This window comes from Coenobita brevimanus, chromosome 83 (assembly GCF_032717465.1).
Source record: "Coenobita brevimanus isolate Jiangsu-jjx chromosome 83, ASM3271746v2, whole genome shotgun sequence".
NCBI lineage: Eukaryota > Metazoa > Arthropoda > Malacostraca > Decapoda > Coenobitidae > Coenobita > Coenobita brevimanus.
Window position 1 is genome coordinate 13,548,095 of NC_137036.1, and position 72,089 is coordinate 13,620,183.

The following is a 72,089-nucleotide window of genomic DNA, read 5'->3' on the forward strand; positions in this document are numbered from 1 at the left end:
AATATTGATTACTGTATCCTCTATTATCTTGGTTTTGATTCTGCACCTGAGCATTACTCCATGGACCTCCCCAAATATACTGGAACACCAACAGACATGCTGTCAAGCAAACACCTATACAGATCCTACACACAATATACAAGTGCTAATCAGCTAACACTGTTACTCTGTAGTTTGTCATAACACACACAAGATTTCATTTAGTACAGAACTGGATTCCATGCTTAGGATTTGAAAAGCAACTGTTATATATTGTGTTGAAGACTTGTTTTCATAATTAATTCTCATATATATTGTGTTAAAGTCTTGTTATCGTAATTAATTCTTTGAGTTCCATTATTAGATATCAATGTGGGTAACGCCTTATGGCTTTCTTCATGTGAGGGACACAAAGGCCTATACTCTCATTGGTTAAGGAAGCTCCCTATCACCTCTTCCTATGGGATTTATTTTGCTTACTGTACCTGAGTGTCCTATTCTGTATTATATAAATCCCTCAAACATCACCATTCTGTGCATAGTGTACATGATGCACGAAAGGATATTAATCAGCCATTTCCAAAAAAATAATCACTAAGGAAGAGGTGTTTGGGAGCTTCCTTAACTGGCGAGAATACAGTCCAAAGGGTAATTGGTTACATCACACATGATTAACTTCTCTCACTTGTACAGTGGCATAATATACTCTATACTCCTTTTACCTTTACCTGGTCCAGATTTTTTTCTTTTTGTGGCTTATTTCACGTAGCTCAGTTGCAGAATAAAACAATACTACTACTCTACATCCTTTCCATGGCACTTCTTCATGATTAGCAGCATATTCTAGTGTTATTCTATTACTACATATCAGCATTTAGGTTGGAGAGAGAGCAATTTCAGGCCAAGTTAGAGTAAAAAGGGTAGAACATCTCATGCTTCAGGCCAAATAGCATCACCCAACCATACCAGGCAACTCAAAAACCAAGCACTGAATACAAAGTGGAAGTTCCCATCTAAACCAAGTAAATATAAATAAAAAAAGCAGGAAATTATGGGAGAGGGGGATGTGAGTTGCGAGCAGGGCAGTGAAATGGCGGGGGACAGAGCAACGTGGAGGCAATATGTTTGTGGCCACCCCAAACGGGACTGCGGCGTCTGGCAATAGATAGATAGATAGATAGGAAATTAAGGCCACCTGAATAGTAGCTTAGAATAATAATACCAAGCATGATAACGAGCCTCGATTTACTGCATAAGATAGCATATGTAGCCCCTTCAATACATATCTCTTGTATTTATCTATCTATAGCCAGATGCCTTTATCCCATATGGGGTGGCCACAAACAAACTGCCTCACTGTCACTCTGTCCCCTGCTATTTCGCTGCCCTCCATCCTCCTCCCAATTTACATCATCCTCTCTCTCATATACCTTCCTACTCCATCCCTCCACCTCATCCTGTCTCCCCTCCCTCTCCCTCCTTCCACTTCACTCACATACCATCTCCTAGTTAGTCTCTCATTCCTGTATTATGTTTATTCGCTACCTTCGTATGGTTTTATTCAAACTTGAGGGCACAGATACAGCCTTCATTAATCCTTTCAATATATGTTTTCTAGATTTAAATATAACTGAGAGAGCTTTCCAAATTTCAGTAAAATCATTTGACATTACCAAGAATAAGTTACAGTCATCATACTGAAGGGTTAAGGTTGGCAAAAGCTTAAATAATCAGCTTTTTAATCAAACATGCAATGTATGGAGGCTGTTAACTTGTCTGTATGCTGATGATGTAGTTCTGACGGTAGAGTGATTTGCAAAAATGGGAGTAAATGAGCTAGATATGAAAAATGAAAGCAAAACAAAAGCAAATCTTGTACATGAAAGAAAAGGATATTGAACTGATGGCACACAAAAGAGACAAGTATGATAATGGTGAAGACGGGGAAGGAAAAGACATTGTGAGAAAAATACTGGCAAACACCAGTGCCAAAGAAGTGATGGAAAGGATGGAGGTGCATAGAGACAAGGTGGCATCTGAGGCAATGAATTAGTCTTTATACAAACTGAAAATGGGTCACATCTGAAATAGGCTTCCAATTATCAAGAACTACATGATGTGGCTTACAATTTGCTTAGATTATTTATGTGGTAAGAAATACTGAGGGATGCCTTCATGTGGTGGCACTGATATAACCAGGTCACTCTACGGCCTGGTTATCCAAACATCCCTCAGCTACTTTCCTATCCCCCAGAAGGAGGATGGTGAACCACAGATCAACCCTACAGTCCTCTAGGTTCACGTTTCAGTTGAACCTGGGGCTACACCTACTACTAAGATCACTAAAACAACAAGTATTTAAGAGGCACACACATGCTGCTCAGTCATGCCTTCACGTAATGAGTCTGGCACCAGTAGACCACAATCACACACATATAGTTTCTAGTTTACTCTGAAATACAGTACTGGGGATGTATTCTCGTGGGTATAAGTTTCCCTTGCACACTCTCTTTCCTTTACTTCTGCACATGGTTAATATTGCATCAGAGGAAACTGCAGTATGTTGTTATTATAAAGCCACCTATAGAGAAGAACATACCCCAGTAAAACATCACCCAGACAGTCAATTCCTTCTTATTTTAGGGCTGGGAAACACTGCAATGGTTTGGCTAGCTGATTACAGTGACAAATCTCCCTCTTACTTATATCATCATGAAGAAAGGACTAATGATCTAGCATATTTCCATCACTGTTCTGTGCCCGCTGGTCACATGTACACCACCACTACACCACAATCATACGGACTCACTCTACAACCCTACTCTATGTTATTAATATGTGATACAGTATAAAAATAATCATCGTCAGCTGCTAGTAAGCTAACACGATGCACAGCAATCTATCCACTTGTGTAACACCGATGCTAAAACAGTTAAATAGTCACCCTCAATATATATGTAAGGTTTATTCCATGCAGTATCACTTTCTCACCTAAGGCAGTAAGGAAAAATGGAGCACTGACCTTGCTCATGTTAAGTCTTGAATGTGTGCAGGCAAAATACTATAATAACTCTATGTGAAATAATTATAAGTCCTGTACATCCCTCTGGTTTATACCTGAATGGATATAATACATAGCCCCTCTCCCACAAATCAAAAAATAAAGAAAAACTACAAACTTCTGATTGGAAAGATGCCCAAGCTTTTGCTACAGAAAGTTTGAACAAAAGGGTGTGTCTAGCATTTGGCACATCACCCACATTAGTCAGGAAATCTACACACATGCTCTATGGATTTTAAGAGGTAGATACATCTAATAATCTCAGCTAGAGTTTGAAGTAGTGCAGGAACATGTGTAGAAAATCAGTGAGGTGGATGGTGGGAACATATGAACCTGGGACAGCATCCATGTGTAGCAGAAGTCTAGCATTTGGTACATTTGACGACCCTGATATCTATTTATCTATAGCCAAATGCCTCAGTCCCATAAGGGATGGCCACACACAAATTGCCTCCATGTCACCCTGTCCCCCGCCATTTCTCTGTCCTACCCCCAGCTTACACCCTCGTCTCTCATATACCTCTCTACTCCACCCCTCCGGCTCATTCTTGGTCTCTCCCTCCAAATATTAGCCAAAATGACCATGTGACTGTGATGCTTAAATGCTGTCAATTGTAGCTACACCTCCACTTCACACAGACACTGTCCCAGGTTGTATGTGGCCTACTGTACAAATGGTTAAAAATTACCAAGGCAAATTCCATGCGACACAATCTGACACAACAGAAAATTGACACCCTACAATACCTGTTGGTCCTTCATTTAGTAACCCTGTGTTCATGGGGGTGTCAAATATTCCTTACTAGCACCATTTTCTATCTTCTCTACACTAAGTATTGGTATTACATTTACAGTCAGCCACAGCATGCAGTATACACAGGAATATTAATAATAATCACCATCATCATCATCTGGACCTACTTTCCCATCCAAGGGCAGGGTAAAGAGTAGCAACGTCCAGAGAGCCTAAGTTTGCCCAATTCAATGGGCCACGCTTCCATTCACTCATCATTCAAGCGCATGGAATCCTGGCTCTATCTGATACGTCAAAATATTCACCACATGCTGCAGCTTCACATAAACGTGTCCGATAGAGCCAATCCTGACGCTGTCACATTAAAAAGAGGTGCCAAATCCCTGATCATGCGCTTCTCCTCACAATGTTCATCCATGCAGCTCGATCTCTTGTCAGTTCCCTAGCCTCACCTACTTCCAAACCTCTCTTCCTCACACTCAGTCACCATATCTCTCCACCTTCTCCTTGGCCTGCCTCATCTCCTCCCTCCTTCAAATTTGCTCAGATATACCTTCTTCACCCCTCTATTGTTATCCATTCTCTCCACACGACCATACCATCTCAGTACTCCCTTCGAATCAGGTGTCCACAGACTTCCTCACTCCAGAAAGCCAGAAAAAAATTGACAATGAGAAATATAAACAAATGTATAAAACATCAATGACAAATATTTTTATAACACAAATGAAGGGAAACAACTAAGGATGCTGGTTATTCTTTCAGTTCTTGGTGCTGTTGATGATGATGCTGTTCAGTGTTATCAATTCAAATCTCCCAGACAAGCACTACAGTTGTATACTCTTTCTTGTGGCCAACAGTACACTCACTTGAGAACAGATTAATCCTCCTTAGACAATATGATCTGTATTGATATCTATGGACCCCTCCTGTCAGATATTTACTGTGTACATCTAAATATCTATCTACAGCCAGATGCCATAATCTGGTAGGAGGTGGCTGTTTGTCTCTGAGTTAGTTGTTTTACAAGAAGGGGCACTAATCCTCCACCAAATCACTCGTTGACACACAGGGAACACACATGGCTTGGTTATATGGTTACCACCCAGTGCTGTAAATGGTTTCCTGGTGTCCATCATGTTGGTATAAAATGTTTGAGATATTATAGCGAAATATTAAATCCCCACAGGTAATAAAGGTGATAGTTACAGTGTAGATGACGTGTCTGTTAATACTGTACAACTGTGAGAATGACTAAAAAGGTACAAATTTAAAACATTACAAGATAAAGTTATAGCAATGAATCTAAGTATTTTAAAAAGGTACAAATTTAAAACACTACAAGATAAAGTTATAACAATGAATCTAAGTATTTCATATGACACTGCGTAATTTTTTCTTTATAAATCAACTGTTCCAATATTTTATCAGAAGACAGGAATGATGGCGAAAATCAGTATGTTGCTTTGATTACAACTGGAGCATCTGATTCAATCTTAATGAAGAGACACTATCTTTTACTTGCTTGGAGAGGGATTATTATAATATTAACCACAATCTTATTTCCTTCACTACACTTTCAGCTATCTCTGTCTCTCTCTATCCATCAGAAACATAATCATCTCTGTCTGTCTGTCTGTGTCTGTCTGCTTGTGTCTGTCTGTCTCTCTTCATCAGAAAACATTATTCAGATCAACACCATTGCCAATAATGCCTTATATCACTCATAACACAAATCTTCAGGCACCAGCAAACATTTTTACTCACAAATATCAGTCACATCAAAACATAAGGAAGACTTCTTGTCCATCTATCTATAGCCAGATGCCTTAATCCCAAAGGGGGCAACCACAAACAAATCCTCCTCACGTCATTTCACTGGAGAAGTCTTGATAAGTCTCTTCTTGGCTACATGATTCAGTAAACATAAGAGTTCCTGGTATATAAATCTGCTCAATACAGTAACAGCAACTATCTGCATCTTAAAACAAACTCCACTAAATCTGTAATCTCTATAACACACTTCCTCTACACTGACAAAGATCCCCAACCCCCTATCAGCTCAGTTGATGGCCAAGTGTAGTCAGATTGGTGAACTGATCTGACTAGTAACCAAGGAGACTCATTCCTACCTCATAACAAAGATCCCCAACTCCCTTTCAGCTCAGTTGATGGCCAAGTGTAGTCAGACTGGAAGACTGATCTGGATAGTAACCAAGGAGACTCATTCCTGGCTAACAAACAAGGCTCACCTGATTTCATTCAACCACAACTTAATATTCAAGTTGGAAAAGTGACTCAGTTCCATCAGATAACATTAAACTGACTATAATGGGCAGCTTTGAACGCTTTACTTTCAAACTGAGGGATGTCAAACTCTGCCAAAATCTGACTGCATATTTCTCTATTTGATTCTTAACATGAAACCACCTTCGAAAACTGAACACCTCTCCTAAACCCTGACTGTGCTTTTCTGTTTGATTTTGAACATGAAACAACCTTCTAAAGCTGAACACTACTCCTAAACTCTGTGTATTTCTCCTATTTGATATTTAATGTGAGAGCACCTAATACTGAACACCTCTCTCACTCTGACTGTGTTTCTCTATTTGATTTCTAACGTCAAACAACCTCCTAATTTCTAACACCTCTCCCAAACTCTGACTCTGTTTTTATTTGATTTTTGGCAGGAAACTACCTTATTCTGAACGCCTCATATGTATTATAAGGTTCAGTTTTGCACAAGAACCAACCCTTCACTGCAGTTAAAATGATTATAGCTCAAGCCAGTGCAACAAACTTATATAGCATTTGGAACAGTACAGTAATATAGCTGCCACAAATGTAAGACTCAAAGCAGCTACAGTACATCCCTACATAAATAAACATTATGTACTGTAATGATAATGCAATATTAAGGACCAGCTCTTCACTGTAGATTAACGATACACTGTTCAAGCCAGCGTGTACAAAAACATGTACAGTATTTGGAAGCGTACAGTACAATAGCTGCAACATTATCCCAATACAAAAGAACATACACATTACAAGATTCTGTTTTGTAAAAGTACGAACCAGCTCTTCATCGCAGTTTAACCTCTCGGTGGCATGTAACATTCTGGAAATGCTGACTGGCAGACAGTTGTGCATTCTGGAGGAGCCGCGTGAAATATTGTGAACTTTTTGGTCATTTTTCGCGCTTACTGCATGCTTATGCTTGATGAGTGGGTCACGAATCACCAGTTTGGAGTGTAAACTTTGCCTGACTAAAATGTTATCACGTTTGGTTGGGTATAAGTGGGTCAAAACACATGATAAAAACACATTTTTTTGACCAGCTTTCCACCATGACATAGGAAATGTTTAGGGCCACCACAGCCTAGAGGTTCAAATAATCACAGTTCAAGCCAATGTAACAAACTTGTACAGCATTTGAAACAGTAAAGAAGCTGCAACAAATATCCCAACGTACAGAACATACATATTGCAAGATTCAGTTTTGTAAAAGTACGAACTAGCTCTTCACTGCACTATAAATAATCACAATTCAAGACAGCGCAACAAACTCATACAGCATTTGAAACAGTACAATACGGTAGTTGCCACAAAATTAAGCCTGAAAATAAGCAGAGATGTAAGCATTCTATAAGTCAGCATCAGAATACAACATCTTTTCCTTCCATCTTTTCCCACTGTTATATGGGGTCAATGTATTTTGGTTGGTTTTTGCAGCTAACACAACTAAAAAATAAATAAATAAAAAAGAAAGGGTCAGATACCATGCAACTGGTCAACTCTGGAACTGTCTCCCTCTGTCTGTATTTCCTGCTGATCTCCAGTCTTTCAAACGCAGTGTGTCCAGGCATTTCGAAACGATCGGATCTTGAATTTGGCTCTCTCTTGTATTCTGTTTTTCTCTTGGAAGGAACAATAATTGCGGGCTCGCGGCCTTTGGTTCCTTCTTCCTCACATAAAAAAACTTTGCAAGACTGGTCCCTTCAATCCAACAATATATCTCTCATTCTCTCTACGTCCAGATCAATGTACAATATTTAGCTCGACATCTTGCAATGACAGGGGAAATGAAGGCATAAGTTAACCTCTCCAGTCTGAAAAATCCCTCCAAAGCTGAGAGATAGTCAATAGATAGCAAGAATATAATGAAAAATATAGCAAGAATATAATGAAAGATGTAGCAAGAATATAATGAAGAATATAGCAAGAATATAATGAAAAATATAGCAAGAATATAATGAAAAATATAGCAAGAATATAATGAGAAATATATCGCTTGACGAGGTTAATGATAAAGTGCAAAAATGATCAAACTTTCTCAAATCGCTGCTGTTCCTCGCTATATATTTACAGGACAGGTTTCAGCACAGATGCCTGAGGTCACTATATTCTTTTTAAGTTTATTTTTGCTAATGCCTGGGTATTTCTTTGACATAAGGGAGACTTCTTATGGGGAAAAGATTGGAAATTATCGCCACTACCCTCTTCAATACCAAACATCCTTTTTATTTTAATTTGCGGAAGCCTTTTATGTACGTGACACTCCATCCATCATCCAGTCTTTTAATCTCCCATCACATGTTTAGGGATCTGAGGCGAGGATACTCAATTAAGATATTTACAGTGAGGGTGACCAGTTCCCTTTCCCTGAGCAGCATTATAATAAGCACTCAATCCCAACCACAGCATTTACACTCGTAAGGGTTGCATCTGGCTAAAGCACCTTAATGTACGAAACCACCTGGCCTTTATTTTGCTGGAATGGTTACCACCCAATGTAATAAATGGTTTTCTGAGTTACACGAAATCATCTGGCTTGTCACTCAGTGTAGAGTCACCTGAGTAACTATGGGAGTGAATGTATGTGAATATGACCTTAACTAATCTAGCCACTGTAAAACTCATCAAAAATACCATTCTTATATATGAACCTTAACAACTCAACAATGATAAGCTTGAACACACACACAAACACACACACACACACACACACACACACACACACACACACACTGATTTTTCACATGCCATACTGCAAATGCACGAGTCATTCTCAAACCAAAGTGCAGAAACTGAACTTATCATACTACTATAGTAGGACTCGCCTAAGTTTGCGGCTGTGGTGTGGCCCGCACCTGTGTACAGTGTTGCCACGTTTTCTATACCGTTATCTCTCTCTCTCTCTCTCTCTCTCTCCTGGCGGGAGATGTGAGCCACCCTGAGTACTTTTGATTCTTTTATAAGTTGTTTATAATTGTGCTTTCATTTGTTAATTTGGTTTTGTTATATTTAGTGATATTTATCATTTTTTGTATACGACGACAGATGACCCGTTATTGCAGTACCATGACTGATTTTCATTCATTCATTCTCTTTCCCCTTCCTCCATCTCTCTCTCAGCCTGACAATGCCTCCACCACCACCAAGTGTTGGGATTTCCTTCCTCTCATAAAAACTCAGAACTGTTCTTCGTAGCACGCCTTCATTAAAGTTATCAAAGAAATCGGTCATTGGTGCTACAGGTTTCCATTTCTTGGGCGACTTAAACTTGGGACATTGAATCTCCTCATTCTCTCTTGCATCTTTAGAGATTTTTTCAACTGCTCTCTCGCTAATCTTCGTTGCTGCAGCTGTACGAAAGACGACCTTTGATAGGCCTTGAAGAACTACTCCCTTCTCCTTCTCCTCCTGAAAATACTGCCTTACATTGAAGACAATTTCTTTAGCCTGGCTGTGTAGAGGCGAGGAATGGGCTGATTGAGCTGCCATGCTGTCTGTGCAGAGGACATAAAGGAAGTGACACGAGGTCACCACCAGGAAGCTATGCTGTCAAGGCCACCGACTGGGTGTGGAAGTGTTGCCGCTAGCGAGTGAATAATGTTTTTTTTTTTTTTACTTCGGTATTGGCATATGCCTACTATTTTGTCCTACATATTAGCTTATGATTATAAATGTGATTATTCCTCGCCCTTAAAATTATGGTAAAAGCCAGTAAATGTGAGCATTTTTCCCTAGCAACACCTGTACAAGCTATGCTTGGGTCTACGGAGGGGTACGTACTTTACCTTTGGCCAGACTGGGTGTGTCAGTGTTGCCACTCAAGAATTATATGAATTATTTCTTTTACTTTGGATATTGGCATATTTCTTCATTTTCAGGCTCATTCTCTTATATCCATAACTGTAATATTTTTACCCACCCTAAAACTACGCTAAAAAACATTTAAAGTGACTACAATTTCTTTTAGCAACGCTGTACAATATGTATGCCATGTTTCTGTGTTACTGTATAAATATTTTATGCATAATAAGATTACTGTTGATTCATCCATCAAAATACACAAGTGTAAGTTTTATTCATCTGAATTTATCGTATTTGTGTTGCCTTGTACAAAAATAGCTTCCGTTTCACATCGCAAGTTGGGGAAACGTGGCACCATTGTACACAGGTGCGGGCCACACCACAGCCGCACTCTTAGGCGAGTCCTACTATAATAAGATTTACTTAAATGTGGGGATCTGTTTTACTTACAGAATTCTTACTGCTTACCTCACACACACACACACACACACACACACACACACACACACACACACACACACACACACACACACATGTACTCAATAAACTTGTAGTAGAAGTTGTAGACCCAGGTTCATCTAAAATGCAAACCTGGTGGACTGTAGACTAAAGTTTTCCTTGTCTGGCAGTCCACCATCCTTCTTTCAGAGATGAGGGAGTTGAGGGATGTTTGTATAGCCAGGCAGAGGAGCCAGTTGGTTATATCAGTGCCACCACATGAAGGCCTCCCTCTCCAGCACCCCTCATTAAACTACAAAGTAATGAACATCACAGCTTTCAGAATCACAATACCTCCTACGATATTCTGGTGATTCAAAACTTCCAGTCACTACAAATTCTTCTTGTTTAAAATCTATTCACAGCTGATGCTGGAATGCCAACAGAGATTCCTGCTAACTGGCTTAATAAACAGCATAAAAAAAAGATGAGAAGACAAAGCATAAACTGTCACTATTAATCATGTCCAGTCAGTTCTCATTACAAGTGTCCTCTCTGACATTACTACAGTATACCTTTAAGTTCACAGTATATTGTAGAAAATCTGTCTGTTATATATTCACTTCGTCTAAAGATGAGTTACCCAATTTTCAAGATGGTGGTTCCTGCTGTATGTAAAACTATGTGATATACTGGGATGCACATGACTTATAATGAGAACTGCCTGTACTCTCAAGCTGTATATAGTGAGTGACAACTGTCCATAAAGCAAATATCGGATACAAATTAGCATACACTTGCACAATCAAAGCAAAGATCAGAAAAAAAACACACACAAAAAAAGGATATACTCAAATGATACAACAAAAATCAGACAAAAAAAATAAGGTAAACAAATGATGACACTAAGATCAGAAAAAAAAAAAAAAGATAAATTCAAATGATATAGCAAAACGCAGATAAAAAAAAACAAAAAAAACTCACTGATGAAGCAAAAATCGGATACAATCTAGGAAACACTCATAGAAAAACTCAAAGCAAAAATCTGATACAGAATATGATACACTCGGATCATAAAGCAAATATCAAATACAGAGAGGGATACACTCAAATGTTCATAACTTCAAACCAAATATCGGACAGAATATTGGGTACGCTCAGACCCATGTGTGTGTGACGCTGCTTTCTGTTCCATCCATTCATCTATCCATCCACCTGTCCATCCTCCAATCCATTATTACCCCAATATGGCAAAGTGGATCAGGGCTAGGGTACTTTGTCTGCATATTTAGGGAAACAGTGACCAGTTAGGCATACATACATGGCATTACGTGAATTATAAACCCTAACCACCCTTTGGAATTAAATCATTATGGACTGTAACCCACTAGACCACCAGGCACCTAAAAATCGTATGAGGGCACGAGGTGACATTAGGTCTGAGAGGCTGAGGTCTCAAAAACAACTAAAGCCACCTAATTTTCCACTGATTATTAGGGCCTTTAGAACTAGTGGCTAAAATGCTGCAGTCAGAGCAATAGTCCTGCCTACATTTGTGGATCTAAACCCTAAGAGATGCCTGGGAATATCATAATCATGCCACTGAGCTATGTACGCTGGTTTTCTATCTTTAAATGGGATATGGCAGTCCAGTCTTGAGCCATTCACCTCTGAGGGAGTAATATGGGACTGGCTGATGTACTATTTGCAAACACAGTGAAGTAATGACACCTAAATGAGATTCCTGTGTAGGCATTTTGACGGCTTCTTCAGAGTCTTTACTACTGCCTATGATCTCCAGCCTTTCCAACGCTGTGCCCAGGCATCTCAAAATGAACGGATCTTGAATTTGGCGCTCTGTTATCTTCTTTTTGTTTTTCTTGGTGGGAACAAGTTATGGGCTCCTGGCCTTTGGTTTCTCCTTCCTTGCATTAAAAAAACTGCAGTCAATACACAGCAGCTCCAGCTCTATATCAAAGCTTCATTACTCCACATGACAGGCTGTTACTGTTTTACCATTAGAGGTTCCCACAGCCATGCACTGAATACCTATGATGCCTTCTGCTCACAATGCCTCTGCGTGTATGAAGGGCTGAGTGTACCGTCCATTTCTCTAAGCATCAATGTTAATTCTATGATCAAAGCTTTGTATTCCTGTCAGTGTAAGAGACTCCCCAGCACTCTTTCCTTTGCAATTCATTCTACATTTTACACCTTAACATTTTCCTATATGGCTTTGATCTCTTTAATACCATATATAGTTGAAAAAATACCATACATACCCTAGAGAAATCAAAATACCACATGCGGAATTAATCAGGTAAGGAAGACGCAATACAGATCCCCATAGGCTGACAAAAATACAAGCAAATGCCAAAAATATACCTTTTCTCATCGTGTCATTATAATCTAAGCCATTTTTTCTCACATACAACCATGCAGCTAAGAAATGAAAAGAAAATAACGCAGCTCTGAACAGTGCAAACCCAAAGCTATGAAGCGCGAGGATGGAGGAAGTGCCAGGAGTTCCGTTATCTACAAGTTCTATATACAACCACTGGAAAAAATAGTCAACTGTACACACTATAACACTTAAGCTACCACCGGCCATCATAATCATCATCATCATCATCATCATCATCACTCCAGCCTCACTCACCCATAAACGGTTTACGGAAAATGGAGGGGAAGAACATTTAATTTGTTTAGCTTGGAGACATCTTTTAAAATTTAACTCTTGCTGTTTCCTACTTATTTTATCCAGCCTACGAGAGACTTCTAAAACTGACGGGGTTAAAAAGAGATACATAATGTAGTAGTAGTAGTAGTAGCTGCAGTAGTAGGAGTTGTAGTATTAGTAGTAGTAGTAGTAGTAGATGTTGTTGTAGCCTCAGGTTCATCTGAAATGTGAACCCAGTAGGCTACAGGCTAAAACTAATATCCTGCAGTTCACCATGCGCCTTTTGGGGGATGGGGAGGGAGCAGAGGGACATATGTATAACCAGGCAGCGAAATCACCCTGTTATATCAGTGCCACCACATGAAGGCATCCCACTTCACCACCACAGCCTAAATAAACCCCACTGAGACAGACTTTCAGAACTAATCCTTAAATATGAGAGAGAAAGTCTGGACTGCCCCTTCAAATAGAGATATGATAAACTTCTTGAAATGGAGGGGTTGGATACAGCCTATAATAATAATAATAATAATAATAATAAATAGGCAGTTCCACTCCAAATTACATAAAATCATCTGGTGGCAGCATGAATAAGCTGAGAGAGAGAGAGAGAGAGAGAGAGAGACTGTTCTACTGCCAGACACTTTACTCCCTCAATATATTTTTTCGTCTCTTCTTTCAAACTTTTGATAATTTAATTCAACTTCCGAAAAACTTATTGAAAAATTAATGAAGGCTTTATAGCACCTTTATGCTTTCAAAGTCCACCACAAGTTGAATATAATACTAAGAAGCAGCAAGAATAAATTATATATATAAAAAAAAAGGGGGGGGGGAAAAGAGATAAATTGAGATGGGAAGAAATAGCACCTAGCACATCCCAACGAGTGATTTAACCTCATCATCATCATCATTATTATGGTTCTAACCTCAATAAGGGAACAACTAGCATCTGTGTCTCTGTCTCATCACATACAGTACAGGATAAAGAAAACTAATCACAATACACAACAATCCATCATCATCATCATCATCATCATAACCCTACACCACACTAAAGAATGGGTGTGGAGAGGATCTAAATACACCAGAATATAAGCACGATAATATAACAAAAACATACTTTCAAACAATTTCAATATACTCATCTTGCACAATTTTGTATCCAGGAGTTACAAATCTACCAACACAGTCACCACAAAATATTAATCTACCTATCTATCTATTGCCAGATGCCTTAATCCCGTAAGGGGTGGCCACAAACAAACTGCCTCCATGTCGCCCTGTCCCCCACCATTTCACTGCCCTGCTCCCAGTTCACACACCCCTCTCTCATATACCACTCCACTCCATTTGGTGTCAATTATTTGAATACTGATTAAATTTTTGTACAAACAAGAAATACAAACAAAACATTAATCAGTACACAAATAATTGACACCAAGTTAATCCTTTCTGTAAAATGATGTTCTTTGGAGGAGATGATCCATTGTGATGAGTGGAATTGCTGGGTGGGAGAGGGACAGGTCAGAGTTCGAATTCTTTACTTTTTCTAATGTGTCATGCTGCACAGAACTCTCTATATGGGTTCTGTGTACCTCAAAGCACTAGAAAAAATAAACAATTCAAGATTTAACCTGTGGGAGAGACAGGTTTGAGCTTTCTTTACTTTCTCACACGTTCCGGGCTTCACAGAACTCTATGAAGATGAGTTCTGTGTCACCCGAAATATTAGAGAAAATACAGAATTCAAGCTTTAACCTGTGGGAGAGACAGGTTTGACCTTTCTTTATTTTCTCAAACACTCCGGGCTTCACAGAACTCTACGAAGACAGGGCGACTTGGAGGCGATTTGTTTGTGGCCACCCCAAACGGGACTGAGGCGTCTGGCAACAGATAGATAGATAGATAGAAGAATTCCAGCTCTAACCTCTCTCTCTCTCCTACCTGACATTCTTTAGATTTCAAGTCTTATAACCAGATGACCTTCGTAAGCATAGCAAATCCCTTCGATGGAAAATGGATACATCTATTATTCCTCCCACTAGCTGCTTCTGACTGATTTTTGTAGAGTCCATGAAACACTTCCCAATATTCAAAATTGGAAACCAGGTGACATGTGACTTTGTAGTACTTCTTCCTTTGCGATATATTTCATTAACTTGATCTTAACATCCTTTTATATGCTATTTATGCTGTTTTAAAATCACTGTTGTTTATATCAGTAACATACAAGAGGATATTAAGAAGCAATAAGGAAAATATATATCTGAGGAAGAGGGGCAACAAAATCTTCTATGGTTTGTATTCTTGTCAATTAAGGAAGCTCCCTAACACCTTTTCCTGTGAGATTTATTTTGCTTATTACACCTTGCTCTCTGTCTTCAAGTTACAGAAATCATTGTAATATCAACACACTCTCCTTAGACAGCGTATTAACCAGCCATATCTAAAATTATATATCGCTAAGGAAGAGGTACTAGGATGCTTCCTTTACTAATGGAAATACAAATCAATGACTCATATTACATCGTTTATACTCATTAATGTCATACGATTATGTTACAGAAAACACACATAATAAAGTCTTCGTGGCCAATTAAAACAGCATCCCAATATCCAATACACCTTTTCTGTACACCAATACACCTTTCTGTTAGTGTTATAAGATGATTTCATTGAGATCCAACAAATTAAAACAGTTAACTAGCTGCTCATAACTCCTTCCACATTACCAATCATACAGCAAAGCATCACACTTCAGTAACAAACAGATATTATCAACACTTCTACCCACACACATCATCAATATCCCAACCTCTTTTCCTCCCAAGATGGAGAAAAAATTAGAGGTCAGAAAGCCAGAAAAAAATCTACCACTTATTCAATCCTTTCTATCTGTTTCATCCACAGTCCACCAGCCACACATCCCACTTTCACACCACACAACACAATACCTTTGCTACTCAATGCCGTGCGCAAAGATCATCACCAGCCCGGGGTCTAAGAGCATATCGTCGTTCATGTGTCTGTTGTCGCACGCCATCACCACCACAGCCTGCTTCCCCGGCACTCGCTTGCAGATGTAGCTCTCATAGTGACGCCGGTTCATCTGTGTGTATGTGGGGATAAGCAGTGAGGTCTCATGAAGTAGATGGAGACAGTACATGAGGCTAAATGAGTGCATAAGGTAGTAAATGGGTAGAAAGATATTCCTAAGTGTAGGAGAAGATGGTGTACAGAGAATACTATAGCATCTGTAAGAGTACATGGATAAGTAGTAAGGCCTCTTGGGGTAGATGGAAAAGGCACGTGAGGCTATGTAAGTGCATATGATATTGTACAGCCAGAAAGACAACTGTATGTGTATAAGAAGAATAGCTAACACCTGTAAGTGTATGAGAATGAGTAGTGAGGTTCTGTGAAGTAGGCAGAGATAGCACATGAGGCTAAATGAATACATTAAATAGCTTAGATAGAAAAACTAAATGCATTATCATCCACTTACTACTTACCACTAACAACTGGGGTGGAGGTAATAAAAAAAGGTTAAATGGGAAATATAATTTAAGAAAATTATTGGCACCTTATCCGACCACTCAGACCTTTCAGTTTTCTAAATTCTCCCTTTGATATGATTAATAAATGGGAGACATGGGACAAATGCTCTCATTCACTCTACTTATAGTGGACTTACTAAGAACGATGTGCTAAGGAGTCTCCTATGGCAGGCTGTGTATTTGCTCTGCCATGCTTTACCTGCCTTTGCCCTGTCCTGCCCTGCCTTTGCCTTCCTTGAACCATCCTGCTTTGTCTTTCCCTGCCTGTCTTGTCTTGCCCTATCCTGTCTTTGCCAGGTCTTGCCCTACTGTAACTCTGTCCTACTAGCCGTGTCTTGCTACACCCTGCCTTTTCCCTGCTCAGTCTTGCCACATCCTTCCCTGGTCTGCTCTATCTTATCTTCCCTTCGTTCTGCTGTACACTCCCTTTGTCTGCCTGTCCTACCTTATCCTACCCTGCCCTGCTCCACACCTCCCTGCTTCTGTGCCACTCACCTGTCTAGTCTCAAGGGTGGAGAGTCCCGGTGGCCAGCGTCTCTCATGTGCGTTCTCCATCAGCTGGTCAATGATGTGTGGGGGACAGCCAGACTCACTCAGTGCTCGACGGATCACAGCCTGCTCTCCCATAACATAATTTGTATATTAATCATTGTCCACATTAAGTACAGGGGAAAATCTTAAGCTGAAGGTGTTTATAGGAACTACTCATTAAAAGCAAGGGATGGGCTCTTAAATATAACTTTTCACATATAACTGCTGCTATATATTAAGGAAAAACAGTCCAAACAGCTTCACAGGGAGCAAAGGATCGTTCACTGACAATTTTTCTTCAAGTTCTATCTCATCTATCTATAGCCGGATTCCTTACTCCCGTAACAGATGGCCACAAACAAATCACATCCAAGTTGCCCTATCCTATTAACACACCCACTCCAACACACACACATACAACCCTCTCTCATAATTATTCCTCTTTGTTCCATCCCTCCATCTTATCCTAGATCCTTGCTCTCCCTCCACTCACCCACAGACACTCTTCTAATCAGTCTCTCATTCTCCATCATCTCTACATGGCCAAACTATCTCAGTCTTTCTCTTATCACTTTTAATCACACCCACATCAATACTACATTGCTCCTTTACATCATTTCTCCATCTCTGTCTTCATGGAACTCCACTTGCTCCTCTCAAATAACTCATTCTTTAATTCTCCCCTTGGGGCTAAGATGTGAATGAATTTGTGTGTGTGGATGAGTAAATTGGGAGTGTGTCATCCTGTCTCAGCTACCTCCCTTTTTCTGGGGGGAAGCAGCCTAGGTATAAAGATAGATACACTAATTTGCTGATGAGATACAGGTGGTGAACTAGCCGTCACCCACCTGTAGCATGGCGTCAGGTGTGGATATCATGCCACCCCAGCGAGTGACACGAGCCCGGGCCAGACATGACGCCCATCGCACCACCTCATCCTGCTCCATCTGATCGGCAATGGCACGCATCTGGGGGTTGCTGATACGCATTGCACGCATGAAGTCCTGCGGAGGGGAAGAGAGGAGAGAGAGGGGAAGGAGTGTTCAGGTTTCTTAGTAATCCCTTGAATATGAAGACTTATTTTTTTAGCTTATACTTGCTGTTCCCCTAAGATTATATCCACTAGAGGAGGCATTTCAAACTAGAGATAGTTAGATATACCCTTAGTTAATTCCTTCAATATTATAGTTCTGGTGGTATTACAGTGAGAAATACATCACTGGACTGAAAGGATTAATACTTTGAATCTATAGTTTTTGTTACAGTAAGCATAGCAATCCTAGAAGGGGTTAATGAAGGTTGTATCTAATCCCTACTATTAAAAAAATATTCCTTATACTGAATACAGTCACCTGAGGAAGCAAAAATACAATACAAATATCTACATCACTGGAACTGAAATGCTCAAATAAAACAATATCCAAATGATGCCACACTTCCTATTGGGGAACTCTTTCACAAGGCTTTTTTATGGGAGCAGCTTAACCATGTATTAGCATCAGTTACTTGTAGTTGTCTTCTCATAGTTGCTGGAAACTGGTATGAAGAACAACACTCTGCACTCATAATGCACTTTCTGAGTCTGTAATACCTGTGAGGATATGGCAAATTAACGCTAACCTAACAAAGATCCCTAATCCCTTCCAACTCAGCTGATGGGTAAGTCAAGCTGGAGGTTCATTTGATTAGCAACCAAGGAGATTAATTTCTACCTCATAACTAGAGTTCACTGAATATCATACAATCATGCTGGATCCTTCAAAAGCGAAAACGAAAACATGATTAAGTTATAGGAGAAACCCAGGTCTCTCAGATGAATATAAACAAGCTACAATTATCAACCGTGTAGCCACAATGCACTCTTATGGTAGGATCTCCCAGGGTTATTGGTAGACAAGCAAATAATATCTACAGATTTTCCACTGTCATCATCACCATCCATACCTCTCTTCCCACCCCTGGACAGGGGGAGGGGGGAATGTAACCCAAGACTTCTCAACTGAATGGTCTACACTCTCACATGAACTCTCCAATAAAGCCCCTTAAATCCTGACTCCACCTAACAGACATACACATTCACACTTACATATTTCATACATGCTTACATTAACAGAAGTCCTCTGCAATATTGTACTGGACTCTGGATATTATTAAAACAGTCTATCTATCTATCTATCTATAGCCCAACGCCCTAATCCCGCAAAGGGTGGCTGCAGACAAAACGCCTCCAAGTCGCTCTGTCACCCACCATTTGACTACCCTCCCCCCAACTCACCCCCCCCCTCCCTCATATACCTCTCAACTCCATCCCTCCACCTCATCCTCGGTCTACCTCTCGCTCTTCCTCCCTCCACCTCACCTACATACACCCACTTAGTCAGTCTATCATTCTCCATTCTCTTCACATGTCCAAACCACCTCAGTGTATTTCTCCTAATCTTCTCAACCACATCCACATCCACCCCACAGCGTTCCTTCACTTCTTCATTCGTCAACCCGTCCCTCCACGTCACTCCACATGCTCCTCTCAAGTAACTCATTTCCATTGCTCTCACTCTTGACTCTCATAAATAAAGGCCACACTTCCCACCTTGAGGAGCTGAATTTCTCGTTTTTGTTCATTGAGCTGATATTTGTTCTCTGCCAACTCCTGCTGTAGCTCTGCAATTTTCCCAGACTGGCTCTGTATAAGGCTCCGCAACTCTCGCAGGCAGTTGTGATCCTGGAAAAGGGGAACCAGTAAGTATGTGGACATGTTTGAGAATTCTGTAACCTCTTTAATCTTTCTATCTATCTATATCCCGATACCCTAATCCCGCAAAGGGTGACCGCCGACAAAACGCCTCCAAGTCGCTCTGTCACCCACCATTTGACTGCCCTCCCCCCAGCTCACTCCCCCTCCCTCTTTAATCTAATGATGTATTTTCCACTCTACTCTTGCTGCCACACAACTCTATTCAGCTTTGTGGAGATTTTCTGACCTAAAGGGGTTAGATAGTTTTCATAAACCACTTCATTGCTCACTCTTAAAACCTGAAGAAAATTAAACAGGATGAACAATATGCAAAAATGAATAAATGAAATGAAGGGCTTAACGTCAATACTGCAATGACTGGTGCAAGAGGACCCCTTCATGCCATGGCACTGATATAACCAAGTGGGTCAGTGGCCAGGCTATGCAAACATCCCTCAACTGCCTCCCTATTCCCCCAAAGCACAATAAACTTCTGAAAGGCAATTTAAGCCTGCAGTCCACTGGGTTCACATGTTTCAGAGGCCTTGGGTTACAACTACTACTATTATTATACTACTACTACTACTGCACTGTATCCTTCAAGCTGAGTAAAATTGTCTCATGATGGGGAGGATAAAATAAGCGACATCATACAAAATAATGACTTATGTTAAATTTGACAAACAGCCTTAAATGTGAGATAAAAGTACTGGAACAGTTTCTCGTTATTTTGCCTCAGGGTTTTGCACTTCTCAAAACACACACACACACACACACACACACACACACACAAGCCCCCTCTAACCCCCTTAAATAATGGGCACACATATTCCCTTACCTTTTGAGAAACACATGACCATATTATTATTATTATTATTATTACCTTCAGCTCATCTTTGGGCACAACCAGACCGCAGCCCTGTTCACACGGCACTGGGCGTTTGGGGTTGAACTCACACTCCTCCAGGTGGCAGCCCAGTGCATCCAGCTTCACCACCGACCCACACCCATGGGGCTTGTTGTCACACGAGATGTACAGTCTAGCCGGAGGGACAAAAATGTAAATGCAGATTACTGAGAATACTATATAGCCTGTTGACCAGACTCTGTTCATTTTAACTATACATAAAAGTGCCACCTCTCCATCTTTAATGCTGAGCTGGAACAAGAGATGAACACTAGAATATGATGCTAGTCACAAAGAAGTGCTATGGAAAGGATGTTGAGTCATTGTATTCTTGTATTCTACTAATGAGCTATAGGAAATAAGCTGCAAAAGGACAAAAATCTCTGCCTAATTAAAATGAATAAACTACAGGCATATCTACTACTCTATGCAAAGTAAGTTTAGAGTGACAAAGATTTAAGTAACTACTGGAAGGTTAAAAAGAAATCAAATCACGCAACTTTAAATTAGTCACTGGTTTCAATTTATCAACAGTGTATTGAACTGGTGACACTCTCATCTTAAATGTCAGGACCAACTTGCCTAGCCCTGGGTTCCTACGCTCCTCTACAGGGCAACATAGGATTGGATGATGAATGGATAGATGGATGTATTGAACTGGTGCCTGCATGTGATGGCACTGATATAACTGGGTGGTTCTACTGCCTGGTTATACAAATATCCACCAGTTCCCTCTGTTTCCCCAGAAAGGAGGATGGTGGGCTGCAGAAAGGAAACTTTGATCTGCAGTCCACTGGGTTCACGTCACGAAGATCCTGAGGTTGCAACTACTATTACTACTACATCCTGTAATGAAAGGGTTGTGTATCACATTGCACAGTTTTTTTTCATTCATTCATTGCCAGACGCCATGTATCCCAGACGGGGTGGCCAAGGGCTTAGAGTTAATTGTTTTACAGGGAGGGGCACTAATCCTCCACCAACCCCACTTGACACGTAGGGAGAACGTTATGCCAGCAGCATCTGGTGTTCCCAGGCGGTCACCCATCCAAGTACTAACCAGACTCAACGTTGCTTAACTTCGCTGATCGGACGGGAAGCGGTGTACTCACCGTGGTATGGCCGTTAGCAAAATATCTCACTAGTTACCTTCATTAGCCATGTGATCAGAGTGCATTCATTTCAGTCTGATACTCCTAAACAACTTTACTTTTATTATTATTTAAGTTACTCAGTCTTACCCATAACTGCTACGTGTTTCAGCCATCATAATGTGTTCTAGGGGAGTTATGGCCAAAAGCTTAAACAAATGACCTGGTAACTCTGCCAAAGCAGGTTCAAGTCCCAGAATAACAAGGGGAACTATCTATCTATCTATCTATTGCCAGACGCCTTAATCCTGTAAGGTGTAGCCACAAACAAATTGCCTCCATGTCGCCCTGTCCCTGCCATTTCACTGCCCTTTTGCAATTAATGGAATATAATCTATGTAAAGTGACAGATATGGATGTCTGCATGTGATGGCAACTGATATGACTGGGTGGCTCTGATGTCTGGTTATACTGCACCTGTACAAATCCCCAACTCCCTCCTTATTACCCAAAAGTGGATGATGGAATGCATAACAACTCTGGCTTGCAGTCTACTGAGTTCACCTTTAGACAAGCCTGGGAGTGCAACTATCTATCTATCTATTGCCAGACACCTTGATCCCGTAAGGGGTGGCCACAAACAAATCGCCTCCATGTCGCCCAGTCCCCTGGCATTTCACTGCCCTGCTCCCAGCTTACACCCCCCTCTCTCATATACCTCTCCACTCCATCCCTCCATCTAATCCTTGGCCTTTCCCTCCTTCTCCCCCCCCTCCACATCACTCACATACACTCTCCTCATCAGTCTCTCATTCTCCATCCTCTCCACATGGTTGCAACTACTACTGCTAATAATCTGTGTTGGTAATTTCCCCGCTCCTCCCCAAGCCTACTAACATGCCATAGAAGCACTCTTGTTACTGCCCAATACTGTATGAGATCCAACAATATTCAAGATAAGACAGAGGTTCAACAGTGTCCTAGTGGCATGGAGACTGAGAAAAACATGGGACCGTCCTCTCATTGGGTAAAGAAGCTCCCTAACACCTTTTCCTTAGCAATTTATTTTCCTTATTTCACCTTACTGTCCTCTTCTGCATTATATAAATTCTAATACATTGCCTCACTTTACATACATAACATGAAAAGTGATATTAGCCAGCCACATCTAAAAATAAATCACTATGGAAGAAGTGTTAGGGAATTTCCTTAACCAATGATAATACAGGCCAAGGTGATCAAGAACTCTCTGTTAGTGTAATGAACAATGCACGTCTCTTGAGATTAGATCAAATAATACCAGTTCAAAGGCTGCCCCCAAGACTGTGAGAAAGAGAGAGAGAGAGAGAGAGAGAGAGAGAGAGAGAGAGAGAGAGAGAGAGAGAATGGAGAACTATACCAGTTACACAGAAGAAAAGCTGAACAATTTATAGGTCAGTGAGGTGGATTTAAATGACAGATTAAATAACCCTTATGTAGAGCACCTCACCAGGATCAAACAAGAGTACTTCCCATAGTGACGTGCAGGGAAATATGTGAGGATTGGCTCCTGGGTGGACAATGCAGCTGCTTCACCCAGGATGCAGAGTGTCACCATGTGTAGGGTTAGGTTTATAGTGAAAATTATACACAGACATTACAATACTAAGGTTACACAGAAGGAAACATGGTACTAATTTATATTTACTCAACATTTTCCACAATTCTTTTTTTTTAACAGAAACTTAGCAGGGAGAACAAAAAAATCCATACACCAGATTACAGGTGTCCTCCATTCATAAAAAATCTGTGACAGTTGGACTTGATCTGCTGTAGGTTGAAGTCTTGGGGGAACTATTCTGGGGAAGCATGTTTCAAAGAGAACCGGTAAAGTTTAAAACCGAAACTGAGGAACCAAACTGGACTGACTTAGAGAGGAGGCTGCGGAGTATCCTTGGCACAGATTTGAGCTGGGAGGAGGTGATGGGCTGGCGGTCGACAGGGCAGGTCTGCTGGCGTGAGAGCCACTCGTTGATGCACCCGCTGCAGAAGGCATGTTCGCAAGAGGGTGCCTGAAACACATGTGCTGCAATGTACTGTATTTACATTCCACTTGGTAGGTCTATTCAGAGGACTTTCCTATGTACCTTTGAGATAAATTTGAGAACGGCAGATACAATACACACATTATAATAATTTCAATTTTTTTCATAGGTGGCAAACTTGCAAGAAAGAAAAAAATTTCCACTATGGGTCACCTTGACTGCCCCTTATCCTACTACACCACCAGGCATCCATTTGCTGGTTATATGATTACCACCAAACATAATGCTTTCCTGGAGTACAAGAAACTATCTGGCTTATCAGTGTAGTCACCTAACAATAGCATTACAGCAAGTGAGTGGATGGTGGGCATACCCAGCTACGACACCACACTTTGAGATGCTCCAGATGAAAAAACTGAATGGTGAAAGAAAGCATCAGGAGAAATATATTGAGGAGATTTGGCCATGTAGAAAGGATGGACAGTGAGAGTAACCAGGAGAGTTTATGTGAGTGAGGTGGAAGGATGGAGAGGGAAGGGGAGACAGGATGAGATGGAGGGATGGAGTAGAGAGGCATATGAGAGAGGGGGGTGTAAGTTGGGGGGGGGGGCAGTGAAACGGTAGGGAAGAGGGCAACATGGAGACAATTTGTTTGTGGCCACCCCTTAGGGGATTAAGGCACCTGGTTTTGGATACTGGTAGACAGAGATTAAAAGAGTATGAGTGAAGGTGAGATCAGAGGAGTATGAATGAAGATGAGATTAAAAGAGTATGAGTAAAGGTGAGATTAGAGGAGTCTGAGTGAAGGTGAGCATTACCTGTAGTGGGTCTTCCAACACTTCTGAACAGATGGGGCAGAGTAGCTCCTCGTCCACCTCCCCTTGAAACCGCGTCAGGTCGAAACCCATAACATCAATGTCTGGAAGAAAATGGCAAATTCAGTTTTTTCTTCCCTTGTAAATTTAAACTTGAAAGGTGAGTGAATGAGTGGCTCAATCAACTGTGTAGACTCTTGGCTTGTTTTTCCTTCTATCATTTTTTTTCTTGCTCTCTTAACCTTTCCTCACCCCATCCTTAGGTGGGATAAGTCTCTGGATGATGTTGATGGGAACTTGAACAGCCATATACAAGCAACCACATAAAGTCCTGAATGTCAGCTGGGAAAATGTTACTTGGTGTGAGATACCCTTAGATGTTACACTGCATGCAGATGCTGCCCTCTTCCTGCCATCTGTCACCTCATTTTGGGGGACAGGGAGGGAGCTGAGGGACATATGCATAACCAGGTAACTCCATCGTCCAGTTATATAGATTCTACCACATGAAGGCACCTCTCTCCACCATCAAAAGATGCACATAAGCAGTTGCACATGAAAGAAAGACACTGATTTAGCCTGACACAAATGCTGATTCACTTCCAGCAAAGAAATTGTTGTTGGGGAAGGGAGGTAGGGGTATCAGGAGAGGGTAGTTGGTGATGACGGTGCTACAGTTTTCTTCCTCCTCTCAATGCAAATCATCACTCAGAAGCAACCAAACACCTGTGCATAAGGCCAACACACTCACTGCCACAAGTGATCAGAACTGTCCCTCTGATTTATACCTCATGTTATATAACCACAACAAACACTCAATTCTGACATCAACACAGCTGTATTGTGAATCAGGGGCAAGTTTATGTCAAAACTTATATCAAATTATTTAAAGTGGGGAATGACTGCATGACCGAAGTAAATATGCTCGCACTGTGTACATTTACGGTACCTGTGTTCAGTATATTCTTGATAATGTACTGTAACTGCTAAGTACACTGGTTTCCTGAGGTGTGTAAGGGTTCAGTTCCAGACAAAGACTACAATTACAAAACTGCAGAATTTTGGAACTCAGCCTATTTTTTCTATTCGGTTGCTACACTACAATACTGTATACCATAATGCATGTGCAGCTGTATGCCCAGTGATGTCCCCTTTTCTTTACCAGTCTCTTCAGTGCCACTACTACACCACATGACAACCATGTCCTACACCAAATTACAACTAAATCCTGTTATGAAAATATATACAGTAGCTAATATTACTGTTAACCAATCCTTTACGGCATCATCAGGCAGAGGCACAGGGCAGGTTACTCAGTACAACCATTTAAGGCCACAGTGACCAGTCATGGTTCCATGAGTGGCAATTTGTGAGTACTAAACCTATCCACCTCTTAGATATATGTCCTTAAAGACCACATCTGGCTGGGGCACCTAAACTCACTAGACCACCAGGCATCCATCTGGTTAAGTGGCTGGCATTCACAAAGCTATAAATGGTTTCCTGCATTACTGTCACTCAGTGTTGAGTCACCTGAAGTTAACAATACACCAACATGTGAATGGCTATCCAGTGAATGAGTCAGTGGTTAACGTTACATACGAATAACAGCTACAACAAAGGACAATTTGCTACCATACTCCTGCAGTCTTCTATCTACCTATCTATATCCAGATGCCATAATCCCAAAAGGGGTGGCCGTCTGACTCTATGTTGGTTGTTTTACATGCAGGGGCACTAACCCTCCACCAACCCAATGGCTGACAAGTAGGGGACATATGGGTTGGTTATATGGCTACCACCCAGCACTGTACATGGTTTCCTGGCTTACAGGAAACCATTAAGTTTGCCACTATAAAACACCTGAAAAGGAAAGAAGAGTACTGGTGACAGGAAAGATGGGAGAAATAGGAAGAAATGAATGCAGACAGGAAAAGAATGATAAAGGGGATGGAAGGAGTAGGCAGCACTACATCAAGTGAGTGGATGATGGTGCACAACAAAGCATTCCCCATATATGAAAAAGTTACCCCCGAAATGACATAAGCCTGAAATCTGTGTGTGCTAATCAAACCCTGAGCCTGGCTGCACCGCCCAAGAAGCCCCACAAGGACCCTGTACCCTGCCAACCCAACACCCCTCCCCTGTCTCTTTACCCAATTATCTCACACAAAGAAGGGTACTCAAATAATAAGCTCTCTTTATAGGTCAGGGCAGCCTATAATAATAATAATAATAATAATAATAATAATAATAATACCAGTAGTATGTGTAGTAGTAACAAAAGTTGTGATAACAGTATTAATAGTAGTGCTCTTAATAGTAGTAGCAGTAGTATTGGTGGTAGCAGCAGTAGTAGTGATAGTAGGAGTAGTAATAGCAGAGGAGGTGGTTCTAGTAGTAGTAGTAGTAGTAGTAGTAGTAGTAGTAGTAGTAGCAGTACTGTAGTAATAGTAATAACAGAAATACCATCAAAATAATAATAATAATAATAATAATCTATCTATCTATCTATCTATCTATCTATCTTAAAATTCCTGCCCACTGATGCAAGTTTTTAGTAATGAGAGATTAAAAAAAGCTAAATTAATATAAAAAACAATGCATATCCTGAAGAAATTATTTATGAGCTGAGAGAATAACATATATTTGATAATCCTTTTCCTCTATGACAAGTCTCAATTCTTTCTGTATATTTACCTTCATAATAACTCAAAGTCAAGCGGCCACCCCTTATGGGATTATGGTGTCTGGCAATAGATAGATATATAGATAGATAGATTGCTATATTTATACCTTAATTTCCTGTTTCAAGAATATATTTGTGATGTGGCCAACTGATATTGATGAACATGAAAATATGAGAAAAGTGAATGGCTGTTGCTAGTATGTTGGTCAAATATATTACAGGAATATATATATTAAAAAATTACTGTATAATGACACTTGCTCCTCTACAAACACCATCTCACTCTCATCACTACACACACACACACACACACACACACACCAATCACTATACTCCTCTTCAGTTCAGGTGATGGCCTGTGTAGTCAGACTGACGATTAAAACTTGACTAGTAACCAAGGAGACTCAATCCTACCATATAACTATCAATCACTGAATTTCATGCACCCTAGACATATTATACGAGTTGAAAATGGCCCAGTTCCCTCAAATGAAAACAAACCAGCTATACCAACCCTCACCAACACACCAAAACATCACTACCAACCCACTGCCAACACCACACACCTACCACAAATACCCCTCCATTAATCACCACACCGTTAATTTTACTTACGAGGTGAGTCAGGGAGGGAGAGGAGAGGGTCAGGAGACGAAGGTGATCATGACTGTTTACTACCAACACCACAGACGCCACTACACACTCTAGTCACACTGGCTCACTCACACTCACTCTCACTCCTCCCTCCCTCCCCCTCCCGGCCAACAAACCTGCTCGAGTTGTCATATCCAGCATTGTCATATCGCTAAATTTTAATTATTAAATCTAAAAATCTCCACCAACTCACAAAAAATGGCTAAAAACTCTGCAATACCAGTCAAACCTTCTCCAAATCCCTAAAATACCCTTTGATTTCTTGTTGCTAAACGTTAAATATAGTGGCTTAAGGATTTTGGGTTAGGAAAAAGCCCCATCCCTGAGTATCTATATAATCATTCAAACTTTGGAAGAATCCCTGGAATATACCTAAATTACTAGTAGTTAAAAGTTAAAAATGTCGATTTAAGAGGAGATATTGAGATCGAACAAAAAGCGCTAAATTACCAACACCAAGTATCTCCATGATATCGTTCAACTTTTGCGAAAATCTCGTGAATATAACTAAATTCCTTGCTGCTGGATGCTTATATTTGTAGCTATGTGAAGGGAACTTATATGTGGGTCTAGCTAAAAGTACTAAATTGCCAACCCTGAATCCCTGCACCCATCCCCTCCCACTCCAATCCCCACCCATCAATCCAATCCCACCCACCCCCACCCCACCTGTATCTCCTCACCACCGCCATCTGTTGCCCGAGGTTTCCATTGTATCCCCAAAACAGGTGCGAAAAGGTGTATATTCATTTATTTCCTATTTCTGGTAATATAAGGAAGAGACTGATAGGCCTATTTGTCACCTGGTGGGAGGACCATTACAGGTATAATCGTAGGAGCCGAAATTTACAATGGGAAAACTTATCCACGTGTGCATTTTCTTTTGTGGTTCTTTGATCATTAGCTTATTCTCATACTAAAACTAGCGCCCTTCTTTTTAACTGCTTCATATATATGCAACGAATTTTGATTATTCCATTTCATTACAGCATCATCGCTCTTTTTACTTTCCAGCTGTTATTTTCGGAACAAAATATTATAATTTGGATTCTTATAGTTCTGCTTAAAAGAATAATTACGCTGTACATGCTCAACACTACCCAGGATTTCGCAGTACCTCGATATACCGGGATGCAAGGTGTAGGACAAATCGCTGAGTGAAAGGTGATACGGAGCGTCCCAGTGAGAGGGTAGCCGAGGCCGAATTTGCCAAGTGGCTGTAAACAAACCCTCAGGTCTGCTGTTGGCCTCACGTCTGCTGGATTTCCTTTTAATTATAGCAGCTCCGTCCAATATGGTGTTTGTGGAGACATTTGAGGACTTCGAGAAGGCGGCAGAGCGAGTGTACCTCAACGCCCCCATGAAGGTAGAGAAGCTGAGACAGGTGGGGGGGATATATACCTTGGCATATTGACAGGTCGTAGAATTCATTGTGATGGAGGTACCACTCTGCACTTTCATTATAGTGGATGCTCTTTCATTATAGTGGATTTAAGGTGATTCCATGTCTGGTTTTGTGTCCATATCCCCACACCTTTAATCAATCGTGTTTTTATACCCTTTGATACTTTCAGGAAGACTTTTAATAGTGTAAAAAAAAAATGTTCCTCATCTGTAATATACTTCTAGGCGTAAAAAAATTTCAGGATTAAAAAGTACACAAGCACATAGCAGTAAACATTTGGCCAGATCCTCTCAGTTTCTATGTATTATTCTCCAATATAATCAATCAGCACCTTTCACAAGTGCCAAGTGAATGTGTGTAGTGACAGTTGTAACCCAGCCATTTCACAGGACAGTGTTGGTAGCCACACTTTCACACTTTAGACCATGCCTCAATATTTATCATCTTCTCAGTTCTTTATGGTGCAATGTTGGCTTCACTTCACAGGCCTCACTATTGGCACGTAATTCATTGTTTAAAAACTGATACTATAAACACACCTGCCAAGCTGTTACTTTGTTGACTGCCTAGTTAAAAGGGGATGCTGAACCCTTTTCATGTAATTCTTAATACATATTTCCACAGACCAGTTCAATTTTGTCATCAACAGCTTCCACAACTTGCTTCATCACACACAGGCATATTACTATATCCATTCAGGGAGTGGATGGTGGCTTTAGTGGAAGAGCGCCTGACTGGAGACCAAAAGTGCATTTGCACCACGCCCGGGTAAGCTGCCTTGCCAGGAGAGGTAGTGCTTTCCTGTCACCTGGCTGGTTGTAGCAGCCGTGCTTCAGTGGGTTGGAGTGCTGTGACTGAAGGGTCGGAGGTTTGAGTCCACCCAAGGGTCATTGGTAGACATCATGAACGGCATCCAATCATAAAGTGCTACACGCTCTAAAACCTAAGTCCTCTACCCAGGGGCAATGCCCTAGCCCATATAAAAAAAAGGGGACATGGGCATTAAAAAGAAAAAAAAAATCCACCTTCTTGGCCTACCACACTTCCTCCCTGCTTACATATTCAGTATAGCCAAATAGAAATGTATTGCAGGAAGAGTTTTTATACTGCCAGTCTGAGATATAGGTTTGATACTTGTACCTAAAGAAACTTAACTTCAGCCATGGATGAGCCAGCTCTACACCAAAGATCAACTTCATCTCTATGTGGTAATTTTTAATATTCCTAAACACGAGACCTGATCAGATACCCTTTCTTTTCAGACGAGATGTGTGATGAAATATGACCACAGCAACAGCAGCCTGCAAGTCAAGGTCACAGACAACACTGTGGTGAGTCTTGCAACTGATATTTTGCATCACTAAGGCCTCTAGTATGAAGCCAGTGCATGAATGTGTACACAAGCCTTATTTCTTTCTTTCACATTTTTTTTGGATGATTTCTGAATATGTGAATGAGCTTTTGTGATGACGTGTTACCTTAACGTCGTGCCTGCTGCCACAGTATTATTTAGCATGGGAACAGCCCCTAGTCCTGCAAAGTTTTTATGTCTCAGTTTTGCCAGGAAAAAATGTTATGTTAGACAGTTACTTGTACAGGTATAATGTCAGTCATGATTTGTATATATAAAAGCTCCTCTATGAAGTCTTTTATATAAATTTTTTGTTGCTACTAGACAGTTTATTCAGCATAGCAGGCCCTTCATAATGATAGTGTTAAAAGTACAGTGTCTTCATCTATCAATCTATCTATTTGCCAGATGCCTTAATTCCATAAGGGGTGGCCACAAACAAATTGCCTCCATGTCACCCTGTCCCCTGCCATTTCACTGCCCTGCTTCCAGCTCACACTCCTCTCATATACCTCTCCACTTCATCCCTTCATCTCATCCTTGGCCTCCCCCTCCACCTTACTCACACACACACTCCCTGTCATTCTCTCGCTATCCATCCTCTCCACATTGCCAGACCATCTCAGTGTGTTTCTGCGACCTATCACATCCATACATAATCTCCCTATTCTTCTACTATATTTTTTTTATTAAGCTTTGGGGAGACTTCTCATACTGAAAGAGGATATATAAATACTTTTGATAACACCTTATTTTCTTTCAAATTTTCAGTGCATACAGTTCAAGACTGACAGCCAGCAGGAACTAAAGAAGCTGGAGAAGCTCATTGGGAATCTAATGAAACACATGGCATCGGGGGAGAGATAACTCACCGGTGCCTATTACTCATGGTTTCTGCCTCTTGATCGTCTGTCTTCGATGTAGTATAGTAAAATGAACAACTATCTGATGGTTTTTATTGTGAAAACCCAGGTAAAACAAACTTACATTAGTTGAATACTTTTGAAGCTGTGCAAAATGATGACTAACAATATGCTAAATGTAATATCACACAACAGTACAGAAATAATGTTCCCATACAACTTGCCTTATAAGTACGAGTACAGCCAAAAAAAAAAAAGTATTAATATAGAAATTTCCAAAAATAAGTGAATAATTATAAAACTCTATTCTTATAGGTAATGCACAGATACAGAAAATACGCCAAGTTGAGGTCACCCAGTCAACAATTACAGTGGTGCGATGCTAACCACAACTATAGCGCGACTCTGAGGTTATTATCGTGCTCTGGCAACCCACCATTCAAAAGTGCGTTTGATTTTGTGTATGAGACGCATGTGATTCGTGTATAATATGTTCATGTGGAGAGGATGGAGGGTGAAAGACTGACGAAGAGAGTGTATGTGAGTGAGGTGGAGGGGGGAAGAGGGAGGGGGAGGCCAAGGATGAGATGGAGGGATGGGGTGGAGAGGTATATGAGAGAGGGGAGTGTGAGTTGGGAGCAGGGCAGTGAAATGGCAGAGGACAGGGCGACTTGGAGGCGATTTGTTTGTGGCCACCCCAAACGGGATTGAGGCGTCTGGCAATAGATAGATAGATAGATAATAATATTCGTGTATAATATATTCGTGCGTAATATTTTGATTTGTGTATAATAAGAAATCGGACGCACTTTTGAATGGTAGGTTGCCATGGTACGATGATGACAACTTCAGAGTCGTGCACCGCGACTACAGTACCGTACCTCAGAAGGTGATGCAACCATTTGTCCACTCATGATGTACTGCTGCCTTCTTCTTATGATGACTAAAGCGAGTGAGAACCTACTGGTAATGTTGGGTGGTAACCATATAACCAAATATTGTAATCGGATGTGGAGCCCATGATGGCCCTGTCACTCTTCCCCATGCCTCCTTGTGGTGAGGTGCCACCCACTGCATGAGACGGCCTTGCTGAGGCAATTACTTGGCTGTGGTTGATGGGTGATCTCCTACTCCCAAAGAGGATAGTATGGCATTGTACTTGGATGGGTGACCGCCTGGGAACACCAGATGCTGTTGGCATCCCTACGTGTCAAGTGGGGTTGGTGGAGGATTAGTGCCCCTCCCTGTAAAACAATTAACTCTAAGCCCTTGGCCACCCCGTCTGGGATACATGGCGTCTGGCAATGAATGAATGAATGAATGATGTTTTTTTATAACTCAGAGATGGTGAGGTAGGGTCCAGAATGCAAGAAGAGAGAAAAACAAGACAGAGGTATAACTAATCATTAGAATGTCTAATAAATTCAGCCACACACACATTCACTCACCATTCCAGTCACCCTGATCCTGATTCTTGCTTGCAACATGTTACAGGAAGAGAGACAAAAAATTCAACTCTTCGATCATCAGTACTGAAACAGAGCTTGTGTAAGCATAACAACAAAACATCATCTAATCCTCTATTAGACTATCACTATTAGAAGCATAAGGGTACCAGGCTAGAGTATTCAGTCCAGACACATAGAGAAAAAGTGATCTGTCTCCCCTATAGCATTATGGGAGCAAACTCAATCATCTATCTATCTATCTATTGCCCGACGCCCTAATCCCGCAAAGGGTGGCCGCAGATAAAACGCCTCCAAGTCGCTCTGTCACCCACCATTTGACTACCCTCCCCCCAACTCAATCATGCCCTGGACTTATACATTATGGGCCACATCGTATTTAAGAACCATAACTCACTTGACCACCAGGTGACCATGTTGGTTGTTACAGTACTGTAGCTGTCACCAAACTTAGTAAATGGCTTCCTGTGTAATGGGGTCTATAAATGCCTGCGTTGCTTAAATGTATAGCAAGGATCTTCTCTTTGACTCTGTGGTTACATATGCGCCTGTGACGTGGGAGGGCCTACGTTCGAATCCCGGTCAGTAGCCAGACACCAAAATCCCATAAGGGGTGGCCGTTTGTCTTTGAGTTAGTTGTTTTATGGGGAGGGGCACTAATCCTCCGCCAACCCACTTGCTGACGCAGGGAAGAACACATATGAGTTGGTTATATGGTTACCACCCAGCGTTGTAAATGGTTTCCTGGCTTACAGGAAACCATTAGGCTTGTCACTCAATGTAAAGCCACCTGAAAAGGAAAGAAGAGTAATAAAAAGTGACAGGAAAGATGGGAGAAATAGGAAGAGAGGACAGACACAGAAAAAGAATGATAAAGGTGAAGGAAGAAGTAGGCAGCACTACATCAAGTGAGTGGATGATGGTCACCACCACCTACCACAAAAGGCAGTGATTAATTTGTTAAGTTTCATTTCGGTCATTATGCCTGGGTTACTGGAAACCACTTGGCTTGTTACCTAGGATCAAGTCCCTAAAGGTGGAGCACAGAATCAAACGAGTGGAAATACATTATACTGTTAAATGTTAAAGTCCATCTGTGTATCCGAGTCTTCCATCCTCGTGTGGCATAGCTTATAATGAGATTAATACAGTTAATTCTCACTCAAAAAATAGGGTGTGTGTTGGCAATGTGTCACTTTACATGAAACGACTTGACATGATTTTTGCTCATGCCTGAGGAGTTCTATCTATCTATCTATTGCCAGACGCCTCAATCCCATTTGGGGTGGCCACAAACAAATCGCCTCCAAGTCGCCCTGTCGCCCGCCATTGCACTGCCCTGCTCCCAACTCACAAGAAAAAAATTATTTCTGGCTTACTAATAAAGAACTGACTGCTAATACTTTTACCATTACTAAATGTGGAAAGAATGACAGGTGAAGAACAGTAATCAATACATTACAAACTGTCAAACAAATTGAGATACTTTGAACTGGGAACTGGGTGAATTCTTTTTACCTGGCGTGCACCCCAACACTATAATGGTAAACAAAGAGGCCTTGGCACATCTCTGTATCTGTACCTTTAACACTATATACAGCCCAACCTCTGAAGTCATCATATGCTATGGTCCAAAGGCTTTATGAAAAATGGAATAGTATGGAAGTACAGTGCAGCCCCACACAATGCAAACTCACACAGTGCAAATCACCTACAATGCAAGGTCAACGCTCATTTTTATCAAATGCAAAATCTGCAAATCAAACTTCCCAACAAGCAAATCGGCCGTATGATTCCAAGGCAAAAATGGACTTCCTGCCATAACTGCGAGTATCAGGTTGGACAACGTGAGTCAGTCACACAAAGGCAGGTGCCTGGCAACGAGCCAGATTCAAAATGGCGGGTGGCTGGCCAGCTATCTGCATGCCATCTACCGAATTTCCTGGGTAAACAAACACTTCTCCATGTTGTTGTGATGATGATGCCATGTCTGTGGTCTCAGCTGTCAACTTTGAAGGCTTTATGGCACCTCCAGGAAACCTCAGCAGTGACAGTGAGAGTGACAACGGGGGGCCCTGCCCCGTGGGGCAATACTAGACGCCCCGAGCCTTGGATACCCCCCCCTCCCTTCTTAACAAGCCCAGAAGTTACTTAAATAAAGGTACACAGTGTTCTATTTGTTGTTTTATTTGTTGGTTCAACCAGAAGTACTGTACTATTAGACAAAGTATTAGCAGGGTGGAGCAGGCTGGAAGGGGACCCAAAGACCAAGCCCTGGGTGGGCTGTTCACCACATACCATTTTTCCCACAAGTTCTTTGGCTCACGCAATGCAAAATCATAGAATGCAGGGGTTTCTGCCACCCATTAACTCACATTGTGTGAGGGTGCACTGTACTGTAGTATCATAATGGTAACTATGAGCAAATCATGTAAAAAACAGCTTACAGTACCAAAGTCAGTGCAATGAATCATCTTGTATTAGTAATACAGTATATCATATGTTGCTATGCTTTTCCACAGATAAACTCTGTGTTCAAATACAGTATACACTGTTTGAGAAAACTATATGAACACCTTCCTATTGCACGATTTTTATTTTTGATAGTGGGTGTTCTGGAAACTGGATGTTGGATTAGGAAGGCTGTACTGTAAGTAACTTCGGTGTGTACAGACAACCAAATAAAATCAGCCCTCTTACCCCATGTATCATTCTGAAACACGGATGAAATATTGTGATATATATGGGGCAACCTATGACTGTAAGTGCAAATACTGACCTTGATAATTATGAAGACTTGAAATTGCATAAACCTTCCCATAACTATAATTTTGAGACACTAAGTTAATAGATTCAACTGTGTCTAACTCGCTCATTTTCACATCTGCCTAATGTCAGGGGTGAGATACTTTTTTGGTTGACTGTACAATACAAAGTCAAAAAATATATCTGGTACCTATACTTGGATTTCTAATATACTCTAACTACTCTAAGGTGAGGATTATCATTTTTTTTTGTGTGTGTGTGGGGGGGAGAGGGGGCTAATACCAACTACTCATCACATTGTTCATATAATTCATCAACGTTCCAACATGCATAGCCTTGGTCACCTAATGGCGGCTCTCTATGCTGCTTGATCTCTGGCAGCCTCCCTATCCAGTCCTTTATCCCTGAAAGTCACACTGTATGACCTCATCCCACACGTTCTTCGGTCTGACATACAAGTTTTCAATATTTACACCAAAACTGGCCATAAAGCAGCTATGAAAAAACTATGACAGCCTGAAATTTTAGGTAGATAAAATTCTCTTCTGTGGCAGTGCTCAGTATTAACCATAATTGTGTATCCCACCTTAAAGTGTAAATATAAAATCATCCATTATATTACACTGGTACGCATCCCACAAATACCCATAAGAAAATAATCCAGTAATTCCAATAATGCAAGTCTATACTGAATATATACAGTTCAAAAATTAAAAATAGTTTGTGACCCTGACAAATAATTGCAAGTACTTTAATTCATTACTTAGATTGAACGAACTTGCAACCCCAGACAGAAGTCCTAATATTGCACTACTGTACTAGATTTGGCACAAACACATAGGCACACCCACCCACAAACACACCCACCCACACCCACACACCCACAAACACACACCCACACCCACACACACAATGCATATCAAATTCTAACCCAGAGTACCAGTCTATATTAATCTATTATTTGTAGTCAAAGCATGGCCTTTCCTTACTCAGTGACAATGAATGACTCTTGAAACTCCTACTTCATTTTGTTAGGGAAATACTGAACATGACTCTTAACAATACACTACCATCTCCAATATCTAGCTATCTGTCTATCTATCTATCTATCACAATCAATGGGAGCTGCTTTCATTCATTCAAGCACTCTTTCATTCATTCCTTCTTTCACTCATTCTTTCATTCATTCACTCTCACTCATTCTTTCATTCATTCCTTCATTCACTCACTCTTTCATTCATTCATTCATTCACTTATTTATTCATTCATTCACTCATGCCTTATCTCACTGTGCTATGCTTGTGTTGGTCATCCTAAAGTTTGCTGGTGAGAGGCTTGGTGTCACTGCCAACGCTGGGGAAGCCATCATCAAAGGCGGCCTGAAGCACCTCCCCTACAGAATTCACCAACACTACCTCCACCTCATTCTGGAAGATGTGAAGAAAATAATGATGATGATAAAAAAAAAAAAAAAAAAAAAAATAATAATAATAATAATAATAATAATAATAATTCATTCATCCATCATCTAATCCTACTGTGCCCCATGAGGAGTGTAAGAGCCCAGGGCTAGGCAGTTGGTCTCGACATTTAAGATGAGAGTGACCAGCCTCACCCATCCCTGAGTGGCATTACATGAGCAATCAACCCCAACCACCCCTTGGATATAAACCTTCACCGGCTCAATCTGACTGGAGCACAATAATTACCCACTAAACCACCAGGCGCCAAAATTTGGTTATGTGGTTACCACCCAGCGTAGTAAATGGTTTCCTGGTGTACAGGAAACCATTTGGCTTGGCACTCAGTGTAGAGTCATCCACAGGCAGAAGGAAGAGGAGAGAATGAAGGAAAGAAAGACAGAAGAGGGAGTGTAAAGTCACCCATAGGCAGAAGCATGAGGAAAGAGTGAAGGAAAGACAGAAGAGGATGGAAGGAAAGAAGGATGGAGAAGAGGAAAGGGCAGACACCCGACAGCAGCACTACATCGAGTGAGTGGATGGCGAGCACCCACACCTAACACAGACTATTTCCTAAACTGCCAAGGAAAAGAAACGTCACATGTAAACTAAGATTTATAACAATGTATGACTCATTTCACGGGGTACTCAGGTGACAGTAATTATCTTCTGGCATCTGGACCATACCCACTCCATATATTGGCAGGAATGGGAACGTGATTATTGTCTTTCCAAGCCTTTATCTATCTATCTATCTACTGCCACATGCTTTAATCGTGCAAGGGCTGGCCACAAACCCTTACCAATGCCAGAAATAGATAATGCAAAGTACAACACATTCGAACCTAAGACAGCATCAGTGTGTAGTGGAAGTCTGGCAGTTGGTACACTTGACTACCCTAACGTACTGCCATGTATTTTGCTAAGGTCCCAGACTCATCTGATATGTGAACCCAGTGGACTGCAGGCCAAAGTCACCCTTCTTCCACAGTCCACCATTCTCCACTGGGGGGAAAGAGAGGGGACTGAAGGACACTTTTATAAACCTGCAGCTCCACCACCCAGTCATACCCATGCCACCACATGAAGGGGAAGGATGAGGAGGTTTCATTCCCGGGTAGGAGGCACATCTGTTTCTCTCCATCCAGGGCAACAGCAGCACCAATGGATGGCTTCTCTCAACTGCTAGTTTGTGGCAGTAACATAAATGAATGGGGGATGGAAATTTTTAGTTGCAACAGCTTGGTAACTGATGTGTGAATGGGGAGAAGAATACAGAGAATTATACACACACTTCACTGCTGTCTTGTTCCTATGTGGCAGGCTATACATTTACTATCTATCTATCTATCTACAGCCAGATGCCTTAATCCCATAAGGCGTGGCCACAAATAAAATAGCCTCCATGTCGCCCTGTCCTCTGACATTTCACTGCCTTCCCCCCAGCTCACATGCATATACTGACCAAGACATTATCAGGAACATCAGCAAGATCCTTTTTGTTGGCTGCAGGAAGAATGACAGTGCTGAGGCCAGCTCGATGGGCTGCCAGTAGCTTTTCCTTCACTCCTCCCACCTGTACAACAAAGAATATGATGTGAATTAGTACCAGTACATCCATAAGCTAGTGAATATAAAAATCAGCAATGAAACAGCACTTAATATTTAGATCATCACACTGCTACCACCACCACCACGAACACCACCACTACCAACAGCCTCGCCACATTTCTGGGAGGGAATGGGAATCTTGATGCTGATTCTAATATCTGAACATTTAAACATTTTACAGGAGTATTCAAAAGACTGACGATATCCCTCCCCAGCACCCAAATTATGAAAAGATCACTGGTATAACTCACAGGCAAGACTACCCCATTGAGTGTAATTTCTCCCGTCATGGCCACATCAGGTCGGACACAGCGATCAGTAAAAAGTGACACCAACACCGTGAGTATGGTGACTCCTGCTGAGGGTCCGTCCTTGCTGATGGCTCCAGCTGGGAAGTGCAGGTGCAGCTCCTCATCGCGCATGAAGTCCGGCTCCAACTCCAGCTGTGTGTCATTTACAATACATGCAAACCTTCCTTCAAGTCCAAGATATGTGTCATTTACAATACATGCAAACCTTCCTTCAAGTCCAAGATATGTGTCATTTACAATACATGCAAACCTTCCTTCAAGTCCAAGATATGTGTCATTTACAATACATGCAAACCTTCCTTCAAGTCCAAGATATGTGTCATTTACAATACATGCAAACCTTCCTTCAAGTCCAAGATATGTGTCATTTACAATACATGCAAACCTTCCTTCAAGTCCAAGATATGTGTCATTTACAATACATGCAGACCTTCCTTCAAGTCCAAGATATGTGTCATTTACAATACATGCAGACCTTCCTTCAAGTCCAAGATATGTGTCATTTACAATACATACAGACCTTCCTTCAAGTCCAAGATATGTGTCATTTACAATACATGCAAACCTTCCTTCAAGTCCAAGATATGTGCAGGCCAAGTGCTACTTTATGTGAAACTACTTCAAAAGAGGCACACTTCTGATCCATGGTAGGCTCAAAAAAATACATTTCTGTCTTAATATTAAAAGCTTCAAGGGAAAAATATGTCAAATATATCATTAATGCAATGATAAAATGAGGCAGTGAAACAAATTTCAGCGATGATGATCTGTTCCTTACACATGATGGTGTAATAAAACATAACTATCACAGGGAATCTAATTATCCTCCTCCTCCTCCTACTCCTACTCTTCCTCCTCATCATCATCACCCTTGGATTGAGTGAGATGAGGTCCAGAGCACCAGAATCTAATAAAAAACTAGAAATTAGAACTTAACATTCAAACATACAATCTGAGACCCCAAGCTCACCACGGCTGCATGCTGGCGGACCCACGACAATGCAATTTTGGCCGACTCCTGCATGACGGACCCCAGCTGGCCGGTGAGGATGAGTCCAGAGTCACCACGTGTCCTAGTAGCCTCCACCACCATCACCTCCCCACCCACTGGAGTCCACGCCAGACCCACCGCCACACCAGCCACACTCACACGCCCAGCCAGACCACTTGTAAATATGGGAGGCTGGGAAATGGAGAAATATTTAATACAATATGTCTATCTATAGCCAGACGTCTTAATCCTATACAGGGTGACCACAAACAAATTGCCTCCACGTCGTCCTGTCCCCTGACACTTCACTGCCCTCCCCCCAACTTACACCCCACTCTCTCTTTATAAGTCACCATATCTGTATTATTTTTAGAGGCTGGAAAATGGAGATATTCAATAGCTACAATCTGTCCTCTTTATAAACAACCATATCTATGTTATTTTTCTGATCCTGAATCCACAATAAATTAGAAAAACTGTTGCTTAAAGGACTACCTGCATACAGTAAAATCTCACTACATCAGACTTTTGCATTATCAAACAATCCACACCTGACAAACTATCTATTTGTCTATCTATAGCCAGACGCCATGATCCCATATGAGGTGGCCATTTGTCTTTGAGTTAGTTGTTTTATGGAGAAGGACACTACCCCTCAGCCAACCCACTTATTAACACATATATCACACTCAGTTTAATCTACCAGTAGTAAAAAAAAAAAGTGTTTGAAGTAATGGAAGCCATCCATCCATCCATCACCCAATCCTGCGCTGCCCCTTCAGAAGCACAGGAGCCCGGGGCTAGGCAGTTTGGTCCTGCCATTTAAGATGAGAGTGACCAGCCTCACCCAACCCTGAGTGGCAATATGTGAGCAATAAACCCCTACCACCCCTTGGATATAAACCTTCACAGGCTCAATCCGACTGGAGCGCCTTAATTACCCACTTAACCACCAGGTGCCATAATTTGGTTATATGGTTACCACCCAGCATAGTAAATGGTTTCCTGGTGTACAGGAAACCATTTGGCTTGTCACTCAGTGTAGAGTTACCCACAGACAGCTGGAAGAGGAAAGAATGAAGGAAAGACAGAAGAGGAAGTTAAGGAAGAGAGGAAAGGGCAGACACCCAAAGCAGCACTACATCGAGTGAGTGGATAGTGAGCGCCCCGACCTACCACAGAGTAACAAAAGCAAAAGTGTATTACTTTTTGTTTTCTACATTTACCAAGTTTCCTTAGCAAGTATATTTTCTTTCTATGTCAACTACATTATACCACTCACACAGCCTGTATGTAAAAGACAGCCCTAGCATGTATTCAATATGGATGGTGGGTGTTAGCGCCGAAGTGGTGACATGTAGAGGTGTATGGTATGTAGGAGGACTGCTGGGCCTTGATAGCAGACTGTGAAGCCTATGCCATGAGTCGGACACATAAAAAAAAAGAAATCGGACACACACATCACCAAGACAGCCACGCTCCGCTCCACTCACCCCCAGCACATCCTGAATCATCTTCTGGTCGGCCACAATAGGAAGGGTGAAGTGTTGCCGCAGCCTTGACAAGCTAATCTCAGGCATCTTGGGCTTCTCCTCCTTGGCTGCAGAATGATCATCACTCTCGTCCAGTTCTAGTTGTTGGTCGGCTGTGTTGTGCTCATCTCTGCCTGCCTCGTGCCTCTCTTCAATCTTGCCCTTGAAGTCTGTAGCAGTCTCCACCTTTTCAGATTTGCTGTCTCCCTCTGTGTGGAAAAAACAGAATCAGTGCTGAACAACTGAGAGTACAGCTGACTTCTAATATTTATCTAGGGTGAGCATCATCATCACCATCATCAGTATCCTCTTCCTCCTCCTCCTCATTACCATCATACCAGTACCATCATCAGTGTACTCCTCCTTCTCTTTCTCCTCCTCTTCCTCCTCATCATCATCACTGTCATCATCATCGTCATGGATAAGTACTTCTACTACTACAACTACTACTACTACTACCAGCAGCACCACCACCACCATCCAGATCTCTTCTCCCTCCTAAGCATGGGGTGAGGCAAGGTCCCGAGAACAAGAAACACCCTAACAGGAGAATCTAACCAAAAGTCCACCCCACTGAATGGGCCACACTATCATTAACTCACCATTCAAGCCCCTGGAATCCTGGGAATTAAAGAAAAACAAGAATCCACATCATTTCATTTTCCATGATAAAGAAGGAAAATCAGTAACAGCTAAACAAACAAAGACACACACACACACACACACACACACACACACACACACAAACAAATACAAACACATAAACATAAACACACAAACAGACACACTCTCTCTCTCTCCCTGCTTTTCCTATGCCCACCTGGACACGACAACACCTCCGCCACCTGCACCGCCACTGCTCGACACATGGCACCCAGCTTCCTCTCCAGTGTCCGCACTCCTGCCTCACGTGTGTACTCACCAACTGTGGGGCGGAAGAATGTATTGTGCACTGTGAAGAAGTATAATAATAATAATAATAAATAATAATCTATCTATCTATCTATTGCCAGACGCCATAATCTCTTAAGAGGTGGCCATTTGACTTTGAGTTATTGGTTTTATGGGGAGGGGCACTAACCCTCCACCAACCCACTTGTTGACACGTAGGGAGCACGTATGGGTTGGTTATATGGTTACCACCCAGCGCTGTAAATGGTTATAATAATAATAATAAATAATAATAGTAATAATAATAACTGGTAGCCAAGGGTTCCTACGTTCCTCATAGGGCGACATAGGATTGGATGATAATAATAATGATAATAGGAAGAACAACAACAATAATAATAACAGTACAGTAATACTACTACTACTACTACAAATAACAATCATCATCATCATCATCATCATCATCATCACCCTAATCAAAACCAGTCTTAAAACACAGGGTGGAAGGAAGCAATACCCTTTCACAGTTCACCAATCATCACAATCATCGCCATCATCATCATCATCATCATCATCATCATCATCCTACTTCCCACTAAAATATAAATGAGGCAGGCAATATCCAGAAATAAAACAAGGCCTCCACAAAAGCAGAACTACTTTTCCCATCACTAACATAAATGCAATCCTTCAAGTAAGCAAGTAGGAGCCAGAAAGCAAGAAAAAAATGTGATGGAGAAATGAACCAAGTCTGCCCATTCCATTCTCTCTCAAAAAAAAAATCTATCTATCTATCTCTTGCCAGACGCCCCAATCCCATAAGGGGTGGCCACAAAAAAATCGCCTCCATGTCACCCTGTCCCCCGCCATTTCACTGCCCTGCTCCCACACCCCCCTCTCTCATATACCTCTCCACTCCATCCCTCCATCTCATCCTTGGCCTCCCCGTCCCTCTCTTCCCATCCACCTCACTCACATACACTCTCCTCATCAGTCTCTCACTCTCCATCCTCTCCACATGGCCAAACCACCTCACTGTGCTTCTCACATATTGGTGCAGAATACTGGGGAAAATTAAATGTATGAGACTCACTGATGGTTGCAATGGATTCTTTGGACAGCTGGAATATTTCTGGTGTCAGTCCGTGTTCCTGAAGCTGTTTGGGCAGTAGGTGTAGCTGCCCAATCATCACTTTCTCTTCCTGTGTTGAGAGAGATAATAAGGAGGATTGGCTGGCTGGTTAATTTGTTTGTTTATAAAGGCTCCAACATACACCTAACAGTGGCTCTACATTCTGCTTCATCTCTGGCAGCTTCCCTATTCAGTCCCTTATCCCTGAAGTCACACTCTATGACCTCATCCCACAATTTTTCCAGTCTGCCTCATGCAACCCTACCCCTGATCTTTACACTTCTCACAGTTTATTCTTCACACTCTCATGATTGTGACAATTCTAGTATTTTTATTCCAACCAGATGATTTTAATAAGTGAGTCATCAGAGTCAGTTAATACCGATGCCAGTAAAACTCTTCTTGGTCCATATTCTCATCACTTAAGGAAGCTCCCTAACACCTTTTCCAAAGCAATTTACTTTGTTTATTACACCTTACTGTCCTCTCCCTGTTATATAAATTCTTCCAATATCCCCATACTCTGCATAAATAACAAACAAAAGGATATTAAGCAACCATATCCAAAAATAAATTGCTAAGGAAGAGTTGAGGAGCTTCCTTACCCAATGAAAATACAGGCTGTGGTCAGACATTTGGACTGTTTTACTGCAGGTGACGCCAGATAATGATTACTGACTCTGTGTTGCCCTGTCCTCTCCCAAGATCAACCTTCCCTCTCTCTCTCACACCACATTTACATTCATTCCTCTCCATCCCATTCCTTGCCTTTATCCTAAGTCTCCTCCCTTTCCACCTCACTCCCAAACACTCTCCTAGTCAGTCTCTTATTCTCCATCCTCTCCAGATGGTCAAAATATCTCAGGCTATTTCTCCCACCACTTCCCCTTCCCCCTAACTCACATACACTCTCCTTGTCAGTCTCTTATTCTCCATTCTCTCCAGATGGTCAAAAATCTCAGGCTACTTCTCCCACCACTTCCCCTTCCCCCTAACTCACATACACTCTCCTTGTCAGTCTCTCATTCTCCATCCTCTCCACATGGTCAAAACATCTCATTACTTCTCCTAACGCTTCCCCTTTCATCTCACTCACATACACTCTCCTTGTCAGTCTCTCATTCTCCATCCTCTCCACATGGTCAAAATATCTCACATTTCTTCTCCCAACATTTCCCCTTCTACTTTGCTCACATATGCTCTCCTTGTCAGTCTCTCACTCATATTTCTTTCCACATGGCCACTATATCTCAGGGTACTCTTCCTAACACTTTCCAAAATATCTCATGTTACATCCCCAAGTACTTCCTCTTCCACCTCACTCACATACACTCTCCTTGTCAATCTCTCACTCTAATTTCTCTCCCCATAGCCACTCTAACTCACATACACTCTCCTTGTCAATCTCTCACTCTAATTTCCCTCCACATGGCCACTCTATCTCAGGGTACTCTTCCTAACACTTTCCAGCACATCCACATCAACACCACAATGCTCTTGAACTCCACAGGTCAGTCTGTCGAAACTTCACACCCCCTCACCTGCGTATAACCAGGCACTGAGATGACTTCCATGCGGTCGAGAAGAGGCGTGGGGATGGTCGAGAGTGAGTTTGCCGTGGCCACAAACAAAACCTGAAGGGAGACAAGTTGCATTAGCTTTTCATCCTCCTCTGTCGACAATTTTCAAACACAAACTCGGCACATGTCACTCTCTCAGGTACTGTATGGTTTCTCTTCACTATGGGAGGTCGTTGCAGTGCTTAATAAATTGTCTGGCAGTTTGAGAGAGAGAGAGAGAGAGAGAGAGAGAGAGAGAGGGAGAGAGAGAGAGAGAGAGAGAGAGAGAGAGAGAGAGAGAGAAACAATGAAGGGGTTAGTGGAGTGTTTCTAGAATATTCTCAACCCTTTCATCAGGAGAATTGTCACTAAACTGAACTGAATTATCTGACAACCATACAAGTAATATAAAAAAATGAGCTACTTTTTTTTTTTATGCAAGGAAGAAGGAACCAAAGGCCAGGAGTCTGCAAATTGTTCTCTCCAAGAAAAAACAAAAACAAAAACAAGCCAGCCTGCAAATTGTTCTATCTATCTATCTATCTATTGCCAGATGCCTTAATCCCATAAGGGGTGGCCACAAACAAATCACCTCCACGTCCAAATTGTTCCCTCCAAGAAAAAAACGGAAATAAAACAAGACAAGAGGGCTAAATTCAAGAACAGTTCATTCTGCGATGCCTGGATACTCTCTTCTATCTATCTATCTATTGCCAGACGCCTTAATCCCATACGGGGTGGCCATAAACAAATTGCCTCCATGTCACCCTGTCCCCCGCCATTTCACTGCCCTGCTCCCAGCTCCCCCTCTCTCATATACCTCTCCACTCCATCCCTCCATCTCATCCTCGGCCTCCCCCTTCCTCTCCCCCCCTCCACCTCACTCACCTACACTCTCCTTGTCAGTCTCTCACCCTCCAACCTTTCCACATGGCCAAACCACACTCTTAATCATTCAAAATATGGCAGTCTATTCTGGATACATGCCTGGGAGAGGTCGAAAGGCAGGCCAAGGTAGGTGTCGGTGAAGGTAAAGTTCTGTGCTGGATCCAAGACTTCCAGCAGTGCAGCGCCAGGATCACCATGGATGCCAGATATCCCCAGCTTGTCTATCTCATCCAGCAGTAGTACAGGATTCTTCACCTGAGTAGTAGTAGTAGTAGTATAGTAGTAGTAGTAGACCCCAGTTCATCGGAATGTGAACCAAGTGGACTACAGGCTAAGGTGTTTCCCCTCCTGCACTCCACAATCCTCCTTTCAAGGGACTGGAAGGGAGTTGAGGGGCATTTGCATAATGAAGCAGTGCCACCACATGAAGGCACCCCTCTCAAGCACCCACCTGAGAGGAGCAAAAATTATACCGTACCTTTATGTATGGTACTTATAAACTTGATCTACCAGTGTCACCCAATACAGACCACCAATGCAATGGAAAAGGACATTATACTCTGGGGCATATACTAACTTATGAGGTCGGTCTGTACTTTAAAAAAATAATAATAATAAAAAAAGGGATAATAATCTTCTGCCAGCACTATGTCCTGCCTTCCTTACTTCTCATTCTTCTTCAAATGTCTGAGGAATATACTTTCTTTTCCTACTCTCACGCTGTGCCACATACTGCCATCACACATCACTCTCCTACTGTGTCAGGGAGTATCTTTCCTTCTCACAAATTTTTGTTATGCGCTCAATACAGTACTGTTATCACAAAATTTTTTCTCGTAACACTTTCCATTGCTACAGCCAGCATGGAAGTGCAGGTTAATTAATGCTATATACTCACTTTACTCTATCTTGGCCTAAAATTCCCATCTCCCCATCTTTAATGCTGCACTAGAATACGAAGTCTATTATGAAGAAGTGCAATGCAGAGCAGCTGTGTTGCCTTTTTCTGCCACCGAGTTATATAAAAATAAGTAACAAATGAATGAAAATCAGGGCCACATTAAAGTGAGAGAACTAACACTAGAACATGATGTTATAGAAACTACAAAGAAGTGCTATGGAAACAATGTAGAACGGGAGTATTGTGTTTTTCTGCCACTATATTACATGAAATAAGCAACAATAAGATAAAAACCTAGGCCAAGATAAGATGAAAGAATTATAGTCGGACAACACAATGCATCTGACCCTCACCTTGACTGTCCTGAGTGCTTGAATGACTCTTCCTGGCATGGCCCCAATGTAGGTGCGTCTGTGGCCGCGGATGTCATGTTGGTCGCTCACCCCACCTGTAAACGCAATCCAAAGTAATGCCTGATTACCATAAAACCCCTTCACTAACCCATTCAATACATGGATATTTTCTTTATACCTGTGCAATTTCCAAACAATTCAGCTTAACACCATACCAGGCCAGCCTTGTGTACCTTTTCTACCCCATCCCCAGGCCGAGGGTGAGTGTCCAAAGAAATACTTGTGCATGTCTGGCGTGTTCACCAAACTGTTGTGCCACGTATTTGAGCCATGAAAAATTGTTAAAAAACTGATGCGCCGCCGTATCATCAGCCCGGAATTGGTTGGTCAACAAATAACGTTTCAGCGCATCATCGGCCAGAAAAATGTTAGGGGAAGTTTTCAACCTACAAGCATTAGATACAACATTTATAAAATCCTTCATCACCAGGGGAAAAAAAACTACTCCTTTTGGGGCATAGAAATCAAGAGTGGATTTCTGGGAATGTGATTTTATGTTAAGACTGTAGCCCACCATTCCGTTTTGGGGGGCTTGAGATCACAAAGCCACTATGAACCTATAAAATATTTAGGACTCTGGGAATCTGAAGTTCTAATACAAACACATGCTTGCCCCTCCCCCCTCTGAACATAAACAAGCTGTCCTTTCTCTACGGCAAATAAAAACAAATCATGGAATGGTGTTGATGGCAATAATAAATGCATTCACTGACCCAGAGACATGCGGTGGTATGGCCGGCCCAGGGTGGTGGCGATGGACTTAGCAATGCTGGTTTTGCCCACACCAGGGGGGCCAACGAAGCACAGGATGGGGCCCTTCAGGTCTCCCCGCAGCTGACGCACTGCTAGGTATTCCAGCACTCGACGCTTCACCTGATAACAACAAGGGCGCTATAGTTCCTTTGCCTCAACGTGGTCCACATTTTTTCCTTTTGTTACTTATTTTATGTCACTCAATAGCAGAATACAATATTACAGATCTACATTCTTTCCACTGAACTTCTTTGTGACTAGCATAATATTCTCAAGGCACAGGTAATCTATTGTTACAACTCAGTATTCAAGATGGAGAGGTGGTAATTTTAAGCTAAGCAAGAGTAAAAATGAGTATGCAGTATTTGGTTCACAGTGGAAGGAATAAAGTTATATTTATATGTATTGCACTACTACCAATCTATCTATCTATAGCACGACGTCCTAATACCGCAAAGGGTGACCACAGACAAAACGCCTCCAAGTCACTCTGTCACCCACCATTTGACTGCTCTCCCCCCAACTCACTCCCCCCTCCCTCATATACCTCTCAACTCCATCCCTTCACCTCATCTTCGGTCTCCCCCTCCCTCCACACACACACACACACACACACACACACACACCTTCTCAAGTCCATAGTGGTCTGCATCCAGGTGTTCCCGTGCCCTGGCGATGTTGCAGGTCTCGGGTGCGGTGGTCGTCCAGGGCAGGTCTGCGACGAGGTCCAGGTAGCTTCGTAACATGGAGTACTCTGGCACGTGAGAGGGCATGCGCTTCAGACGACTTAGCTCCTTCATGGCAGCCTAGATGATGAAAGCCACAGGGAGAGAGAGAGATTGATGACCTAGGAACGATATGTAGAGAGAGAGAGAGAGAGAGATGACCTAGAATCAATATGTAGTTTGTATCATTTATAAAGGCTCCAACAAAAGATAGTATCATTTATAAAGGCTACAGTGTGCTTGTATGTGTTGGTCTTGGTAACCTAATGGCAGCTCTTCATGCTGCTTGATCTCTGGCAGCCTCCCTATTCAGTCCCTTATCACCAAGGTCACACTCTATGACCTTGTCTCAGGATTTTTTAGGTCTGCCTCTAGCAACTCTACTCCCAACATCCACACTTCCCACCTCCTGCATCCAACTGTCATCCTCCATCCTCTCAACATGCCCAACATTTTAGGAATTTTTTTCTTTTGGCTCAAACCTTCGCTTTTGGTGAGAAACATCGAAAATTCATAGAGAAATAGCTCACCTTAAGTAATTCATATCTTACACAGCCCACAGAGATAAAAGGGGAATGGCCAGATATACGCTGCCTCTTGTCAGATACATGTGTCTGAGGCTACGTTACTGTAATCCAAAATAATTAACCCCTTACATCCTCTCAGGTATTTTTATTAGTTTATTACCGGTACCTCCATATCATTTTATTCAAATTATGAAAGATTTATCATACTGAATGATCCACTGCAGCCACAGCTAAATCCTCCAGCTACCAAAGTCTCTCCTAAAGTGAATAAAACTGTCATGAGATAGCAAGTGACACAAAAAGTATAGTACGGATAGGTGACTGGTCTATGCCCCTGGTGGTATTAAAAAACTGAAAAACCTTCATCACTCCAACTAGTGATGATGGAAAGGGACCAATGTAACTGAGCAACTTCACTATCCAGTCATACGAGCATGCCTCAACTCCCTCTCCATCTCCTAAAAGGTGGGTATTGGACTGCCAGAGAAAGGAATGAAGACTGAAGCTGCCATTCACCTCCAGTTCACTATTCCCTTCTGGGGGGACTGGGAGGGGGCTCATTGACATCAGCATAGCCAGACAGTGGAGCTGTCCTGTTATTTGAATGCCATCACATAAGGGCAGTCCTCTCCAACACCCTGTTAATTGATGAAACTGGCAAATCAGCATTAAAGGCAGTAAAAGAGCCACAGGCAATTTTTGTATAATTTATTGTGAACTTAATAGCAAAACAGAACATCAATAAAGACAACCTATATCAAAGACTTACCGGTACTGTATTATGGTACCTCCCTCCTCTATCCATGATCCACACTGACCTTGTTGGCCTCAGGGGGTAAATTTGCTGCCTTGATCCTCTCCTCCAGTTCAGTTGTGTCCCCCTCGTCTTTCTCCAGGGGTGGGATATTTGGGGGAGGTACACCACGCAGTCGTCGCCGCATAGGACGCACAACCTCCTTGCCAGAACTATCATCATTACCTTCTGCATCACGCACCTCCTGGAACAGAGGAAGTTTTGTCTGGAACAAATGACAGCCAAGTAAGTGAACTTTGACTTACGCTCTACCAATGTTAAAAAAAAAAAAAGAAGAAGAAAAAAAAAGGGGCAGATGTTTCCTTCTGCTAATAATAAAAAGAGTGAGTTTTACGCCAGGTACCCCTTTTTTGGATAAGGGTTATGGCGTTGCCCCTGGGTAGAGGACTTTGGTTTGGAGCGTGTAGCATTTTATGACCGGATGCCCTTCCTGATGTCTACCAATGACCCTAGGGTGGATTCGATCCTCCGACCCTTCGGTCAGAACGGAGCGCTCTAACCCACTGAGCATCAGTTACATACAACTAAGCAAACTTCAGCAACTTTAATGGAACCATAAATTGTCAACTTCTTTCTTGCAGTCTGTACAGTAATTCATGTAAAAATTTACACTATGATGATCACATATACTAAGAGCATCAGAAATACATCTTTTCAAGTGCTGCTTTGTAACTGGACTACCTGTGATGAGTTTTCCATTGCAAAAAACTTTTAAAAACTCTAATACTTACATACAAGGATATGGAAACACATCTTCTGTGAATAACTTCATCCTGACTCCAAGCAATACTTAGTACAATTTGTACGTATGTGCTTTGCTAGTTGCCTCTATCATTTATTTAACTTCACAGTGGACAGCACATTAAATGCCTGAACAATGACATATCTAATCAATTTGGTACACAGTTGACAATTCATGTAACAAAAGACAATTTTCTAAGCAGTGGACTCAATACTGTACCACTGAGTCACTGTTTTCTGGGTCCGAGGGAGGCTAATGTCATTGTATCCTCTTGAACAGATGGTGGTATGCAGTAACACTGGTCATTCATTTGGCGAATGATCAGCATTTGAACACAATGACATGCTAGATGTAAATGAGGACAAAATCCAGGAATGGGAAAAGTATATCTGCACTGTTTTCATATCTGATTTGCCATTTCATCAGCAGCAAAAATGCTGAAGACGGCCATATATCAATCTGGCTACAGCATTAGATCACAAACTGAAACATTTAGTGTACAAGAAAAGCAGTGCATCATGAACCTACCTTGAGCTTCTCTATGTGTCTGAGGAGAAGTGGGAGCGTTATCTTGATCCTGGAGGTGAGATCCAGTGCATCAAGGACCTCCAAGCGTTCAGGTAGTGTAGCCCTCACCAGCCCAGCCACCAAATCTGCCAGCTGCTGCCCTGGCACCTGTGACACAGCTGCCTGCAACAAAACACACACCACACTGTTAACTGAAAACCAAAAATCTTTCGTCTCTCTATTGCCAGATGCCTTAGTCAAATAAGAGGTCACCACAAATGAATCACCTCCACATCACCCTACCCTCTGCCATCTGGGTGCCTGTTCTCCAGTACACCCTCCTTTCTCATATGACCTACCTCTCCATCTGATCCCTCCACACACACACACACACACACACACACACACACAAAAAAAGTCACCCATACAAAATGTAGCATCAAAATGCAGGGTAATATTAAACCTTGCTTGACCTTTTTTCTTCATATTTATGTCTAAACACTAATACTTCTCTTTGCATAGACAAAACAGATTACTTCCATAGGTGCATTCAAGAGGAGGAAAATTCTATGTAGTTTTTGAGGGGAATGTTCCGTATTATGTGTAATTTCAGAGCTATGTGTTTAGCTGAATGAAGTACTGTCGTTTCTGTGTTTATTATCAGTATTTAGTGTCTAGTCGGCTGAAACTGCTAAATAATCATGATAAACACAATTTAAGTGTGTGCTCCTTGGAGGCAATTTGTTTGTGGCCACCCCAAATGGGATTGAGGCGTCTGGCAATAGATAGATAGACAGATAGAAGTGTGTGGGTATTATTTATCTAGTCAATATTGGCAATCCTTATTTAAAGTCTATTTGAGTGTAGGCACAAAACAACAGGGTGTCCCACAAGTCGGGCATCATAGCAAATTTGAGAGAATCTGTTCATAATAACCCATATATTCATGTATCTGGAAAGAAGAGAGATGTGCATTAATCCCTACATGACTTATGGGACACCCTGTACTTAAGGTGAATAAAAATAATTCCAAGACATGCTTTTAATTATAGACTCCACTGTAAAGCAAACCTCAGGGTGACTTAAATGTTTCAGCTGTCTCACCTTCAGCTTAGATAAACCAGGTCCCGAGATATCCAACAGGTCCACCAGTTTCTGAGCTGCTTCCTTAAACTCAGCCAGGAGACTCGCCACCTGAGCATCATCTGTAATCCACACACAAAACTATATTCACTCCTTTTCTTTTCCTTGTTCCTTTTAGAGTACAAACATAGGAATGGGAAAGCTATACATATGCTGTAAGAAATGTTGGGTAAGAGAGAGAGACAGGTTGGACCTTGAATTCTCTATTTTCTCTTATATTTTAGACTACACAGACTCTCTGAAGATGGACTCTGTATGGCCTGAAACATTAAAGAGAGAGAATTCAAGCCCTGACCTGTGTCTCTCTTGAAACCAACATTTCTACTTGTAATATTGGATCATCGAGTGTATTGTGTGTCTAACCTTCACGCTGAATGGATGGTGTGTCGGTGAGCTGTGTGACGGCTGCAACGGGATATGGGTGCTCCTGTATGATGCTGTCCAGACGCACCCGACACACACCGGTCACCAACAACGTGTAGGCGGGACGGGGCCAGTTAGTACCCGTCACTTGCACCACCACACCAGCTGTCCCGATCTTGTGCAGACGGTTCACCACCCCATTCTGGTGGATAAGGCAGTAGGATTGTTGTTATATTTGACCATAATCCACTGTCCAGTAGTTAATTTTATTCCCACTATCTCCAGGCAATATTACTTAGCTTAGGAAACACCTCTCATACTGAAGAGGTTAATGATGGCTATATTTAACCTATCCAGTTAAAAAAATCTCCTGAATAAATTTGTCTGAAGGCTACTACATGAATAAAAATAAAAGCAGGCTATCAGACTGATGGGGTTAACTGTGAGGGATGTGTGTGTTCTAACATATCACAACTTTTCGCTATAAGTGGTAAATTGTGAGAAAATGATACTGAAGAGGGTTGCCTTTGTGTGGTGGCAATATTACCATTCAGCTTCACTGCACACTTACACAAACATCCCTCAACTACTTTCCTATCCCCCAAAAGGAGGATGGTGGACTGCAGAACAACTTCAGTCTGCAGTTCACTGGTTCATACTTGGATGAACCTGGGGGTACAAGCAATCTTTTTGTAATCTACTGTGGACCTGACTAAAAGGGGACATTATAAAGCCAACATATATCAAAGAGGGAAGTTTGATCCCAGGTTGGGACAAAGAACAGTTTCATTAACCAAAGCTTGTTAAAACAGACATTTCTTATTTTCCATGAGACCCACTGACATAAAAACAATCCCATTAACACTATCACATGAGTCCTGACATTTAAAAATCTAGTTGGAGAGTTAACATCAAGGCAGTGACTTGTGAAGGTGTCTGGCATGTGATGAATGGTCCTTGGGGAATGTCATGTTAACATAACGAAAAAGCAGTGTGCATGGACTCATTCTTCACAAAAACCAAGTGTGTTGATACATACTTTGTCTGGTTCCTTGGTAACTACGCAGATGACTGTGCTGACCAACCGGTTACCCAAAGTGAGGCTGGATCGCACCAGGTTGATACTGCAAGGATCACACATCAGATTACATAATGATCAAAATGTGGATGGAAGGAATCATGAAAAACCAGCACCAAGCCATCTATCTATCTATCTATTGCCAGACGCCTCAATCCCGTTTGGGGTGGCCACAAACAAATCGCCTCCAAGTCGCCCTGTCCCCCGCCATTTCACTGCCCTGCTCCCAACTCACACCCCCCTCTCTCATATACCTCTCCACCCCATCCCTCCATCTCATCCTCGGCCTCCCCCTCCCTCTTCCCCCCTCCACCTCACTCACATACACTCTCTTCGTCAGTCTTTCACCCTCCATCCTCTCCACATGGCCAAACCACTAAGGCTGGTGCTGAAGTGGTCTTGGCATGAAAGTGGTATAAGTGAGAAAAGGTCAACATCAATGAGATGTCCTAAAACTATTCATGTCATGAAACCAAATGTCTAACCTGGCAGGAGTACTGTAGAGGTAAGATAAAGGCTGGAAGAAACATGGACATATCAAGAAAGAGATAGGACAGACAAGCAGAAGACAGTAAGGAGAGAAAGATGGGAGACAGAAAGTCCCCTTTTAGTTGCCTCTTACGACAAGCAGGGACATTGGGGAAATATTCTTTTTCCTCCTCCCCAGGGGGAGTGTGAGGTGAATTGATCTAGCCAACGTTCCCTTTAGTGTGAGGTGAACAGATCTGGCCCACACACCCTATAGAGTGAGGTGAAGGGTGGAATAAGAACTAGCACCAAGCCATAATACTGTACTGTACGATGCATGGTACTAATAGTGTGAGGTGAACAGATCTACAGACCATTTAGTGTGGTGAACAGATCTAGCGTACATATACTTGGTGTAAAGTGAACAGATTTACAGAATCTTCAGTGTGAAGTGAACAGATCTAAGCTACATACCCTTTAGTGTGAGGCGGGCAGATCTAAGCTACATACCCTTTAGTGTGAGGCAGGCAGATCTAAGCTACATACCCTTTAGTGTGAGGAGGGCAGATATAAGCTACATACCCTTTAGTGTGAGGCGGGCAGATCTAAGCTACATACCCTTTAGTGTGAGGAGGGCAGATATAAGCTACATACCCTTTAGTGTGAGGCAGGCAGATCTAAGCTACATACCCGTTAGTGTGAGGCAGGCAGATCTCTATACTTAGTACCTCACACTGTTGGGTTGCTGAACCTATATACCTCTAACGGGAGCATCAGGCCCACCCATCCCAAAACAGGTGGGTAGAACGCGACACCCACCAAAGGAGGCAGGATAGGGAGCACGCCCCTTCCTGTAAGTGGCAAGAGGAGGTCCATATCTTCATGTACCCCACCTGTAAGAGGGATAAAAGAGTCCATATCCAAAGTCTCCCCTCCCTCCTCAAGTTTCTTCTGATGTTCTTTTGTCAAATTCTGATTCCGGGATTCATCTTCCCCTTTTGCTTCTACCGTCCCCTGCCTAGTCTCTGTAACCTCTTCATGGCCCCTGACAACGTCCCCTGGCCTCTCCTCCTTCACCGTGTCCCCCTCTTCAACCCACTTCAGTGTGGTGGAGGTGGGGGATGAGGCAGAGGATGAGGCAGAAGATGAGGCAGGGGATGAGGCAGGGGTGGGGACAGAAGATGAGGCAGGGGATGAGGCAGAGGTGGAGGCTGAGGATGAGGTGGAAGTGGACGCATTAACCCTTTGTTCTCGCCACTGTTGGGCCTTCATTCGACCTGACAGTGCATAACAAGCCCGTGTACTTTTGACCCTGTGCTCGAAAGGGGTTAAGGCGCCCCTCGTTCCCCATGCCTAGGCGCCCCCTTGCCCCCTTCCCCAGGTGCACGGCCCCGCACCACACCCACTGACCTTTTGACCCTCCTGTGCAGCTTCAGACTTCGATGTCATTTTTTCCTTATCTTTTTTATTTTTTTAAGTAAGACCAGTTAATGTTGAAAAGATACTTGCTTAGCACTGCAAAAGTATATAATTCAAGGATAACTACTGTACTAGGATGGGAGAGAGAGAGAGAGAGAGAGAGAGAGATGTCAACAACACAACTCTTAAGCAATCTGAATAGTTTTCCTGGTCTGTCTATCTATCTACAGCCAGATGCCATAATCCCATAAGCGATGGCCATTTGTCTTTGAGTTAGTTGTTTTACGGGGAGGGGCACTAACCCTCCACCAATCCACTTGTTGACACGTAGGGAACACGTATGAGCTGGTTATGGTTACCACACAGCGATGTAAATGCTTTCCTGGCTTACAGGAAACCATTAGGCTTGTCACAATATAATGCCACCCTAAAAGGAAAGAAGAATAATAAAAAGTGACAGGAAAAATGGGAGGGTAGTCACAGAAAAAGGATGGGAGAGATGAAGGATGAAGTAGGTAGCACTATATCAAGTGAGTGAATGATGGTGAGAAATAGGAAGAGAGGAGGGCAGTCTAAGAAGAAGAATGATAAAGGTGAGGGAAGCAGGCAGTATTACATAATGTGAGTGGACGATGGTCGCTACCACCTGTAACATTATCAAATAAAACATGATGCAAGGGGAACATGAATAAAATGGCCAACTGTCATGATAAAATAATAAATGAATCAACATACACCATTTACGCAGATGACATTGCGTGATATCCAAACTCTTCCTACTTACAACAATTTGCTATAATAATTTCGTGATAGGAAACACTCACTTTTTGACCGTAGTAACTGGGACTCTGATGGTTGAGCCTGGTAAGAGGACACCATCAGCCACAACCAGGAGAGGAAGGGATTTTGGTATGGTGAGATGCGTCTTGGTGGGATCCATGTCGTCACCAGCTGATGCACCACAACACTATCAGCTGGGAGATAAAGTTTCCAAATTCTGTCATGTATCGCTAACCTTGTTCTCAGAAATTGTTAAAATGTCACTAAATTTAAAAGAAATTCAGACTAGCGCTAGTAAGGGTCCATAATCACTGGAATATTGCTAGAACTCCGGAGAAACCTCTTTTAAAATGACTGGATTTCTTGAATCTAGACGTAAAAAATTATGGCTATATGGCTATCTACATGTAGCAGAAAAAACGCTGAGTTGGCAATACTACGGAGGCACCTAACTTCCCTGCTGACGTCGTCCTAGGCGCCGGGCAGCCATCTTACTTCACCTGTCTCACTGCGACGCTTGGGAAATTCTGCGAATTAATCACAGAAATAAACCTGGCTATGTACCTTATTTTCCTTCCTTACTAATGCAGCGATGTAATGCTTACAAGCATCAGCAGCAGTTCGCTTGGGAGTGGTAATATGGAAGACGAGGTTGCCTCCACTGCGACAGCTTTGGCTGTCCAGAACATTCCTATGATATAATCATGCGTATATTAACTTTTCCAATACCATTTACATCAAAAATCTGAAAACATCCCAATAAATTACTATGCATTACCCACAAAAATACCAATTCATAAAACCACCAAGAAAACAAAGCTAAAAATCCCCTTCCCTCCTCAAAATCATGACCAGTCCTCAAGAAAACCACCTTTACTTTTTTTTATCTTAGCCTGGCCCAGGTTTTCGCCCTTTTGCAGCTTATTCTTCACGGGTCGATGGAGGAAATTGATAATACTTCAGCTACACATCCTTTCTATAGCACTCAATTGCGACTAGTATCATATTTCACTGTTATCATCTTATGACAACTCAGTGCTAAGGATGAAGGGATGGGAATTTTTGGCCAAGTTACTGGTAGGTAGTGGCAACCATCATTCACTTACCTGATGTAGTGCTGCCTACTTCTTCTTCACCTTTATCATTCTTTTTCTGTGTCTGTCCCCCTCTCTTCCTATTTCTCCCATCTTTCCTGTCACTTTTTATTACTCTTCTTTCCTTTTCATGTGGCTTTACATTGAAAGACAAGCCTAATGGCGTCCTGAGAGCCAGGAAACCATTTACAATGCTGGGTGGTAACCATATAACCAACACATATTATGTGTTCACCAAGTAGGTTGGCAGAGGGTTAGTCCCCCTACCCATAAAACAACTAACTCAAAGACAAATGGTCACCCCTTACAGGATTATGGCAGCTGGCTATTGATAGGTAGACTGATATAGTAAAAGCTGTATTGTAACCCTCACCAGGAACTGCACTAGTACTGGAATGATACCTTCGCATGGCGGCACGAATATAACTAAGTAGCAGAGGTGCCTGGTTATACAAATGTCCCACACCTGAAAGGGCAATGATGGATTGCACCAGATGGCTCCAATGCATTTTACACAAGGTATACTGGGGGTCAGCAACCTTGACAGCTTCGTCAATTTTCTCAGCCTTCACTGTGGGGGTTGGAGCTTGTTTTTTAAAATACAGCACTTTCTTTAATAATAATGTATATATAAACATAATGTGTGACACAATTCCCTAGTTGAGTAAAGAAGAAAAAAAAATCACATAACACTACTCAGAAGTGACAAGTAGCTACTGACACAAACAAGAAAGACGTTTTATAGTATTTTTAGTAACAGATAGTACTGTAACATACAAAATGGTAATATCCAGTCAACTATCATCCCACTGACATGTAGGCACCATGATCTGGCATACCTCAAATCACTTAACTCTTCAAGCAAAAGATGTATTTCTCATTTTAAGCAATTTTTACTTTCTCCTGATGATTTTATTCAGCTTAGGCAGACCAAGGCAGACCGAAAAAGACCTGGGATGAAGTCATAGAGTGCGACCTCATGGCTAGGATAATGGACTGAATAGGGAAGCTGCCAGAGATCAAGCAGCATGGAGAGTTGCCATTAGGTGATCAAGGCTGAAGCATGCAAGCATGTAGGAGCCTTTACAAACGATATGATGATACAGAACAATACGATTAGGTGAGTACCCTAAAAGTGAGGGGGTCAATGCAGGCTGTATCTATCATTATCAGCTTATAGTCTCTCAGCTCAATAAAAACATCTGGAGATAGCAAGAACACAGTTGTAAACACACCATTGGATTGAAAGGGTTATGGGTAGGTGACCTGCTTATACCCTTGATGGCATTATATGAGCAAAAATCTTCCAGCCACCTCTTGAAGACTTGACCCTGCACACAGCATAATCATCTCCTCTGGTGCTCTTAATCCACTAAACCACCAGGAGTCTCACATCACACACAATGTTGTTCTTTTCACAGGAAGGTCAAACCAGAGACAAGTGAGAGAGTTTTTTTTACTGTATTTGACACATGATGCAAAGTCAGGCAATTAATAAAATGTATTAAATGGCAACCAGACTCTTTCCTACATATGGATGATTAAACAAAGGTGATAAAAAAAAAAAGTCATACTCAGACAATAATTTAAATGTATGCAAACACTTAAATACAATAAATGGATAAATAATAATAACAACACACTTAAACACAGTAAATGGATAAATAATAATAATAATATATGGATAAATGAGGTACATGGTAACACACTCTGCCACATTACTCTTCATCTTCTTCAAGGTGTAGGGACCTGAGGATAGGTTACCATAGTCAAGTACAGTATATTTAACGGCAGACGACTACTCAATTGATGGTATGTCCATGCATGCTGTAAGTCTGTTCCCTGTCAGTCCATACCACATTTACTTTAACTTGGCAGAGATTTTTGTCCTTTTGCTGCCTATCTCCCTATGCTCAGTGACAGACTAAGACAATACTACAGCAGATGCTTGATTTAACATACACCGATTCAGCGGAAGCCTGAGATAACAGAATAATTTTTTCCGGTATTTTTTGTCCTATATAAGAGAAACTTCCTGTTAAAACGAGTATAATTCTGTTAATGGAATTCTGTATACAATAATGCATTTGTGGGGGTATTAATTATGGGTTCAGACTGTTGTGTGTAGCACTGAGAGTTAGCACAGTTTGCCAGGTTTGGGTTGCCTTCAAGGATTTAGCAGAAAGTACCTTGAAATACCAGAAAATCTCCCTTATATTCAGCCTTGTTTATGGAACTCAATTTAGCGGAAAATTTGAGATGACAGAATGGGGGTTCGCTGAATTGGTTCGTTAAATCGAGCATCTACTGCACAGCCCTACGTCCTTTAGACAGGAATTCTTTGTGACCAGCACCATATTCTACTGTAGCATTCATCTCTTCACATAGCTCAGCATTCAAGATTGTGAGATGGCAGTTTTATGCCTACTTAAAGTGAACAGGGTGGAGTGACACAGAAGCTCGTATTCTCACTGGTTAAGGAAGCTCCCTAACACCTCTCCCTAAGCAATTTTAGTCTGTTTATTACACCTTGCTATCCCTTTGTGTGTTACTTAAATCATTCTAACTTCACCAAACACTGCATAAATAACACACAAGAGGATATTAACCAATTATCTATCTATCTATCTATAGCCCGACGCCCTAATCCCGCAAAGGGTGGCCGCAGACAAAACGCCTCCAAGTCGCTCCGTCACCCACCATTTGACTACCCTCCCCCCAGCTCAACCCCCCCTCCCTCATATACCTCTCAACTCCATCCCTCCACCTCATCCTCGGTCTACCTCTCCCTCTGCATCCAAATAAAATCAGTAAGGAGGAGCGTTAGGCAGTTTTCTCAACCGCCAAGAATACAACCCAGAGACTGACACACACTGAAATAGCAGATCCAACAACTCCACATTCCCAGGCACTGCATTCACTACTCCTTCCTGATCTGCACTTCACTTTCCCAGGCACTGCTTTCACTACCCCTTCCTGATCCGTAGTTCATCAGCTTCTGACTTCCACTCTCTTTTCAAGGAGAAGGTCTGGTCTTGCAGAGAACCTCCTGTACACTAATACAGATACAGAAATACCAATCTATCCCCAACTGCTGGCATTACAAAAAAATAATACTCAATACATTTTTTGCTCTGGGAATAATTGGCTATTGTAAATATAAAACTAAGTAAAGGATATGAAGTTGTCTGCACCTCCATCACAAAATATCTAACATGTATATCAAGTTAACATTATAACATACATTTTTTAATATAAAAATAAATCTGGATTGTAGAGATGCACTGCAAGGACCTAAGCAGCTTGGCTAAATCCATCCATCATCCAATCCTACATTGCCCCATGAGAAGCGTAGGATATGACAAAATTCAATTAACCATTTGAGTGGTTTGCTTATTTTTGCTTACATGTTAAACAGTATATAGTATAAGCCAATGCCAGTGTAATGGCTTCATACTTGGCTATCCCTTCAATCTGGTGATGTTTTTTAAATTTGACTCTTGCTACTCATGAACAATTTTATGCCTTTTGAAAATACTCTGATTTGGAAAGTTTAGACGCTGCCTTCATTAATCCACCCAGTATTGAAATATTTTTTCTGAGTTTACGAAAACTGTTTGGAGGCAGCAGGAATATATTGCAAAACTGTGTTGCTGGATTGAAGGGGTTAATTCTGGGTACTAGCACATAATATTATTATCTTTTTCTTAATGCAAGGAAGAAGGAACCAAAGGCCAGGAGCATGCACATTGTTCTCTCCAAGAAAAAAGAAAAACACAGTAACAGAGAGCCAAATTCAAGATCTGTTCATTTCAAGATTCCTGGAGACAATGCGTTTGAAGAACCTAAGTATGAGAGGATAACGAACCACCAAATAAATTAGGCATGTTTTTGTTTAACCACTTTAATTCAATGTTGTACTTTTAAATCCTACTTCTTCCTACCACCAAACAAATCACTCAACTCAGGACAGATGTAAAATAGTGAAGGGGTTAATAAAGACTACTGTAAACCCAACTCCTCCAGCTCAAAGTCTCTCTTAACTGAATAAAATGATTGGACAGGAAGATTTAACAATACATCACACTTTATTCAAGGGTTTTAAGTCCTTTACCAATGAATACCTCAGTGCATTTTTTTTTTTCCCCAATCTGGCTGTGACTCACAATATCATCACTTCATCAATTAAAAAGGCTTGCTAGCACCTCTTTCTTACCATTTTTATTTCCAAATAGGGCATGTTACTAGCCTCTTGTGTGGTGTTTATAAAGTTTGCAGTGTTAAAAATATATAAATAACAAACATGAGTGTATTGAAGAGGACAATAATATGTAAAACAAATCACTATGGAAGAGATGTTAGGAAGGTACTGAAGTCAACAAAAATATGGCCCTTTGTCTTCATGCAGTGGCTGGGTGAGACCCCTTGCTTGCATTCCATATTCTTTATATTCTGCTGTGTAGTCTGTGTAGCTGGAGATTCACTGCTGTTCTGGTAATGGCATACTTAACTTACAGTAGTTATTAATGTGAGGTGCAACTCCCAGATGTTAGTGGTGTTAGCGCCTGGGTTCTGGCATGCCAATATTAGTTGTTGTTTTCTCAAGATAAGCAAGAGGTCCCTGGAGGCCGCCGGGGGGTGGCGGCCCCTGGTGCTGCTGCCCCCCCATGGCACCTGGGTACATTGCCCCCCCTCCCCCACCATACCCACCCTGACCCATGCCCCCAAGCCCCCCCATACCCGGCCCAGGGCCCATGCCCCCGCCTCCACCACCACCCATCTGCGGGAACAGAGACACCACGTTATTCATGCTGGTTAGTTAGGCACCCGGGGAATTCTGTCACGTTAATCATCAACATCTTCACTCATCTCTTTTTAATCAGCTCACCAGTATTTAATTTTATGAAGCTCACGTGAGATGCCCTGTAGTGATGGGGCTGATGATGGCAACATCTTACCCCTCCACTTCTACAGCTGTCTCGTAAGCTACAGAAAATAATCTACTGGGAGCAGGAATAAAATACAAGAGATGTCACCCACACTGAAGAGGTTAATGATGAGTTATATTAGTTATGCTACGTTAAGTCTCCCATCCTGCAGCGTGAGGGACCATGAAGGGAGAAAAATCCAACACACACACACACACACACACACACACACACACACACACACAGTACAATACAATAAATCCTTGTTATACCAGGGGTGTATTTTAAAATATCACAAATATTGTCTCACAACTGGTACAGATATTTTCATACAACTGTGAAAACTGGCAATTGCCGAGGAACTACACATGGTGGCGCTGTGTACCCTGGGTGGAGTGAAGCAGCTGTGGGGTTCACCCAGGAGCAAACTTGCTCTTATTTCCCTGAGCCTCACCATTGGGAAGGACCCTGGTCCAACCCTGGCCAGGCTCTGCCTAATACAAAGGGGCGCTGGTTCTCTATGTGGTGAGTGTACTGTACTGTACTGTACCTGTAGGACAGCCCCAGAGAAGCTGCTGCATACCTATGGTCAATGGGTCTGCTTGGCCACACAGACCAGGATTAAGCAACAACAACAACTGGCCAATCATATGTATAGGTAGTTAATGAAACAAGAAATTTTTGTAAATAAGAACTGAGCAGTACAATGAAAAAGGCAATATTTAACAAGGACTTTCTGTATTGTTAGTTTGTAACCACCTCCAGTCATTCTACTTTTGTAGCTTATCAAGGTGAGTAATTACTTCATTACAGTACTGTCATCCACTACACCAGTTTATTCCTAACTAATCATTAACTGAGCATTATATTTCACTTAGCATGAGGCATTTGAAAAAGCCAGAAAGAGGTAGTTTGTAGAAATTACAATAATATTCCCTAGAACATATTTTGAAATTCTGCTATCATCTGTAAAGGAAGATATTAGTTAGGTCATGTTATATCTAGTGGCTGCTGTCAAAGCACAAAATGGTATATCTGTATGGACTTGCATTTCTGTTTCATTTCACTGCTGAGGGAAAGGAAGTCTACTCATTCAGTAAAACAGCTGTTACATATAAACTATTTACAATGAAGACTTTTATGGTATTTCTACAACTATGAAACATGATGAAGCATTATCAATACAACACACATAAGAGGCTGTTGTGTGATCAACCAGATATTACAACATATCATAACATGTATAACATCCTTTATCCTGCAAACTCTGAAAGCAGGGAGATCTAATTCCATCAGATTTCAGAGAACAATAATTTTAATACCAGTAAACAAGCTTAGGCTCCATTCACTGTCTAAATTTTTCCTCTTATGAAAATTAATTTTTAAGAAAGGAAGTAATCTCAGTGCACAAATAACATACAAGTGGTGTACGTGCACAATGTATTAAGAACAAGATAATGTGTTATAAGTAGTGTGCAGTACAGTAATGCCTCTCCCCCTTCCCCTTTTGTATCACCAGAGATTTTTTTTTTTCCCAGCTTCTCCTCCAGTAGTGATGTATTTAATAATCAGTTACATTAGCCCCTTCAGCACTATGACGCCTCTTTTCTGTTCCCTTGCTAACACTGGATGAGTCTGAGTGAAGTATTTGACTAATCAGGTAAAGGATGTCATACTGCATTAGAGCACCTAACTGTTTTAACTTCATGCTCTGAATGATAATGATGTAAACTTACTTGATGGCTGACAAGTGCACAATCTGAGCTTTAAATATTTCATACTATGTACTGTATTAGCTTGATTTCTACCCCTTCTACCTGAGGACATATCTTCATTCTAGCTGACATTTATCTCTATCTATGTATAGCTAGATCCCTTAATCCCATATGGGACAAACACAAACAAATTGCCTCCATGTCACTGAGGTTATATACCTTTATATACCCCAGGAGAAAGAACTGCTGCTACTAAGGAGGTTAAAAACAACCCCAATTAACCTCATCAGACCCAAGACATGAAAATAAATATATATATGAAAAAAAAAATCCTGGCCAATGTCACATGATTCTCCTGACGTCCTCAAGCAGTAGGGGTTAACAAGCTAATCACTTCACTATCATGGCATAACATTTATTTTATTCTCATTACCTCCTGATGATTTTTTTCAGCTTAGGAGAGACTTTCTGAATTGAAAGGATCATACCGTGCCTTCACCAGCCTTTGTGCTACTATAATTCATTCATTTTAACCTGGCCCATATTTGTCTTTTTGCAGCAGTTATTTCATGTAGTTCAGTGGCCAAAAAAGACACTGCTACAGCTCTACATCCTTTCCATGGAACTTCATCATGACTAGCATCATATTCTAGTGTTCTTCTCTTGTTACAGCTTGGCATTCAAGATTAAGAGATGGCAATAACTGGCCAAGTAAAAAGTAAACTGAGTATAGCGGGTCTCTCATGCTGAATAAAATCATCTGTCAGTTGTATGAATAAAACATCAACAACACTTCCTGATACAGACACAGCCATATAACAAAAAACTATTACCCCCTGTCATGCTGCAAGCCAGTAACACAGGAAACTGTACAATGCTGTACACTTGCTCAAAAAAGTATTGGTGCATATATCACTCAAAGCAATTTAACACAACATACGATGGCTATCTGCAAAATGCTTAAAGATTCTATTGCATGATTGTACCCAGGCTTTTATGAAGAGGCCATATATCACTTGTGTTGTTTCCTAGTCAGTATTATTATCACGGGTACAGTTAAACACTAAAGACCATTTGCTTCTCCTGCACACTCTATTGGTTTTGTATTTGCTTGTATGCGATGAAGTGGTCTCAGATGCATACTATCATTCATTTGTAGGTGATAATATGCATCTTTGTCTATGTTTCATTCATGCACCTACGAATCCAACAATGAGAGAAGGCAAGGGAGGCAAGCAAAGTTTTGGGCTTGACTGCACACTCAGACAATAACAGATTACTCTTCTTCGGACATCATGAGCTATAGGGATCGTATCATGTAACACTGAACTCTTCCTGTGCGCTACTTTTTTGATCGTGTGTACAATAAAGGAGACATGCTGCTCTATACTATGCTGGTTGTACTCTTGGGGACAATGGCTCCATAGTACTTTTTCATTATCAATTTATTGCTGCAAATGGCATGTTAATTCTCTCAAGGTCGTATTTATCCTGGTACTATGTTTTAGCAAATGCCAGACTTTATTTAAATGAGACTGAGTCAAAGAAGCTTGTGTGTGTCAATACAATCACCCAGCACCTTATTCCAGCTAAAATTGGATAATTTTATTCAATAGGACCCTGAAAATGTTAATATTTCATTATGCTGTTTATGTTATTCATGTAGAGTATGTCTACATTTAAAGGACATAAATAAAATACAAAAAACTGCGATTACCCATTCCCGAGACAGGGGCCCAAGGATAGGCTATAATTGGTCCAAAACATTTATGGATGGCTGACTGACATACAGCCCTAGTGGCATTATGTGACTGAAAACTTCCAACAATATTCTTTTTTACATCTGCAAACTATGTTCATACTGAATGGAAATAAATATTACACAAAAAACAAGTTAGGTTTGATGTGCAGAATAGACCACTAAGGATAAGGTGCTAGGGAGCTTCCTGTGCCCATAAGAATACAACCCCCCAAACACTTACATTTCTAACAAAGGCAAGAATGATCTAGAAACTATACGAACATCCGATCAATCATATACCGACCCTTCTTTCATTTTCCTCCGAGACTGCACACAGTGATACACACGTACACATGTACAAAATATTACTAATGGCATGAACTAATTTATCACAGCAGTTGCATCTACATCTAAGTGTTGTTGCATCATCATCTATATTTAGAAGATACAGCAGGAGTCTGAGTATATTTTGCTTCCTCCAGTGTCAACGATGCACACCCCATACAACACACACTAATCATCACATCCAGTACATGAAAGATATATACAAAAATACACTGTTCCATGCACCAAGCTGAGATAATCTGTCATGCATTTCATACTGAAGGAAAAACTATTTATAATAACAGTATAAGCAATATACATGAAGCACCTTAAAAATAAAAAAAAATAAAAAATAACATCTATAGCAAATGTACTCTGCTTTGTACAGCAAAATCTCTCCAACCCAAATACCTTTGTGCAAATACAAGTCAATATGGAGAATAGGAAGCATACATAGTTTTCAATATAGTAAGGGATGGAAAAAAATAAAGGGCAGACTCTATATAGTGCTACGATTATCACAAATGAACATGGAGGGGTGGGTTATTTGAAAATCAAGTAATTAAATAAACTGGGTGGGAGGAAAACTGAGGAAAGAGATTAAAGTCTTCCATCTTTATTTTTCTAATGTTTTGATTACAAAAGGCCATCCTCTGTGTCCCTGTGAAGCTCAGGTAATCAGAAACATTCAAGAAATAAAGAAATTCAGCTCTTTTGAGTTTTCCCTCCCATTCAACCTCTGAAGTAATTCATTTTTAACTATGGACCAGTCACATGAAGCAGTAAGTGCAAAAAACCAGCACATCTACATATCTTGCTGCTACAGACAGAGCATATGGTTCAGAGAGGCTTTGTTGTACCTGTGTGTCAATGCAAGAGAGATGGACTGAAGGTATGCAGGGGGAGAAGGCGAGTGCCTGAAGGTGAGGCAACATGGCAGAGGTAAACTAGAGCATACTGGGTGGAGGCTGGACACTGGTCTGAATACTTGCTTGCATCATGGCGGCCTGAGGCATGCCCATGCTGGGGTTGGGCATAGTGTGTGGTGGCTGCTGTGGCTGCTGCTGTTGCTGCATGGATGCTGGTCCTGGACCCATTTGTGACGGCCCCATGCCTCCTCCCCCCACCGGACTCAAACCAGGCATAGGGACAGGGCCGTGTGAAGGGGGCTGGCTTGTCATCATGCCCTGGTGGACCGTTGGAGGGGCTGCTCCAGGGCCAGGACCAGGAGGCCGTGGACCAAGGACTGGGGTGGTGCCTAGGTGGTGCTGCATGGAGGACAGCAGATTCTGCCATTCGTTCAGCTTCTCTGCGTGTTTCTTCAGCAGGTCGTCTTTCCTTGCCAGCTCATTTCGCATTTCGAGAATATCCTGGGTTAAAGTCAAAATGCTTAAAGTACATGAAGTACACTACATAAACTCAGACAGATTTTTATCCTTTCTGTATGACAACATTTTTATCATTACATTCTAGTTTATCATCATATCATTTTATTTAGTTATAGAGACATCTCTTATACTGAAAAGGCTAAAAACAATTTCCTTTAACTCTTCAGCATGATGATGTTACACTGGATGAAAAGCATCAAAAAAATATAAGGTATATATTATATATATATATATATATATATATATATATATATATATATATATATTTATATATATGTGGTAGGTGGGGGGGCTCACCATCCACTCACTCAATGTAGTGCTGCTCTTGGGTGTTTGCCTTTTCCTCTCCTCCATCCTTCTTTCCTTCCATCCTCTTCTGCCTTTCTTTCCTTCATTCTTTCCTCATGCTTCTGCCTACGGGTGACTTTACACTCCCTCTTGTCTTTCTTTCCTTCATTCTTTCCTCTTCCTTCTGCCTGTGCATGACTCTACACTGAGTGACAAGCCAAACTGTTTACTGTACTCAAGGAAACCATTTACTATGCTGGGTGGTAACCAGATAACCAAATTTTGGCGCCTGGTGGTTTAGTGAGTAATTACGGCGCTCCAAACAGATTGAGCCAGTGAAGGTTAATATCCAAGGGATGGTTGGGGTGTATTGCTCACGTAGTGCCACTCAGGGATGAGTCAGGCTGGTCACTCTCATCTTAAATGTCAGGACCAACTTGCCCAGCCCCGGGCTCCTATGCTCCTTGTGGGGTGATGTAGGATTGGATGATGATGATGATGATGATGATGATGATGATGATGATATATATATATATATATATATATATATATATATATATATCTTACTTTAATCAATGTACTGTAAATCACATTCTATTACAGTATAATTACAATCTCAATCATCTTCAACTAATCCGGTATCACTCTCATTAGTGACAATTTTCAGCATTGGTCTGTTAATTTAATCTGCCAGGGGTGTAGGCTGGTCTATGGATTGAATGGGCTGCACTTGAGATGCCTAGCCTTGGCTCCTGCTTTGCCTCGAAAGGGATAATAGGGGATTAGCTATTACCATTACCTCAGAATTACCTAACAAACTGAAACATATGGATATACATTACCTATCCAACTTCGGTGAATGCTGTGGTCTAGGATATTTCTTCTGATGACTATACAATACAGACAACCTGACTTAAAGTTTAGGATGTGTACTTTAAGTGAAAACTTTATGTGATACACAAAGCTACCTCTGCTACATTTGTGAGGATATCTATCTATCTATAGCCCGACGCCCTAATCCCGCAAAGGGTGGCCGCAGACAAAACGCCTCCAAGTCACTCTGTCACCCACCATTTGACTCCCCTCCCCCAAACTCACCCCCCCCTCCCTCATATACCTCTCAACTCCATCCCTCCACCTCATCCTCAGTCTACCCCTCCCTCTCCCTCCCTCCACCTCACCTACATACACCCTCTTAGTCAGTCTTTCATTCTCCATTCTCTCCACATGAGGATATACAGTAGTGAAAAAGACAATAATTTCTGACTTCAAAAAATCTTTACTATTAATCATAATTCTGAGACCAGCTTTATACTGAGACAAAGTAACTTTGTAGGCAGGATGGCTGAGTAGTATGAAACAAAAACCCACACAAACCTCTAGGAGAATAAGTTCTGGCTTCTGGATGGAAAGTAAGTAGCGTTTCTGTAAGAAGAATGCCTCCATCTGTCTGGCAAGGTCTAGGAAGCGCTGACCACTTGTTTCTGCATTTGTCCTGAGCTCATCTTGATTAATGGCGTTGAAGGTATCTTCCTTGGTGAGGGGAGCGAGGCAATTCTGAAAACACATAAGAAATCAGATAATGTATGGCATGCTACCAAAGCAAAGAAAAAACTTTAAATTATTCAGTGAGATAAATGTCATCTGCATTACATTTTTGGGTAAATCTTTACTTTCAGGCACTTGGCTCTCATGATGGTACCATATACAGGTTTTGCTAATGGTTTTTTGTGATTCATACAATACTGATAATTTCTGCCTAAGATGCTTGTGTCTGACAATTAAGAAAGACATACCCGGTACATCTAATCTAACCTACTGTCTTTTAAAGAGAGAGTTTTTGTGATGAATTTTTTTCACCATCTTTGACAAATCTGATACTATTCCTCACTCCTTTATGTAATACACCTTGCAAATGCCTCTGTATTTATAACACATACTGTAGTTAATATTTATCAAAGAGAATGTGGCTACACCCATGACTGTATGACCACTGACTGTATGTAACTGTATTGGCTAAAGATGGTGTGTGACAAGTACCACCACCTTCTTTTGTTGTATATGGGTAATGGGGTCTATAAAAAAAGCCCGTGTTTCTTAGAGGAAAAACGAGGATCCTGTCTTTGGCTAAGTGGTACCATGCAGTTGTATCAAGCACAGGGTCCTGAGATCGAATCTTGGCCAGAGCAGTGTGATTAATATGTTAAGTTTCATTTTGGTTATTAAATAAGTACTCTGTATACCTTTTACAACAATAATTATTTTAGTTCATTCATTCTACCAAAACTCATCTTCATTTCCATATACAATGCGTTGTTCTGAAATATATATTATACCGTACTAACTCAATCATGCATCTTTACTATTGCCCTGTTCATTAAGGTAGCCTTGATGCTGGAAGCCCTTGATTCAGCTGTGGCTCTGATGTCGCCTACCACAGCTATATTCACATCCTTTTTGGTGGTGTGGTACCGGGATAGATAGATAGATAGATAGGTACCGGGATAGATAGATAGATAGATAGGTACCGGGATAGATAGATAGATAGGTAGGTACCGGGATAGATAGATAGATAGGTAGGTACCGGGATAGATAGATAGATAGGTACCGGGATAGATAGATAGATAGATAGGTACCGGGATAGATAAATAGATAGATAGGTACCGGGATGAGGAAGCTACTGTGGTGAAGATGATTCTACCTTAAGTTCAAACAGTATAAAAAACTACTGCATTTCATATACAACTTCCCAAAAAGGGCTTCTTCATTTAATACTCATATTCATCATCAGCCTTTCCATGCCCTTACCTGAAAGGCCTCTTCAAATTCATCAAATAAATTGCCTGGTGTTGGTGTGGCGGCCATGGTGGTTTAGTTGTTTACATTGGGTGATATTCGCACCGGCAGGGAATTGAGGAGTTCGGGACCAACCTTAACTTTCCCTAAAAAAAATTAAATAGCGCACCAGCCAGAATTTATCACATAACTTACCATATACCAATCAATTTAGTCTTCATCAGGCTATCCAAAGATATGATTAATTCATGCCGAGACTGGAACCTCATACCGATGGCGATAAAACAAAAGAGACGAAAAATCTAATTGCTGACACCATTTTTTTCCCCTCAAAACAACTATTTGCACCAAGGCATTGTATCAGGAAGACAGGAATAAGGAAGAACACCTACAACAGCCTTATACAGAAAATGAAAACAATTTAAGAGGACAATTACTGTTTAGTGAAGAAAATATAGGAAGAACAAATGACTATTTATATCATATATGGAGGAAAAGAGAGACATTAAGGAAAGAAAGAGGAATACCTTAACAAATAGCAAAGAATAAAAAAAAAGAAAAAACAAAAAGACACGAGCAAAACACGAGCTAAACACAAGAAAAATAATAAACTAGAAAAATGAATTGACAAGAGGAGTGCCGATGAAAAGGCAATACTCCTGACCTATCAACTGAACTGAACTGAACTGATTGTGCGAAGCCCTTCAACCTGAGAGGTCTCACCTCAGCCGAATGAGGTAGTCTGGCATTGCCATGAATTAAATGCATAAGGTCAACAGAGGCTGCTTTTAACTCCAGATCAAGGGGTCTATCCTGAGCTGAGTAACATCACCAGATGCTAATCTGTGTTTCTGTACGACCATAATTTGGATTATGGTCCACTGCAAGACCTTAAGGGGAGAATGACAGCCAGAGTTAACCCTTTATCATGCTGGCGAAGTAA

At 41.5% G+C, this 72,089-nt stretch overlaps 4 protein-coding genes and 1 non-coding gene across 5 annotated transcripts; 1 reads left to right on the plus strand and 4 right to left on the minus strand.

The window, feature by feature from the left end:
* Positions 1-15,912: 15,912 nt before the first annotated feature.
* On the minus strand, positions 15,913-28,106 carry elgi (E3 ubiquitin-protein ligase NRDP1 elgi). The gene is made up of 8 exons (XM_080280205.1): positions 27,975-28,106; positions 24,674-24,774; positions 23,740-23,882; positions 20,717-20,873; positions 19,690-19,821; positions 17,948-18,103; positions 17,064-17,183; positions 15,913-16,120 (listed from the first exon to the last, which is right to left on the minus strand). Exons 2-8 carry the CDS (start codon positions 24,761-24,763, stop codon positions 15,971-15,973), a joined length of 948 nt encoding a protein of 315 aa, XP_080136331.1. The 5' UTR covers positions 24,764-24,774; positions 27,975-28,106; the 3' UTR covers positions 15,913-15,970.
* LOC145409980 (5S ribosomal RNA) lies at positions 21,752-21,870 on the minus strand. The gene has a single exon (XR_013899206.1). It is a non-coding gene; the product is annotated as a 5S ribosomal RNA (ribosomal RNA).
* A 1,134-nt stretch (positions 28,107-29,240) lies between the features above and the next one.
* On the plus strand, positions 29,241-31,714 carry Srp9 (signal recognition particle 9). Its single transcript, XM_080280085.1, has 3 exons — positions 29,241-29,379; positions 30,681-30,749; positions 31,541-31,714. The coding sequence occupies exons 1-3, from the start codon at positions 29,308-29,310 to the stop codon at positions 31,634-31,636; spliced, it is 237 nt and encodes a 78-aa protein (XP_080136211.1). The 5' UTR covers positions 29,241-29,307; the 3' UTR covers positions 31,637-31,714.
* A 5,446-nt stretch (positions 31,715-37,160) lies between these two features.
* LOC145409808 (lon protease homolog 2, peroxisomal-like) lies at positions 37,161-58,793 on the minus strand. The gene is made up of 21 exons (XM_080280114.1): positions 58,781-58,793; positions 58,369-58,537; positions 57,478-57,563; positions 56,917-57,043; positions 54,167-54,251; positions 53,128-53,329; positions 52,726-52,826; positions 51,643-51,804; positions 50,377-50,556; positions 48,933-49,112; positions 48,267-48,426; positions 47,494-47,588; positions 46,339-46,494; positions 45,334-45,426; positions 43,754-43,862; positions 42,590-42,694; positions 41,731-41,978; positions 40,217-40,429; positions 39,187-39,378; positions 38,790-38,900; positions 37,161-37,291 (listed from the first exon to the last, which is right to left on the minus strand). Exons 1-21 carry the CDS (start codon positions 58,791-58,793, stop codon positions 37,178-37,180), a joined length of 2,901 nt encoding a protein of 966 aa, XP_080136240.1. The 3' UTR covers positions 37,161-37,177.
* Positions 58,794-61,848: 3,055 nt separating this feature from the next.
* MED28 (mediator complex subunit 28) lies at positions 61,849-71,216 on the minus strand. The gene is made up of 4 exons (XM_080280091.1): positions 71,159-71,216; positions 69,728-69,907; positions 67,667-68,044; positions 61,849-62,746 (listed from the first exon to the last, which is right to left on the minus strand). The coding sequence occupies exons 1-4, from the start codon at positions 71,213-71,215 to the stop codon at positions 62,525-62,527; spliced, it is 837 nt and encodes a 278-aa protein (XP_080136217.1). The 5' UTR covers position 71,216; the 3' UTR covers positions 61,849-62,524.
* Positions 71,217-72,089: the final 873 nt, after the last annotated feature.

Excerpts from the sequence above, each read along its gene's own strand:
- MED28 (XM_080280091.1), bottom strand. The coding sequence starts at position 71,215 with ATGGCCGCCACACCAACACCAGGCAATTTATTTGATGAATTTGAAGAG. Across the intron at positions 69,908-71,158 it reads AATTTGAAGAGGCCTTTCAG|AATTGCCTCGCTCCCCTCAC; the intron begins GTAAGGGCATGG and ends ATGTGTTTTCAG. Across the intron at positions 68,045-69,727 it reads CAGAACTTATTCTCCTAGAG|GATATTCTCGAAATGCGAAA; the intron begins GTTTGTGTGGGT and ends ACTTTAACCCAG.
- elgi (XM_080280205.1), bottom strand. The coding sequence starts at position 24,763 with ATGGGTTTCGACCTGACGCGGTTTCAAGGGGAGGTGGACGAGGAGCTA. Across the intron at positions 20,874-23,739 it reads CTCCGCAGCCTCCTCTCTAA|ACTGTACATCTCGTGTGACA; the intron begins GTCAGTCCAGTT and ends CCCTCCGGCTAG. Across the intron at positions 19,822-20,716 it reads TGCCCAAAGATGAGCTGAAG|GATCACAACTGCCTGCGAGA; the intron begins GTAATAATAATA and ends CCCCTTTTCCAG.
- LOC145409808 (XM_080280114.1), bottom strand. Across the intron at positions 57,564-58,368 it reads ATTCGTGCCGCCATGCGAAG|GAATGTTCTGGACAGCCAAA; the intron begins GTATCATTCCAG and ends ATTATATCATAG. Across the intron at positions 43,863-45,333 it reads CAGTGCCTGGTTATACGCAG|GAAGAGAAAGTGATGATTGG; the intron begins GTGAGGGGGTGT and ends CTCTCAACACAG.
- Srp9 (XM_080280085.1), top strand. The coding sequence starts at position 29,308 with ATGGTGTTTGTGGAGACATTTGAGGACTTCGAGAAGGCGGCAGAGCGA. Across the intron at positions 29,380-30,680 it reads ACCTCAACGCCCCCATGAAG|ACGAGATGTGTGATGAAATA; the intron begins GTAGAGAAGCTG and ends CTTTCTTTTCAG. Across the intron at positions 30,750-31,540 it reads AGGTCACAGACAACACTGTG|TGCATACAGTTCAAGACTGA; the intron begins GTGAGTCTTGCA and ends TCAAATTTTCAG.